Consider the following 61968-nt stretch of genomic DNA (forward strand, 5'->3'; position numbering starts at 1 on the left):
CCCTGTTGCCTACGTCATTACTGCATGCGACGAACAGTGGCATGGCTCCCCCCAGGGGTTGAACATATCACTTTTTTCTCTCTCAAAGGAATATATTCCAAGTGTTTTAAAAGGTATATTTCGGTTAAAGAGGGTTATTATAACATATTAAGGCCTACATGGCTTACAAATCAGGGATCACTTTAAAGCATTCAATAATTGTAGGCCTAAATGGGGTAATCAATAGAAAAAAAGTCATTTTGGGGGTGAACTACTCCTTTAAAGGTGATACACCATGCATTTAAAAAGTATTTATGTCATATTGTTTATGTCCCAAAAACGTTTTTCAAAAGGTTTGAGGCTAAATTACCACTAAATTACCACACCACTCAAATCATTTTTGAATGGCTCTCAGAGCATTTCAGCTGCAGTACCACCTTTGGCCTGAACTGCGCCACACCCCCCCTAAAATCTTTAAAAAAAAAAAAACTTTTTGGAAAAAAAAATCTTTTTTGGAAAAAAAAATATTTAGATTTTTTGTTTTTGATGATGACGTCACAATCGTCAGATGACGTCACAATCGTCAGCAAATCTGGATAGCCTGTTTTGAGAACCCGTGGGATACTTTTAACCTTCGCCTTCTCAAAACCAGAGAAAGACACAACGGTCAGAAATGGGACTTTGTGAGGATAGAAGGTGCTAGTGGGACCCCAAAAAAAGGTTTTAAAATAGGAAAAGTGAAATTTCATGGTGTATCACCTTTAATCTCTCTCTCTCTCTCTCTCTCTCTCTCTCCGTCTAGAGAGTGACGGACGGTCACACGATGGCAGGGCAGCCGGTCCTAGCGCTGACAGAGAGCTACGCTCCGGGCAACGACAGCGTGTTCTCCGACAGCTCTGGCTTCTACGCGCTGGACTCCAACGTGCCTGGTCTCTCCAAGGTCATCCTGGAACAGCTCAACATGAAAGACTACGGAGAGTACAGGTTAGCTAGGGCATTCACCAAATATTCGAATATCAAAGTCACTATTCGACGTTGTTCACCAAAGTCGAATATTCGCTTATAGGGATGGGTATCGTCTGCGATATTTGTAGCCGATCCCGAGAACACTCGTGAAAAATACTCGAGTATTTAGAGTGCCGATCCCGAGTATACTCGCGAAAAGTACTCGATATGGAGTAACGCCGGTTCTCCTACCCTGTAGCCTGGCGGAAGGTCCTGGCACGATCGGCCTCGCCGATTCATCATCATCACGGATCCACGTGCACAAAATAGTGATCCCATAACATGGAGGCCGACGGGGAATCGCATCTTTAATGTCCATTTTCTCCAAACAACACTTTTAAAGCCAAGGATGGCATTAGATTTTCGCTAATAAAACACATGTTGAAAGGCATCGATCCGCCATTACACAACCGCATGTTGATGACGATCGCTTCCGGTGAATGACGTCATGAAGTCAAACCGGAAGTGTTTACGCTATGGACTTCTGGCCTTCAAAATAAGACAACGGTCGTGGATGCAGCCTGCGGGAGGCACGCTGGACATGTTAACCCATTCATTTCTGGAGCACTAAATGGGTTAATGGTATCGATCGCATGACGTCGATACTATCGGGTATCGGTTCACGTAAAAACAAACGATACCTCGTTTCGATACTCTGGAACGAACCCCTGGCCGGTCGCATCTGGAACAGTAGGGCTACTGAGAGTTTAATGACTGCTTTAGTAGGCTACACTCGTTACTGTGGAAAATAGCCGACAATAGCCTAAAATGTTTATTATTATGATGATTATCCAACGTCTATACTCTCCGCTCTGCCACACTGTGTGATCATCATCACCTCTGCTCTACCGCAGCAGCGAGTCACCACTCTTTCCGTGTTGAAGTTAAACTTAAATAAAAAGTTTCGAAAAGGGTTTCGTATCGATTCCCAGGTATCGAAAAAAGGTATCATATCGATTCAAAGGTGAACGATACCCGCGGTGAAAGCCGCTTCCAAGGAGTGGCTTTGTGTGTCCCGTTCATGTCCATATATGGTCATTCCAGTCCAGAATGAACAGGTTTTATCTGTCCCGTACATGTGTGTCCCGTTCATGTCCATATATGGTCATTCCAGTCCAGAATGAACAGGTTTTATCTGTCCCGTACATCCATAATATGTGTGTAACATCCGTCCTGGTCTGATTATTGGATGATTAAAAATGTCCAATGAGACCATACTTTGAGGATTGGTCAAGCTTCACATGACAATTCGGCCCTCCAGATAAAATCATTCATCCATTCAGAATTGGAAGAATTCATAGCTTCATAGCTCTAGAACAGATTCACCGCGAAGTTCACCGCTTCACTTCGAACCGAGGTTTGATTTTTTTTTTAAAATTGTTTTCTCTTTAAAAAAATCGCACCAGCGCGAATTGAGCGGTGCAAACTAATTCCTGCAAGGGCGCCTGCGCGAATCAGTGTTGATAGGCATGCATGGCAATATTCTTTGTGTTGTGTATGATGTCAGTCTGGAGGTCTGCTCAGACTATATAAGGTTTTTGTGTGTCCTGACCTTTACACCAGCTCAAAACGAACACCAACCAGGATTCGAAACAGCAATCATAGACTACAGGGTTTAATGTAGCGTGGTCGCTGTCTTGAATCTTGGGTGGGGGTCGATTTGCGCCAGAAAGTTCCAGGATATGCGGTTGGGCAAACAAAACAGACAGAGGGCAGAACGGAGAGGGGATCAGACAGACAGAAAGATGGAAGGACCTTTCCTGAACTTTAAACCGGAACAAATCTTTCCTAAACTTTAAACTGGCAGATTGAACAACACACAGGATTCAAAACAGTAATCATAGCCTGCAAGGGTAATGTAGCGTGGTTGCTGTTTCGAATCCTGTGTGGTGTTCAATCTGTTAGTTTAAGGTTTAGGAGAGGTCCAGGATATGAAACAACCTGGCCATTACGCCTGGACCTTTCATGAACTTTAAACCGGTCTCAAGTGCAAGTGTAATGGCCAAGACAGATCTAAATTAACATGAACAACACAGCATTTGATTGGTCTGTTCTGTTTGGCTAACACATGTCGTCATGAGTAGAACGGTTTCTGATTGGTCGATTCTAATGTTTAGTTACTCAACTAGCCAATCGATGAAGAATGAAAGAATCGTCCCGTGCTAATATGTTTGCCAGACCCATGAAATGGGTAGGCCTACATAAGCAAATGTCGGTCCGGGTTTTCTATATAAAGGGTATATATGATGATGACATGATGATGACATGCCTACAAAAGGCATGATGTCATAAATGATGATGACAGACAGGGGGTCTGGCACAACCAGGTTGACCTGGTCTAGTTTATCTAGATAAACCGAAAGTGAAATATAGGAGCGGTTTGCACCGCTCAAAAAATAGATAGTTTATAAAGCTTGGCTAGATAGGAAGTCATAAGAATGAGTTGTCAATGCCCCTGGTGGATGAATTTGTTAATGCTCTATACCAGGGCTTCTCAAACCTTTTTAGGCCGTGACCCCCAAAATAAACATATTTGAACTGGGGACCCTGACAAGCACTTGGAATTGTAGGTATTACATTTAATGTGACTGGGTTCCGCAGATAAATATTGTGAAAATAGCCGATCTACATGCTCACAACGCCTCGCAACTGTGAGCATGTAGATCGGCTATTTTCACAATGTTCGACTTTTGCTTACTTTAAAAAAATTATTCGACTATTCGAATAATTTGAGGTTGAATAATTCGAATACTAAAAATAACTATTCGTGAATGCCCTAGTACAGGTACAAAATACAATACTCTGCTGCGAGTAAAAGTCCTGCCCAGCTGGCACACGACGTCCGTTGACGTTGTTTTTTGGTTGGATTTAGGTCGCGACGTCAGCTAACCAAAATCCAACGTTGGACCAACGTCAACTTCCAACGTTGTATCAACGTATTAATTTGACGTCAATTGACGTTGATATTTGGTTGGTTTTAGGTTGTGTTGGTAACTGACCAATAACCAACGTCTGTTCAACGTATTATCCCAACGTCATCCTGACGTCGAATACTGACATTCTGTTGTCGGATTTTTGACCAAACCTCAATGTCTGCCCAACGTTATTATGACAACGTCCACACAACGTTGCAGTCTAACATCATCAGACGTTGATATTTGGTTGGTTTTAGGTTGTGTTGGTAACTAACCAATAACCAACGTCCGCTCAACGTATTAAGCCAACGTCAGGTTGACGTTGAATACTGACATGCTGTTATCGGATTTTTGACCAAACCTCAATGTCTGCCCAACGTTATTTTACTAACGTCCACATAACGTTGAAGTCTAACATCATCAGACGTTGATATTTGGTTGGTTTTAGGTTGTGTTGGTAACTGACCAATAACCAACGTCTGTTCAACGTATTATCCCAACGTCATCCTGATGTCGAATACTGACATTCTGTTGTCAGATTTTTGACCAAACCTCAATGTCTGCCCAACGTTATTATGACAACGTCCACACAACGTTGCAGTCTAACATCATTAGACGTAGATATTTGGTTGGTTTTAGGTTGTGTTGGTAACTAACCAATAACCAACGTCTGTTCAACGTATTTTCCCAACGTCAGGCTGATGTTGAATCACGGACATCCTGTTGTCGGATATTTGACTAAACCTCAGTGTCTGTCCAACGTTATTATAATAACGTCTACACAACGTTGCAGTCTAACATCATCAGACGTTGACATTTGGTTGGTTTTAGGTTGTGTTGGTAACTAACCAATAACCAACGTCTGTTCAACGTATTATCCCAACGTCATGTTGACGTCGAACACTGACATGCTCTTGTCGGATTTTTGACCAAACCTCAATGTCTGCCCAACGTTATTTTACTAACGTCCACATAGCGTTGAAGTCTAACATCATCAGACGTTGATATTTGGTTGGTTTTAGGTTGTGTTGGTAACTGACCAATAACCAACGTCTGTTCAACGTATTATCCCAACGTCAGGCTGATGTTGAATCACTGACATGCTGTTGTCGGATATTTGACTAAACCTCAGTGTCTGTCCAACGTTATTATAATAACGTCTACACAACGTTGCAGTCTAACATCATCAGACGTTGACATTTGGTTGGTTTTAGGTTGTGTTGGTAACTAACCAATAACCAACGTCTGTTCAACGTATTATCCCAACGTCATGTTGACGTCGAACACTGACATGCTCTTGACGGATTTTTGACCAAACCTCAATGTCTGCCCAACGTTATTTTACTAACGTCCACATAACGTTGAAGTCTAACATCATCAGACATTGATATTTGGTTGGTTTTAGGTTGTGTTGGTAACTGACCAATAACCAACATCTGGTCAACGTATTATCCCAACGTCAGGTTGATGTTGAATCACTGACATGCTGTTGTCGGATATTTGACTAAACCTCAGTGTCTGTCCAACGTTATTATAATAACGTCTACACAACGTTGCAGTCTAACGTCATTAGACATAGATATTTGGTTGGTTTTAGGTTGTGTTTGTAACTAACGAATAACCAACGTGTGTTCAACGTATTTTCCCAACGTCAGGCTGATGTTGAATCACTGACATGCTGGGATATTTGACTAAACCTCAGTGTCTGTCCAACATTATTATAATAACGTCTACACAACGTTGCAGTCTAACGTCATTAGATGTTGATATTTGGTTGGTTTTAGGTTGTGTTGGTAACTGACCAATAACCAACGTCTGTTCAACGTATTATCCCAACGTCATGTTGACGTCGAACACTGACATGCTCTTGTCGGATTTTTTACCAAACCTCAATGTCTGCCAAACGTTATTTTACTAACGTCCACATAACGTTGAAGTCTAACATCATCAGACGTTGATATTTGGTTGGTTTTAGGTTGTGTTGGTAACTGACCAATAACCAACGTCTGTTCAACGTATTATCCCAACGTCAGGCTGATGTTGAATCACTGACATGCTGTTGTCGGATATTTGACTAAACCTCAGTGTCTGTCCAACGTTATTATAATAACGTCTACACAACGTTGCAGTCTAACATCATCAGACGTTGACATTTGGTTGGTTTTAGGATGTGTTGGTAACTAACCAATAACCAACGTCTGTTCAACGTATTATCCCAACGTCATGTTGACGTCGAACACTGACATGCTCTTGTCGGATTTTTTACCAAACCTCAATGTCTGCCCAACGTTATTTTACTAACGTCCACATAACGTTGAAGTCTAACATCATCAGACGTTGATATTTGGTTGGTTTTAGGTTGTGTTGGTAACTGACCAATAACCAACGTCTGGTCAACGTATTATCCCAACGTCAGGTTGATGTTGAATCACTGACATGCTGTTGTCGGATATTTGACTAAACCTCAGTGTCTGTCCAACGTTATTATAATAACGTCTACACAACGTTGCAGTCTAACGTCATTAGACATAGATATTTGGTTGGTTTTAGGTTGTGTTTGTAACTAACGAATAACCAACGTGTGTTCAACGTATTTTCCCAACGTCAGGCTGATGTTGAATCACTGACATGCTGTTGTGGGATATTTGACTAAACCTCAGTGTCTGTCCAACGGTATTATAATAACGTCTACACAACGTTGCAGTCTAACGTCATTAGATGTTGATATTTGGTTGGTTTTAGGTTGTGTTGGTAACTGACCAATAACCAACGTCTGTTCGACGTATTATCCCAGCGTCATCTTGACGTCGAATACTGACAATCTGTTATTGGATTTTTGACCAAACCTCAATGTCTAACCAAAGTGACAACGTCCACACAACGTTGCTGTCTAACATCATTAGACGTAGATATTTGGTTGGTTTTAGGTTGTGTTGGTAACTAACCAATAACCAACATCTGTTCAACGTATTATCCCAACGTCAGGTTGACGTCGAATACTGACATGCTGTTGTCGGATATTTGACCAAACCTCAATGTCTGCCCAATGTTATTTTGCTAACGTCCACACAACGTTGCAGTCTAACATCATCAGACGTTGACATTTGGTTGGTTTTAGGTTGTGTTGGTAACTAACCAATAACCAACATCTGTTCAACGTATTAACCAACGTCAGTTTGACGTGGAATACTGACATGCTGTTTTCGGGATTTTTGACCAAACACCAATGTCTGCCTAACGTTATTATGCCAATGTCGGAACAACGTTCAAGGCTAACATCATTAGACGTTGATATCTGGTTGGTTTTAAGTTGTGTTGGTAATTGACCAAAACCCAACGTCCGTTCAACTTATTATCCCAATGTTTGATTGACGTTGAGTACTGACATGCTGTTATCGAGACGTTATTATGCCAACATCCACACAACGTTCAAGTCTAACATCATTAGACTCTTCTAACATTATACATGTTTAGATTTTGTTGGGTTTATATTGCTGTTTAGAAAATCCAAAATAATCTGAATGTGGAATACTAGAAGGAGCCCGCCCCTCTAGTTGACTGTTTCATGATCATCAATGGTACAGCTCTAGCAGAGCTACAGGACCACCTCATGGACCTGAATAGTAGTGTGATTGCATAACCCTCTGCCTTTTCCAGATAAATTAATTTGACTTGAGACACAATTTTCTTCGCCCAAGCCACGAGCATCCTTTCGGCTCTCGGACCAACAGACATATTTGTCATTGCATTTTATACACCGAGAGCACACATGACATTGCAATACATTAATGGAAGAGACAAATTCCTTTGAAGGTGGAACACTTCTGTCATCCTTTGATCAAATCTATAGGTGTTTGTAGTCAGAATAACAAGAGTTGTGCAAATTATATTTTGTATTATAACTTGATTAACACCTCAGCAGGGACTACACAGACCAAAGGTCCACCTGGAGATCAATAGCCACACCACTGTGAGAGGTGCCACGATGTCTGACCCACTGAGAGAAGTGAACACAGTATCAGAATAGATTAATACTGGTATATGAATTGTGGAAAGTAGACTACACAGGCTTGAACAAATGCCATAGGAAAACGCTGAGGCCTTAAAGTTGTGGCTGAAGTTGATCAGTAAATTGTTTGTATTACCTGTGGCACACACGCACGCACGCACGCACACACACACACACACACACACACACACACACACACACACACACACACACACACACATTTTTCTCATAGGTGTGATCTGTGGCCTCCATCTACGGATGTAACTATGGATGAATGGTTTTTATGCATGATGCAATACCTGAAACTGTATTTTGACATCAAACCTTGGATGGCTACGGAATGGGATCCTCAATTTCAATTCAGCAATGGCTAAGATTATGTATGTCCAGGTACACAACAGCAGCTTTCAGACAAACTTGCTCAGGCACATGAACCTACTGATCTGTATGTGAGAGATGGATGCAGAGTTTCTTTGCCAGTGTGCATTTAGACAAGGCAACATGGTAAAGACCAGTTATATCACTTGGCAGATGTTAGTTGTTGCAAAGGTCAGCCAGCGGCATCTGAAAGGAGTGTGACCGAGAGTGATGTAGTCAGCTGTGTCAACTCTAATCATCAGTAATTTGTTCTTTGTTTGCTTTAGGATAAAGGGAAAGAGCTACCTTAAAGTTCACCCGGGAAATTCAGTTCCAGCTACAGCTGATGGCTGCTCAAATAGTTAGATTGGGCGCTCCAGGTTCAAAAGTGTCTTGCTCAGGACAATTAGACACATAGTCCGGGGCTGGGAGAATGCTGGTCTTTTTGACTGGTCACTGCAGACCACAGTAAGGCCTTATTTAGTACGTAAAGCTGTGCCATTAGCTTATGCCCCTGCATTGTACAAAGATGATAATTTCAGTGCAGTGATTGTGTTTCATGATATTTGCATTTGTTTAACAACTTTTCTGAGGTTATACCTACAACTGCTGTTCATAGGTCAGTCTGGTATGTCAGTACAGTGAGTCGGGTCTATGTGGTTCACACTGTTATGTAGTAATCATGTGGGTCTATAAAAAAATATACATTTTACTAGAGGAGCAGAGTTCATTATGCCACAACCAGGTGGCTGGGACACCAAACTCACAAGGCTTTTCTCTAAACAACACCCAACATAGCTACATCAGCAACAAGGCCCAGAAAGGGAATTCTCTGGACAACAAAGCCAGTCCTCAAACTATATATTCTATTGCACCAACGTTGAATATGCAAGATATCCTTCCATGTTGAGACATCCACTTTTTATGATGACTGTATTCTATTGGTGAACATGTCTACCATGGATTGAGTATCGTGGGCCCTGATTTAAACAAGTTGCATAACTTATACAGGTGTTACCATTTAGTGGTCAATTGTACGTACTGTGCCATGTAAACTGTGCTTGTTCTGAATCATATATGTGTTTTTTTCCTGTCAATCTACTAATAAAAGTTCTAATCAATCAATCAATCAATCAATCAATCAATCAATCAATCAATGAACTTATGTCAGGATAAATAAGATACTTTTTTCCCCCTTTAGTGCCCTCCAGTTTAACTTTCAAGGGCACCTCACACTTGCTGATCTACAAGCTCACAATGCATTAATTGCGCTGCAACGTATTGTTAACCCAGTGAGCAAGCAACGTCCATGGACGTCCAAAACAAGTTGATATTACGTACGTCCGTCCAGGCCGTAATCCGGACGTCCATCAACGATCAGATTTGGTTGATAAATTACATTGGGCAAATACGTTACGACAGGCCATGATCTGGACGTCCATTGACAATCAGAAGTACTTTTAGTTTGAATATTTACTAAGCCTGGGACTTTAACTGATTAATTGCGATTAATTAATTACAGAAAATTAACGCGATTAAAAAAATTAACGCATTTTAATCGCACTTAGTTTTTGCACCACAGAACCTTCAGTTTCGGGCATACCGTTCATAGCAATGCACCAACCAAGAAGAGACAACAAACGCAAAGGGAGAAGTAGCCGATCAGAGCGCTTTGCTTGGCCCAGTGGATGCGAAATTTTGATTCACTCGTACAACAAAATGTGTTTTACTTGAAAAAAATGCTTCTCAGGTCAAATATCGATGTGCGATTAAAATGCGATTAATTAATCACAGAGCCTGTAATTAATTAGATTAAAATTTTTAATCGCATCCCAGCCCTAATATTTACATGTGAAGCGGTTGAAGATGGATTTCTATTAACTGAGACTGTTCAAATGTAATCAAATGGACATTGGAGGTCTGTAACTCTGAGAATGTACGAATGGAATGAAATGGATGCCTACAGGTGTAATTCAGATCCAGAAGGGAACCATGTGGTCGTGGACCTTTATTAGTAAGGTCCATTCGATTCATTCCATTACACTCTCTCAGTTTGCATGTGACCTAATGCATATCAAGTGGGGGACCTTGAAATGAAAAGGTATTGGCTATTTGGCTTACTGTATTGACATGTGATCTTTCTTTCCTTTTTTATATTTTAAAATCACATTCTTTGGTTTAATGCCTAATTGTAAATGCTTTCAGATGAAGGAAATAAAAACAATACAATAGCTACAAAATAATGGATTGCATGGTGATAACAGAAATTATTCGGACTAAACCTCAGTGTCTGTCCAACGACCAATAACCAACGTCTGTTCGACGTATTATCCCAGCGTCATCTTGACGTCGACTACTGACATGGTGTTTTCGGATTTTTGACCAAACATCAATGTCTGCCCAATGTTATTATGACAACATCTACACAACTTTGCAGTCTAACATCATCAGACGTTGATATCTGGTTGGTTTTAGGTTGTGTTGGTAACTAACCAATAACCAACGTCTGTTCAACGTATAATCCCAACGTCAGGTTGACGTCGAATACTCACATGCTGTTGTCGGATTTTTGACCAAACCTCAATGTCTGACCAACGTTATTTTACTAATGTCCATATAACGTTGAAGTCTAACATCATCAGACGTTGATATTTGGTTGGTTTTAGGTTGTGTTGGTAACTAACCAATAACCAACGTCTGTTCAACGTATTATCCCAACGTCAGGTTGACGTCAAACACTGACATGCTCTTGTCGGATTTTTGACCAAACCTCAATGTCTGCCCAACGTTATTATGACAACGTCTACACAACGTTGCAGTCGAACATCATCAGACGTTGATATTTGGTAGCTACAAAATAATGGATTGCATGGTGATAACAGAAAATATAATATATATAATTTCATGATGTAAGAAAGTGCATTTCTACATGTATACTGCCCAAAGAAATGAAGGGAACAAAATGTTCCCTTCATTTATTTGAGTAGGCCTATTGTATACTGTAGTACTGCTCAAAGAAAGGTCAAAGAATGAAGGGAACATTTTGTTCTCTTCATCATTTCTTTGAGCAGTGTAGGCTGGATGATGATGGGCTGGATTCAAATTCAAAATTCTGGGTCGTTTTACCTTGTCCAATCACAAGGGGAGAGACAGTAAGCTCCGCCTGCTGTCCAGACTGGCAGGAGGCAGGCAGTTAGTTGGCCACAGACAAGGAGAGGACACATACACATCATTTCAGCTCTCTTGGATATATTTGACATAGTTGAAACATCATTTCTTTCTGGTAAGTAGGCTAAACAAGTATTTTACTTGAGTTTCTGTTTGAATTGTGTTTTTGTCTTGTTTGACTACTCCTACTTTTGGACAATGTACAAATTGTACTTTCTAGGCCTATAATTCAACATTGCTTATGTGGTACACATGCAAGTGTATGCAATAGAGCATGTTTCACTCATGTGGGTACATTAGACTTGTCTTTGTTATAGTTACTCCACAATTTATTTTGTTTTTGAACAGGCATCTTTGAACTTAGCTTGTTCAATGCTAATCAGCTGAAGCTACTAAAATGCCTTGCTTTCATGCTGTTTCTGTGTCATGTGTTTCATTCCTTTCAGGTAGGTAACACTCACCTAAAACACAGTATAAGCCAGTGTTGAACAACACAAAACATGTTTGTTTGGTTGCTTATGAATGTCATGTAATGTGCAACTTGTCAGAATGCTAACGTTAGAATAACAGCCTCTGGTAACCCTCATTTTAATGTGTTTGGGAACTTTTGATTCAAGCCTGTTGATCTGTTGATGTTTGGTGTTATGGAATATATGTGCCTGGATCTAAAATGCTAATTTAAAGCATCAATTATTATTAATGCAATGGGTCTATTCTACACATTGTATTCAATGCTAATTATTTTATTTATTACAGTAAAACGTGTGTTAAGTAATGGTCTATTTTACACCTCACATTTTACATTTATGTCTGCTGTAAATGTGATGACTGGTAATATTGTCATTCAGAGCTAAGCAGCTGAGGCTAGTAAAAGCTAAGAGCCCTTTCATGCTGTTTCTGTGTCCTGTGTTTTATTCCTTTTAAAATAAATCATATACAGTATGTGCAACACTTAAAACAGTATGCATAGCATTGCAAACTGTTTGGAAGCAAGATCATTGTCTGTAATTTACAAGCAGGTATTTATTTGTACAGGATGCATCTGAAATCAAAACCATTAAAATGGCATGCCAGCATGCAACTGAAGTTCTTAAAGGACAACTTTGTTTTTTTACAACAAGGGTTCATATTTAAGATTATATTTAGAGAAAAGAAAAAGTGAGTGTTAAAATGTTTTCATTTGCTTCGTTCTATTGTTTTATCGCGTTTACCGTGCTAAAATGTGGGGCATGCGTAAATATGTATTTTTAGACACAATAAGCCAGCAGTTTCTTTATTGCTACTTACAGTAACACTTCTAGCCCCCATAAGTCACATCCAACCATGAAAGGTTGCGTTGTATCTTGGGAATGGGCTTATTCTGTGTAAAATTACATATTTAGCCACATGTACGCATGCCCCCAACCACTGAAATAAGAATCTCTAAAATAATAGAAAGAAGTAAATGAAACAATTTTAACACTCATCTTTTATATTCTTTAATTACAATCTAAAATATGAACCCTTGTTGTAAAAAACTAAAGTTGTCCTTTAATTATTTAGGCTCTGACAAGACATGGTGTTAATACTTTTATTGGCTGAACCCGTTAACTTATCATTGTTTTCTCTTAAATTACTGCATTAGACCAAAGAACAATTGCTTCCCTGGTGAAGGTGACGATAAGGCCGTCGATGTGATCGTGGTAAACTGAAGTTTATTGTCATACCTCCAGACAAGGTCCCCCATTGGGATAACAGCGCCATCTGGCGCTGCAACAGAGTAAAACTCATAAGCTCCCGTACGAGAAATATCATTTGTCGGAAGGGCTGTCAATCACAAACGAGGGCACCGCCCCCGAGTGTATATAAGCCCTGCGGGCTATCATAACTTCCTCTTCCGCACCTCTGCTTGCCTGCAACTAGAGTATTGCGAACTCAGCCAGATAAGTATAATTTTCTGTAAAGTTTAGCCTAAGCGACGGCTAGGAAGTCGGCCACTGGCCTTTATAGAATATCTCCTGTACGTCTTTATTCTTCAGTTCCAACAGGTTCGGCGTTCTCACCTGTTTTCTCGCTGTAAGTTTCCAGCTTCTTCTCTGAGCTTGTTATTGTCCGATAGCCTCTTGTAGCTTAGCCTAGCTTCAAGCTATCGATGTTCCACGGCCCTCGGCTAGCATGCTGCTATCCTTGTTCCCCTGGAAGTGTGCTCGATGCTGGAGACTTATCGCTGGTGAGGACACCCACCCTCGGAATTTCCTTCGATGATCCCGCAGGCTGCTTCATGTGGTGAGTCTTTCGAGTGTTAGCAAGTGCCTTGCTTGCTCGTTCCTTTGTTTGATAGCCTCATGCTAGAAGGCCCTCACCAGGGCACTGATTGCTAGCGCGCCCTAGCTGGGTGTCGCTATTTTCTTTACTTCTAGCTGGCTAGGACTTTCCAATGTTTGTCCGGTGGTTTCTCGTGTTGTCCCCGCCGCCCTGGTCTCGCCGACCAGGGCTACGGGCCTCTCCTGGCAGGTTTTGTGGGCACGCAGCGGTGCCCGCTGTTTGTGCTTCCTTCACTTAGCCTCCACTAGCCTGGTGGCCTGCCTGGTTTTTCCCTCCACCGGACTCTGCTGCCTCCGGGGCTCGCGGCGCTGTACGCCACAGCGCTGCTTCTCGCCCCGGGCCGCAGCCTGCAGCCACTACGCCTATAGGGGGCTCCAGCGCGCCGCTGGTGCCCTACGGCGGACGGCTGCAACGTCACGGGACTACTTGCTGGTTCTCGCCCTCTCTCCCGCCGGTTCGGCTGGCCGCCGTCCCAGGGAGGAGAACCTGCTAGCCCGCCCGGCCGCTCCCACGCCGGGGGCGGCTAGCGGCGTGGTTTTTCCCGCCTGCAGCCACGACGCCACGTTGTTTCTGCCTCCGGGGCTCACGGCGCTGTACGCCACAGCGCTGCTTCCCGCCCCGGGCTGCAACCTGCAGCCACTACGCCTATCGGGGGCTCCAGCGCGCCGCTGGGGCCCTACGGCTGGCGTTCTGCAACTTCACGGGACCACACGCCGGCCCTCGCCCTCTCTCCCGCCGGTTCGGCTCCGCCGTTCCAGGGAGGAGAGCCTGCTAGTCCGCCCGGCCGCTCCCACGCCGGGGGCGGCTAGCGGCGGCTCCGGTTCGTCCCCCACCGGATACGGAAATAAGCGTACCGGAAACGGAAACGCTCTTTCCGCCGGTGACTCCGCGCCTTCCGGCCCGGAGGTCACGTGTTCGTCCCCCACCGGATACGGAAATAAGCGTACCGGAAACGGAAACGCTCTTTCCGCCGGTGACTCCGCGCCTTCCGGCCCGGCGGCTCCAGCGCGCCGCTGGTGCCCTACGGCTGGCGTCTGCAACTTGAGGGACCCCGCCTGGCCGCTCCCACGCCGGGGGCGGCGAGCGGCGACGCCGGTTCCCGCCCTCTCTCCCTGGTACGGCTGGCACCGTTTTATTCAGGGGAGAGAACCTACTGGTCCGCCTGGCTGCCCCCACGCTGGGGGTGACTAACGGCGACTTCCTCCTCCTTCCCCTTGGATTTTTCGTTCTCGGCCATGCTGGCTGAGCCCGGATCTTCCTGGCACGCTTATGTTCTGGTGGCACGCCTCCGAACAACGCTGTTAAAAGCGGGGATGAAATTGAGAGTGAGGATGAGGAGGGATGGAATTGGGTTGAAGGCTCTTCTCCCAGTATTCCTCCTACAAGTGAGTCTTGCAAGTCCTCGGTTCCACGAGGACCCTGCATCCTTCCGCCCACCTCCGCCTCTACCCCCTCTCTCCCCTCCTCCATGCAGAAGGAGTGGAATGGGTCGGCGGCGCCCCAGTACATCCCGCTCTCCCCTCCACTGTGCCAGTGGAAGGGGGCCTGGGTCTGCGGCACCCGGACTGTGGTTTTTTCCACATGGTGGGGCTCAAGGAGACCACTTACTTGCGCCCAAGCGCACTGAACACAGCTCTCCCCACAAGGCTTGTGGGAAGTGGGTGTGTTAGATGACATAGGGTTGAGGGCCTAGCCCTCCACGGGGTCTGGGTTCCGTGACGGCACACGGTCCTCCTCCCCCCGAATGCAGACGTTTGAGTTCTGTCCCACGCAGGGGAGAATGAAAATCTCTGTTGCCCAGTAGCTTTTTCCCATGTCATCAGTAAGAGTATGGTAGTCGAAACAAAACTTTTGTTTACCTACCTCTCAGTCCCTAGCACAAAGGACCCTCCTCTCTGCTTACAGCCAGTCAGTGTATAGAGACCCATGCAGGGTTCTTTATTCACTCAATGGATTACTTATTGTCCCAGTCCTGCAGACTGGTGACAATTAAAAGATTTTCCCTGGTTTGCAATGGGCTCCACTGTTTTGCTATTAGTCACAATAACAAAGCTTCTCTTCTGTGCTATTCTCCTCTGTCTCCACTGAGCGGCACTGTCGTGCCGAGTTCAGTTCAGAACAGGAGTATGGAGTGTTATGTACAGCATCTTAACACTCTTCAGGGACGCCGAGCCGGACTCCTCCCACAGAACCTGTGGGATGAGGTGGCGTAAATGACCTTGGACTGTGGGTACAGGGGTCCCTGACTACACAGGGACCTCCTTCCCCCAGGCGCTAATATTTATTTTCCTTATTCCATGCAGGGATAATGAAAATGGTTACTGCCTCCCTTGTCCCCAAGTCTTAAAAAAAAAAAAAAAAAAAAAAAAAAAAGTGTTTTGAGCGAGCGTGGCCTGCTCACTCCTACACTTGCACGGACAACCTCTTATCGCTTGCAACCGCTCAGTGTAATGAAGCCCATGCAGGGCTTTCTACTCACTCACGATAACAGATTTCCCAGTCTTGCAGTCATGCAGACAGGTTACAATCAGAATGGGTTGCAGACATGCTGAGGTTCCCACCCATGTTAACTGCGGTTCACAGTGGTGCGGTTTCTCCTATGTGCATTTTTCCTCTGCCTACACTAAACGGCACTGTAGTGTCGATTCTAGTGCAGGACAGGAAGTGTTTCACTATCGGTGTGTGGGATTATGAGTTGGCCTAATTTTCCCTGCAAGGAACTATTAAAGGCCTCAGATCTGGTTTAAACGTTTACACGTTCTTCCCCGTGCTGGGGTAAATGTTTTTACGTAACGAACCGTATTTCGCAGAATGCTCTTTCTGTTTCTCTTTCCACCACCGTTCAACATGTTGACGTCACGTCCGTTGGCGCGGCCGTCACCGGATAAGGAGGGGAGCTTCCCGGATACGGAAGTGCTAATCCCCAACGTTCCTTCTCCCCCGTGCAACCTAACGGTTTCTCCCTCGTTTCACAGCACGTTAGCATGTTGTGTGAAACAGTTAGGTTCCGAACGGAACCCTTGTTTATTTAATACCCTTGATGGTATTCTGATAAACATTGGAGACTGTGCAATCCGAGCAATGGGTGTTACGTCAGTAACACGTGGCCTTAGATTGCATTTCTTGAACCACCCCCGCTTCCAGCTGGGGTAATTACACTCGAGCTCGCGCTTGTAAGCAGGGGCTCTGAGTGAGGAAATAAGCTCGGTACTATGCAATGGTGCTGTAGTAGAGCTCTTACGAGACCTGAACCAGCTTGGTTTCTGGACTCGAATTTTTCCTGGTTCGGGAAAAAAGGGGGGGGGGGCTGCATCCCTTCTGGATTAGGGATATCACACCAACTTGGTGTTGGCCCACCTGAAGGCCTTGGGTTTTCAACGTCTTTTTGGCAAAAGTATGTTGACGCCTTCCCAGCAGATCTCCTTCTTGGGGTCCCTCTGGATTCGACCACGATGTCTACCCGCCTCTCTCTGGAGGGGGTGGACAGGTCCCTGACGTGTCTTCGCTCCTTTCAAATTGGACCAAGTGGTCAGTTACAAGGAGTGTATGAAGTTGGCAGGGCTGATGGCTTCAGCGGTGCAACTTCTTCGCCTGGGCAGGTTTCATATGAGACCGTTCTGGCGGTGGACACTGACGCTCAGGATTCCTCCCCTGCAAGGGTGCAGGGAAGTGGTGGTCAGCCAGGCCTGCATGGACGCGCTGGTCCCATGGCGGGACCAGGCGTTGTTAATGAGTGGAGTCTCCATAGGCGTGGTGGTGTCACGCAAGGTGATCACCACAGACGCCAGCCGCTCGGGCTGGGACGCCACCCACGAGGGGCGCTCAGCCAGGGGTCTGTGGACCCCGGCCACGTTGGAGTACCACTTCAGTTATCTGGAGTTAATGGCGATCTACTTGGCTCTCAAGTATTTCGAACCGTTTCTCCGGGGTTGTCATGTCCTGGTCAGGACGGACGACATGGCAGCCTTGTACTTTCTCAAACAAAGCAAGGCGGCCTCTCCTCGCGCACGCTGGATCAGCTGGCACGCGAGATGACTCTCTGGTGCGTACCGCGCCTGAGGTCCTTTAGAGCCTCCCATGTTCCAGGCCTTCAGAACGGCGGCGCCGATCTGTTGTCCAGGGGGGAGCCTCGCTACGAGGATTGGTCTCTCCACCATGCGGTGGTGAGACAGATCTTCTCCAGGTTCGGTCAACCTCGGTTCGATCTCTTTGCTTCCCAGGAGAACGCGAAGTGCCCCCTCTACTTCTCAGTGAGGGGACCTTCGCCTCTGGGGGTGGATGCGTTCGCACACGAGTGGCCGGAAGGCCGTCTCTATGCCTTCCAACCGCTGGAACTGATCCTTCCCACACTGGAGAGGATCAGGAGTTCCAACCTGGAGGTTCTTCTCGTGGCACCGTCCAGGGGAGTGTGGAGGTCTCTGATCACCCCACTGCTCTACCGGTCCCCCTGGCAGCTCCCCTTGCATAGGGACCTGCTGCGCCAGGCGGGGGACGATATCTTCCATCCCGACCCCCAGGCCCTAGACCTGTGGTTTTGGCCTGTGAGAGGGAGAACCTGCTAGCCGCAGGCTTCTCAATGGCGGTTGTAGCTACTTTTCAGAGTGCTAAAGCCCCCTCCACTAGGGTGGTATATGATGGAAGGTGGAATGTTTTCTTGGACTGGTGTGAGCTACAGGAGCCACCTGTGGTGGCTCACTTGGCTCCAGCCCAGAAGGCGTTAGTTTTCTTGCGGGACCGCCTGGACCTTGGTCTGGCGTTCTCTACGCTTAGGGGTTATTTAGCGGCTTTTGATGCCTGTCACCTGGGGGTGTCAGGCATGGGCCTTTCTAAATTCCCTGAGGTGGTCAAGTTCATACACGGTGTCGACCGTTTAAGACCTGTGACTGGTTTTTTGTTCCCTGCTTGGGATCTACAAGTGGTTCTTGAGGGCCTTTGCAAGGCACCCTTTGAACCGATTGGGAGGACCTCTTTGAAACATTATAGTTTCAAGACAGCTCTTTTGCGTGCCTTGTCTACGGCTAAGCGTGTGAGCGACCTTCATGCGCTCTCTGTGAGCCCTGATTGTATGAGGTTTCTCAATAATGACTCCATGGTTCTTCTTAAACCTCAATTGAGTTTTATTCCTAAGAACCGAGTGGTCCCGAAGGAACCTGTTGTTTTAACGGCTTTCCATCCTCCTCCGTTTGCATCGGAGGAGGATAGGCGCCAGTTAGGGCCTGAAGGCCTACTGTGACAAGACGGTGGTCAGCAGGTCTACTTCTCAGCTTTTCGTGGTCATGAATGCCCGTCAGCGAAAAGCGGTGTCCAAACCCACTCTGTCGAGATGGATTGTGGATGCTGTTAGGTTGGCTTACACCCGGGCTGGGTCTGAAGTGCCGGAAGCACTTAAGGCCCACAGTACTAGGGGTGTGTCTACCTCTAGGGTTTTGTCCAAAGGTGTCTCCATTGAGGAGATTTGTGCGGCGGCGAATTGGTCTTCGCCGTCCACCTTTGCGACCTACTGTCACCTGGACGTTGCGCCTTCTGCTATGGCGCATACGGTTCTAGGTGCTGCTGCCCCGCCTACTATGTAGTGGGGCGGCTCTCTCCCCTTCCTGGGACAGCTTGCTACTGTCTCTAGGATACCTGGGGGGGGACCCTGAGTCTTTTCCCTTATATTACTGTAGTATTATAAGGCGGACCTGTGTCTGCCCTTAGTGCATATGGCAGGCCTCGGTCTGTCAGGGTCTCTTTTCTGTCTAAACACGCCCAGGCCCTGTGGGCCTGGGTCGGATCAGTCCTGAAAGGGGTCACGTCGGTTGACGGGACCTCCTTCCGGGTGTGGTCGGTGTGAACGACAGTCTTGTCGGTTAATGGCTTCTCGGGGAGTGTATGAGTCCCAATGGGGGACCTTGTCTGGAGGTATGACAATAAACGTATAGGTTCCGAACGGAACCATGTTTATTTAATACCGGAGGACAAGGTCCCCCAGAATAAAGCCCCTCGGTTCGCTAGTTGCGGGCGCAGAGGTGCGGCTTTAGAGGAAGTTATGATAGCCCGCAGGGCTTATATACACTCGGGGGCGGTGCCCTCGTTTGTGATTGACAGCCCTTCCGACAAATGATATTTCTCGTACGGGAGCTTATGAGTTTTACTCTGTTGCAGCGCCAGATGGCGCTGTTATCCCAATGGGGGACCTTGTCCTCCGGTATTAAATAAACATGGTTCCGTTCGGAACCTATACGGTACTGTTAATTTGAGTTTGATTACCTATTCATTTAATTTGTTAACTTAAAATATCTGGAGTGATTTGTTTTGTCTCTTTGCGTACAAAATGGACTGTCTAATGCTACAGAAATATTTATCTATATTTATGATTTCTATAGAACCTGGCCTATGAGAGGGAAGCCATGCGTTTCTTGCCCTGCATCAAGCTGTACATCCTCAGAGTATGTCCCCTGACTGCACTCATGCACGCTGGAGATCCCTGCACAAGGCGAGCCATACTTCCTGAGCTGCAACAAAAATCGTCTGACCTGCACCATCAACTGATCGAGACCCCAACCCAGTCTTTGTGCATGTGAGTATTTTATTGTACAGGCCTATAGCTGACTGTGATCTGCCGTCTGCTGCATAATATTTAGTAGGATGAGTTGTTTAAATACTAAAACGTTTTCTCCTCCTAACACACCATCTTCACAAATCAAGTGATGATGATGATGGACCAGGGGATTGTCCAGGGATTGAACTACACTACATATGACATACATATAATATGAAGGTGATGCCCCTGGCCTACCCTTGTACTGTTCATGCATGCTGTTATGCTCTCACACCTTGTGTCTAACCTCGGGTACTTGGAAATAGAGGCTGAAAAACAGCATGCATATCCACAGCCATATAGGATGGGTGCTGGACTAAAAAAACACTATGCAATAAATAAGAAAAAGGTCTGCACACCAAATTTGCTGCTCCCACAGTTCAAGTTTACTTAGTTTCTTATTTATTGTATAACCTCAGGTACTTTTTTGGAAGTACCTGAGGTTATACATTGTTTTATTTTTGGAAATAAAACAATGTAAGACAATGTAACTTGCAAAACAAATGTCCCCCTCTTTGTTACACATGTAAACCCTTGATGTGACAAAGTTGATTCTTATTCAATAGGTTGCACCAAATCCACTGCCATTGGCCGATCTCTTCAAAACCTAGAGGAACTGCTACGGAATGGCATGACCCCCTTAAGTATAAGTTTGTTGTCCAATGCTAACTCTGGTCTTAAATTGGCTGCAAAGAACCTTGTTGGACCTACAGTATTGAATTGAGCTATTTTGAAAGTGTTCAGGGTGAGTAAAAAGGTGTAGCCTATTTTCTAGCCCATTGAATAAGGCCTTTTATTGTTAAATCCACCTCAGTGCCTGGACCTGGATTTTTGTGCCTCTGTGGCAAATTTTTTCCTCTTTTTCCTCATTGTATTCCCTTTCATGAGCACGGGTGGTTTAAGGGATACCAGTAGCGCCCCTGCTATCTTATTTCTCTGTTCAGGGTGAGTGTCTTGGATTGCTGATCAACTAACAGAAATATAATTTCACAGAGTGTGGCTGCAACATTGACAAGCTCCCTGGCAAGCAAGACCAACACAAGAGGGAAGTTTGGCTTACAGCAGCTGCACATTAATATTTCGTTGGTAAGTTTGCATTGACTCACTGTCTCCCTCTCAGACTCACTTAGATTAATAGATGATGTTTTCACTTTGACTTAACTTATTAACTACAGCCTGCACCTCATAGAAACATGTTATACCCATTTATTGTGAATAGCAGTTGATATTCATAGAAATATTGACTATGGTCTTGGTCATTTTAGGTAAATATACATATTGTTGCTTTTGATTGAATACTCGATTAGCGGTTGGCATAGGAAAGGTATTGGACACTTTCGTAAGGCATTCAAATTTTTTCTTGAAAACAAATTGAACCCTTTGAGCTAAATCTGTGTTGAATGTGATTTGTGGCGCCGCTTTGTGGCGCCGCTCTGTTGTTGTGATTGTGGACCTTTGTGACAGGTACATGGGTATTAATGGTGTACACTCTGGTGTATCTTGTAGACCAGCAGTTTCACAGGTAAATGGGTATCTTGTGGTGTAGTCTATCTTGTAAACCAGTAGTTTGACAGCTACATGGGTAGCTTAGTGTTGTTGCAAGAGGCTGTGTACTCTGTCATCTACCCCATGCAGAAGTTAATATTGTTACGTGTTACCTGAGTTAAATCTCAAAAGCCTTTGCTTATAATCCGTAATAGGATACAGCTCTATAAGCTTCGTTACATTTTAGGATTGTAGATTTGGTGGCACGATCATCCCTTGCCTCTCACAGTGACAGTAAAAAGCCATCAACAAGATGGAAACAAACAAGATGCTTATTGAAAACAAACCAGAATCAACAGTTACATTCTCTCATAATAGAATATGTCTGACGTCATGTCATGTCTGATCCCTATTTGTGCTCAAAACTCATGCCATATACGTATCTTTTTTATCTACTCATCTAAAGTAAATGTCAGTGGCAACTGCATTTATCTATTTTACATGTATTTTCTTTGTGTGTGTTTTTTTTCCCTTCTTCTTTTAGTGGCTGTCATGAAGTCTGAGCCTACCGCCACAGAGTCACAGATATGTCTGGCTGCAGGGGACCACCTGTAACATGCCCCTGGGAGAGGGTGGGGGTGGGTACAATTTTGCATAATGTGTATATGGGGGAGGGGGGGCATAGTGCTGCAGATTAAACATTTGTATTTTATAGATGGGTTCATAGACTTGTTTGAAAGCACTTGTTTGTATGTTGTGTATATTTGATTCATGTTGATTTCTATTTTCAGAAGAATATGTGGTAAACACCAATTACATTTTTGGCAGTAAAAGAGCTATACTTATTATAGATTGTATACATGGGTTCATAGACTTGTTTGAGAACACTACGTTGTGCATGTTGGTTTATTCATGTTAATGTGTATTTTCAGAATACTTAGTAAAAATGTCACGCTGTAATTTGTCAGCTCTTTTTTCCCCTCTACACAAATTGTAATTGTTAGGACATGTCTTCTGAGAGCTACATTTTTCTTGATAGTAACATTTTACACACAGATGTTGAAATCAGTCAGACATATGTGGGGATCCATCTTTGCAGTGTGCACGCTTTGTTAGGCGCTCAAGCTGTATTTTAGGTGCGCCATCCAGATGGAGCTGCAGACACACCCATTAGGACTAAATGTGTGTATGTGGTCTGTCCATTACCTGACAATTAGTACTTATTATCTTGCAAATAGATTTTTGTTGTACAGATCTGGATCCCTGCATAGGACAGATTAATCATTTCAGTTGGTGTGTACAATGGGGCCAGTCAATAAAAATGACCTGATCTGGATGTCCAACTACTAATATGTTTTGGACGTCCTGAAATCACATCTTTAACATCTTTAGACAGTCAGAAGTCGTCCTGAAATTAAGTCTCTCGTGTATAGAAATTAAGTCAATGTTTTGGACTTTATTTCCATACATTTAGGGGTTAGCGTTAGTTTTCACAGCCATCTGATGTTTTGCATGTCCAATTTTGGTCATTGATGTCAACCTAATGTTGGGTTTGACAGCAATGCACCTCTTGCTTACATGTCTAACCAACATTGGAGGATGACGTTTTGCCAACGTTGGGTTATGTTCATTTAACCAAATTAGAACTTTTATCCAAATTTGGAGTTGAACCAGTAATCGTCTACATAACATCTGAGATTAACATCAAGCTGACGTTGGATTATGTCAGTCCAATTTTATTCAACTAAAATAACCTTTATCCAACGTTAGGAGACCAACCAAAATTCAATGTCAAGATAACATCAGATGCATACATCAAATCAATGTTTGCCTTGTGACGTCAATCCGATTTACTTTTCAACAGTTTACAGTTTACAGTTTAGGCATTTAGCAGACGCTTTTAATCCAAAGCGACTTACAATCAGCAGATAACATCACAATAATAAACAAGATAATATGTCAGTACATCATCAACAATATAACAAATGCAAAAGGATATCTATCTAGAAAAACACCATATAATCAAAGTTCTAAAAAACATAAAAAACAAAACAAATGCTAACTAGCTTCATGTATTCATTGATTTTTCTGTAGTGCTAAGGGTTTAGGTGGAGTCTGAAAAGGTGAGTCTTCAGTCCACGGCGAAAGCCGTGGACTGAATGTCAACAAAAATACATTGGGAGTCTAACCTTTAATCAATGTCTACATGACATCAGAGATTGACATCAAACCAATGTTGGGTCATGACTTCAATCAAACTTTGATGTTCAACCAAAATACAACTGGTATCCAACGTTGGGAGTCTAACCTTTAATCAACGTCTACATAACATCAGAGATTGACGTTAAATCAACGTTAGTTTAAGATGTCAAACCAACATCAGGTTATGACGTCAATCAAACTTTAATTTTAACCAAAATACAACTGGTATCCAACGTTGGGAGTCTAACCTTTAATCAACGTCTACGTAACATCAGAGATTGACATTAAATCAACGTTAGTTTAAGATGTCAAACCAACATCAGGTTATGACATCAAACCAACGTTGGGTTATGATGTCAGACAAACTTTAATTTACAACGAATATACAACTGGTATCCAACGTTGGAGTCTAACCTTTATTCAACGTCTATGTAACATCAGAGATTAACATTAAATCAACGTGAGTTTAAGATGTCAAACCAACATCAGGTTATGACGTCTAACCAACTTTAGGTTATGACGTCAGACAAACTTTCATTTACAACGAATATACAACTGGTATCCAACGTTGGAGTCTAACCTTTATTCAACGTCTATGTAACATCAGAGATTGACATTAAATCAACGTTAGTTTAAGATGTCAAACCAACATCAGGTTATGACGTCTAACCAACGTTGGGTCATGATGTCAGAAAAACTTTCATTTACAACCAAAACACAACTGGTATCCAACGTTGGGAGTCTAACCTTCAATCAACGTCTATGTAACATCAGAGATTAACGTTAAATCAATGTTAGTTTAAGATGTCAAACCAACATCAGGTTACGACATCAAAGCAACATCAGGTTATGACGTCTAACCAACGTTAGGTTAGGACGTCAGACAAACTTTCATTTACAACGAAAATACAACTGGTATCCAACGTTGTGAGTCTAACCTTTAATCAACGTCTATGTAACATCAGAGAATAACGTTAAATCGACGTTAGTTTAAGATGTCAAACCAACATCAGATTACGATGTCAAAGCAACATCAGGTTATGACGTCTAACCAACGTTAGGTTATGACGTCAGACAAACTTTCATTTACAACGAAAATACAACTGGTATCCAACGTTGGGAGTCTAACCTTTAATCAACGTCTATGTAACATCAGAGATTAACGTTAAATCAATGTTAGTTTAAGATGTCAAACCAACATCAGGTTACGACGTCAAAGCAACATCAGGTTATGACGTCTAACCAACGTTAGGTTAGGACGTCAGAAAAACTTTCATTTACAACCAAAATCCAATGGTCATCCAACGTTGGAGCACAACATTGTCCCAACGTTGTACTGACGTCGTGTGCCAGCTGGGTGTATTCATAATGTACTTGAGTAAAAGTACAAAAGTATTGCTATCAAAATGTACTTAAAAGTACCCAAAGCGGAAAGTACTCATTGTGCAGAATGTGCCATTTCAAATTTTCAAAGGTATAAAAATCTTTTGAAAATAGCCGATCTACAAGTAGATCAGCTATTTTCAAAAGGACGAAATGTATCTAGGGTGGTTAAATGTATGTTTTGGAATGATCAAAAGCTGCAAAGTAACTAAAGTGTTCAAATTAACGTAGTGGAGTGTAAGTACAATGTTTGGATCCGAGATGTGGTGGAGTAGAAGTAAAAGTATTGGAAATTGGAAGTAAAGTACAAACACCTAAAAATTTTACTTCCGTACAGTACTTTATTAAATCTACTACACTAGTGCAGAGCCCTGAGAGCCTCCACTCAACCATATGGGGTTTAAAGGTGTATTCAGTGATAATGAAAGTGGTCGAGGGTCATCTTGTTCCTTACTGGCCTTACAGCGTGGAAATGTTTAGTTTCTTTTTTTTTTTTTTTTTTTTTACACCATTCTAATGTTTTCGTTTTGATCATTAGACCCAATCACTGAATATCGCTAGGCCTACGTCTCCAGCTTCAGGATATGAATGATACTGATTTACTACGAGACTGTGGCATTTTATGAGTTCAGTAGTTTACAATCTAGGCATTTAGCAGACGTTCTTAATTCAGAGCGACTGTGGTTCTCAAAACCTTTATTTTGATCATAACTAAACATCATAACATAACTACGGCCATACTCTACCCTGATTGGTCGAGGACTGGCTGGCCACCTCTGAAACCCGAATCTAGCTATGCTCGTAACACGGGCCATGGTGGAAGTCCTTATATGGTCAGCACACATTCTAGTGAGGAGAATGAATGGAAAATGTACCAATTATATTTTCATTTGAATGAAATACAATCACTGAATATACCTTTAAGTGGGTAAAATGCATTTTGCATCTCATTCAGTTCTCATTTTATTCTCAATAGTTACATTTTATAGCCATGGGTGGTATTATACTGTATTTGAGTTCAGTTTCTAAATGTGTGTGTCGCACAAGGACGGCTGTGGAGGGAAAGAACAAAGGCGTGGGTTTCAAGGACTACAAGGAGATGTTCCAGAGGATGGAGGAGACCTTTAAGTTCTGCACCGGCTGTAACAAGCTGCCTGAGCACCTTGCAGATGGACAGACTCTCAAGCGCTGTGCCAAGTAAGTGCAAACACCCCCAAAATGGAGGGTGATGCGTCATGCAGGGTTCCCACGGTCATGAAATTCCTGGAAATATTTTGAAATTAGAAAGATATTTTTTCCAGTACTGGAAAAGTTTTGGAATTGATCAAGGGTCCTGGAAGGTCCTGGAAAAAATAACTATGCATTGTCTTTCGTTATTGATTTTGTTCATACTGAAATGACAAATTAAACATTGGCCAAATTGTCAAATATTAGAGGCAGAAATTGTGAAAATAGCAGATCTACATCCTCACAACGCCTCGCAACGCGAGGCGTTGTGAGCATGTAGATCGGCTATTTTCACAATAAAACTCTCTTCAAATATGATTATTTCGGGGGTCACGGCCTGAAAAGGTTGAGAACCACTGGCATACACTATACCTGTCTTTAGGTATTGCGCATTGGAGTAAGTGACTCGTTATTGAGCTGAATTATAGTCCTGGAAATCGGGTTAAATATTCTGGAAATGTTTTGGAAAAGTTTTGGAAATTGGTAATTGGTAAAGATGTGTGGGAACCCTGGTTACGGTTTTCCGCCTATTTCATATCGAGGTCCATTTATTTATTCAGCATTTGAGCCACGGACCACCATTTGATGACATGTAGCCACTCAGACCAAGAACTTTTGTTATCGTTGGATAGGATTTTGTCCACAATTCCATGCTGTATTGATGTTGGTGCCATAGGAGAGGTTAGGAGAGATCTAGATGATCTAATTGTGTAGGCTTCTTGTAAATTAAGTAATGCAGATGTCTAACAATAATTTAACTCTTGATGTGAGAGCGTAAAATTAAACCACATTTTTGTGTGAGTTCAGTGTTCAGTGATGTTGCTAGGTTTTCAATCTAATGGGTCCCGGGACCCACAGGTGGTCATTCAAATGGGTCCCAGAATTATTTGATGGGTCCTGCGACGACACACACTGTATGTATCAACGGCGAAAACATCAAAAAGGACTATAATTTAAACAAATAGTGGCAAATAGCTACTTGTATGTCGTTAATAAAGGACAGAAGCGTGGATTTACCAGACAGTCTCAATCATCTCGTCATCAATAATGCCAGAACGCACAGCTGTGGAGACTCCACCACATGCAGCTCAGCTGGTGCAGTGAAATGACTGATAGCAGGAAAGATAGTGTTTTATGCATCCTGGGAATGCAGCGATGCTTATGTAGCCCCAGCCAATAAACCGACCCGCAAACGCCCTGCCAATCGAGCTCAGCTCTATTGGCACAGTGGTTTGGGTGTCGGACTGGCAAGTGGGAGAGTGGTGTTCGATTCCCGCTCCTGCGCATCACTACAATCTGGCGTTGTCGGCAGGATGAGGAGCGTGATATCCTTGCGTGAGGGACATGAGGGACGTCGTGTGCGGTGGTCCGCGGCGTGAAGTGTGAAGCGCGAGGACGCGCTTCAAAAGCCCGAGGGGGTGATTGTAGCCCCAGCCAATAAACCGACCCGCAAACGCCCTGCCAATCGAGCTCAGCTCTATTGGCACAGTGGTTTGGGTGTCGGACTGGCAAGTGGGAGAGTGGTGTTCGATTCCTGCTCCTGCGCATCACTACACTTAGTTTAATGAGTCCTTTATTAAAAATATGGGTCAGGGATGCAGGGCTTGTAGCATCATGCATCCAGGGCTTGTGTACATAATGTAGACATAAGTTGAAAATGTATGAAAGGGGGCAAAGAAATCAGTATATCGTCTCTGTCGGGTGGAAACACATGTCCAGGATTCAAGTAAAAAAAATAGTCTGCAGAGCAGAGATCTATATCTCTTTTGGATTTTGAGAATTACAGCACTCAAACAAATATCAAGGGGTTGGAAACGTTTGGAACCTCCCAGGGTGGATATATGGTTGGAAAAAATGGAGGACATGTACTCTATGGAGAAGGTGACATATAAAATGAATGGTAAGGAAAATGTATTTGAAAAAAGGTGGGCCTCTTATCTTTTAAAGGATAACATGCCCACATAACCCTCCCGTTTTGTTCTTATCTTTAGTTTTGTTCAAACCAAAAGTATTTCAGACACAAACCTCAAACAAAAAAGCCTCTTTAATTTATTTTATTTTATGTATTTTTTATGTATTTGGTCTTTGTGTAGTGTTTTGTCTTGTTGTGATGTAGGTGATGGGTTTTGTACACATGTTAAAAAAGAGGTCAAAATGTCTACAAGGGACATGACATGTAAAAAAAAAAAATATATATATATACAGGTATTTATGATGAAACATGTTGATTGACCTAATAAAGTATAAAACAAGATCTACAGCTTCTAGCTTGCAGATCTGCTTCTTTTGGTGCTTTTGTGTAGTGATGTAGTCAGATTAAGCATAGGCGTTAATTTACGAAAAAAACACAAAGTTAAAATATGGAGATTCCCGCCGGGGCTCGCCGTGAGCGTGTCCTCTCCTCCGCGTCATCAGCGCCCACACCCTAGGTGGGGTTTGGCGAAAGGGCCTTTCTGTGTGGAGTTTGCATGTTCTCCCTGTGTCTCCGGTAGATACCCTCACAAAAACATGCAGTAATCCTGGTCTCTATACTGCCTCCCCCTGGCCAGCCGGGGCGCCTGATGGAGGGGAAAGGAACTGGTTGGGATAACGTGTTCATTCCACGAGCTACGTCCAAACCGGGGAAGCTCCACCCTGTCAGGTGAAAAGAAGCGGCCTGCTCACTCCTCATGCACTGAAGGAAGCATGAGCTCAGTTCGGGGCTCTCCCCAGGACGTGACAGAGGGAGAGCAGAGCCCAGGATTACAGCTTAGGCAATTGGCACTGGGTGAAAAATGGGTTGGGATCCACAAAATCGGGGGATAAAAATTATAGAAAAAAAAATGGACATAGTTTTCTGCGAGACAGCAACAATGTTATATTTGGCACGTGAGTTTCAATATTCATTAACAATATTGCATCGTTGGCGTGCTGAATATTCTAGGCAGCTCCGACCACATGCCTGTTATACTGTGAGCAGGGACGTGCTGGCCATTGGGAAAAGCGGGACAACTCCCGAACGGCCGGTTCATTCCCGGCCGGTCCAGGCCGGCCATTAGGAAAAAAAAAAAAAATAAAATGTCTGCCTTCGTTCCATTTTGGGGGCTGGGCGGCCAACAAAGTAAAGGCCTCTCCATACTTCGACCGAAATGTTCGGTGAGTTGTGTTTTCCGACGTGCAAATTTCCGAACTCTCGTTCGGTCCAATGCTTTTCAGAAGTCCCGAGGGATATAATTTTATGGTAGAAAAGGACCTTTTGACCGAAAACGGCGATTTCGCGCGAAGTATGGAGAGGCCTTTAATCGTCACTGTTGGCAGAAACCTCGTATCTCCAAGTTTAAAATTCATACATTTTTTCGCAAAGCAAAGCCCTGCTTCATCATACAAGGCCGTCGCACAAAGGTAGTGAAAACAGCAGATCTACAACGGTGCGAGGCGTTGTGTGCTTGTAGATCGGCTGTTTTCACTAGTTTAAATCATTTTTTTATATGATAAATACAAAACAAACGGTTTTGGACATACAAGGTTTCCACCCGACAACGACAAAATATAACTCATGTAATTGGCCCACTGGGGCGAGCACTTTGTCACAAATCTTTGAGTAGCAGCAGCGCTATAGAGAGAGATCTCTCTCTATAGCGCGCAATGAGGGGCCTCTCCAACTCTTTGTCCCGGGCTGAATCAGGGGCCCAGTACGTCCCTGCCTGTGAGCCTTGTATTAACTCATCTAGTGCCATTCGCGAGATGTCTCGCGAAATGTACTCGAGTATCTGTAGTGCCATTCACGGGATATCTCGGGAAAAGTAATAGATTACTGTAACGGCGAGTACATTACCGAGAAGAATCGCCGGCGGTCCGGAGACGAAATCCGTCGCTGATTTCGTATCATCACGGCTCCACGAGCACAAAATAGTCCCATCCATAACATTGAGGTGGACGGGGGATCTCATCTTTAATGTCCATTATCTCAAAACTACACTTTAGAAGCTAGGATGGAGGCAGATGCTCGCTTATGTTACACAGTTATAAAAGCTCCCGGTCGGCCATTACACAACTCCACGTGGACACGGATCGGTTCCGGCGCACGATCCGATGACGTCAGACCGGAAGTGATTGCGCGGTGGACTTCTGGCCATTGGACATTATAATCCGTTAATGTCTGGGGCTCTGAATGAGTTAATCCTGTCGAAACATTATTTTGTCTGTTTGCCAATAGCTGTCATGTGCGAGACATTACCGCCACCAACCACCACCCGGCTCTTTATTGTATATCAGTAGCAATGCGATAGGAAGCCAAGAAGCAGACAGTTCTGCAGACTGCGGAATATGGGGGCGAGGGTGGAACACAGCCTCACGTCCTGACTCCTAACTCATCCCACTGCGGCTGTTTTAACAGAAAAATGACCAGCTTTTATGCCTTTCACGAATCACGATGCCGTGTCAGCACGACACACATTTCAGTGCAACGAATGTGTTACGCTTGGGAATCGACGTGTTCGCAGCACATTTACTCAGCGGAAGCTACCATTTCTACGCTTCGCAGGAGAGGGCATTTGTTTTGTGCGTCCCTTTCCCTGTAATGCATGTGCACGCACAATACACATACTACAGTTGTTTAAGTTGGACAAAATGTGGACAAAATATTTTCCCAAATATGGATATGACTGACGTCTGACATCATAGATGTCTTATGTTATAGATCACATGAGACACACAATATGTCCATATATGGGCATTCCAAGCTATGGGCTTAATATTGATGACATCAGGGATCTCTGTATATGGGCAGGTCAGCTATAGACATTGAGGCATTTGTAAATGAATTCTGTTTCTCATTTCTACCCCATTTTTCATCCAATTCCCCTAGCTCTTTATTGCACCCTCTCGCTCTCGACTTTGTATATTTTGACTTTCAGTAGGATCTTTGTTTTCCTCTGCTAGCTTGATTCAGCCCGGGAAAAAGGGTTGGAGAGGCCCTCATTGCTGCTACTCAAAGATTTGCCATTTCAGATCATGACAAGTGACAAGCCAGTGGGCCAATTACATGAGTTATATTTCGTTGTTGTCGGGTGGAAACCTTGTAGGCCTATGTCCAAAACCGTTTGTTTTGTATTTATCATTTTAAAAATGATTTAAACTAGTGAAAACAGCCGATCTACAAGCACACAACGCCTCGCACCGCGAGGCGTTGTGTGCTTGTAGATCGGCTGTTTTCACTACTTTTGTGCAACGGCCTTGTATGATGAAGCAGGGCTTTGCTTTGCGAAAAAATGTATACATTTGAAACTTGGAGATACAAGGTTTCTGCCTGACAGTGACAATTTACTTTGTTGGCCGCCCAGCTCCCAAAATGAAACGAAGGCTGACATTTTATTTTTATTTTTTTCCTAATGGCCGGCCTGGACCGGCCGGGAATGAACCGGCCGTTCGGGAGTTGTCCCGCTTTTCCCAATGGCCAGCACGTCCCTGGCTTAGACTCAGGCATTTATAGCCTGAACAGACTCCAACAAACACTATCCCAGGCGGTTACCGTGTGAAGGCACAAAGGACTGCTCGCATGCACAGTGGCCCACAGGATCAGTAACTAAATTCCAGCGTAGATTTGGCTCCTGCCACGGATATATATATATATTTGCCAGCTGTCTCGTGAAACAGAGCAGAATTCATCAAACTCTCGTGGGCCACATGTCAACCGTTGACTGAGAAGGTCGAACGTGAAGATGGGCTCTGCACTAGCGTGCAACACTTGCAGTATATCGACAGACACCAACGTGACTTTCCAGGTCTTTGCTGTGAAGGAACCACATTCCGCAATTTAAGGGGGTATTTCACTTATCATTCACTCGGCACTACTTTATCCTTGACTCGAGTGAAGCTCTGAGAGAGTTAAATTAACACTGAGGGTTTTACTGTGTAGTTATAATCCTTTGACCTGCACTGAACACCCCCCTCCCTCCCTACCTCCCCCTTCTCTTCTGTCTCTCTGTCTCTCTCTCTGTCTCCCAGGTGTATAAATGTATACTACTGCACCAAGAACTGTCAGGTCAAGGACTGGCCCGAGCACAAGAAAGTGTGCAAGACGCTGCGTCTGGTTGCCATCGACAGACTCGTGGAGTGGCTGATGTTCACAGGTTAGAGATGGAAAGGTGATGCGGGCTGGCAAAGGAAGCTCTTCGGCTGTTTAATGAGACTAGGCTGGAAATGTCAAACCGGACGAAAGTATCCACCTGTTTCCGCGAGAATTTACTGTAGCATTATTTGCGGGACACTTCCGGTTAACAGCAGACATACAAGCTCAGGTCGCGTCGCAGGAGCAACCGTTGTGAGCTTGTAGATCACTCTCGGCTGCGGCGCCGGAAGCTGCCTGCACATTCAGCGCAATGCACGATGGGACGTTGGAAAGTTGTGGATAGGAAGTACATGACGACAGGAAGTTCCTGTAGATTAGAACATTTTGAAAATCATCATTTTTGGACAGATATTGTAGAACAGGAGTGGGCAACTTTGATGATGGCGAGGGCCACTATATTTTCACCTTCACTCCAGAGGGCCACATTGCATATTGCTACGTCCTACTTCCATACTTCTAGTATCTCTTACAAAAGAAGCAAAAATAGCCGATCTACAAGCTCAAAACGCATTTTTGCTTCTTTTGAATTGGAATCCTGAATTATTTGTTATTTATTTTTAATTGGAATCCTAAAATTTTACATTTTGATTTAATTTCAATTTAGTTATATACTAAAATTAACTTTATGAACCTAAATACAAAAACAATGGACATAAAAAAATACATACATTACTATTCTAGTCATTATTAAGCTACTAATATAGACTGACAGAATTAAAGCAGATCATGGTTGTAATTGTAACAGCTGAAATCAATAATATATCAGTATTCTGGCATTAACCTGCGGGCCGCATTAAGTGAAGGTGGGGGCCGCATGTGGCCTCCGGGCCGCCAGTTGCCCATGTATGTTGTAGGAAAAATGCAAAACTGGTTACAAAATCGTGGGATAAAAATGTAAGAAAAAAAAGAGAGAGAGAGAGAGAACCACTGCTCTATACATCTGTTTTCCCCTATAGGGGCCCTCCCTTTCCCCACTGTGGCGTGGTCCAAACCGGCGGCCCAGGTGACGAGCTGGGACGACTGGCTGCCCATGCAGGGGGACCTCCTGGAGCAGCGGCTGGCCGCCGCCGCGTCCAGCGGCACCATGACCGTCCTGTGGAAGAGCGTGGCCCGGCCGCGGCCCGGCGACGAGGACCTGCGGCGGTCGGCGTGGCGGATCCAGAGCGAGTTCCTCTCCCGGGTGCTGACCGTCGGCGCCGCCGTGCAGCGCTTCGGCCTGGAGCCGCGCGCCCGGCCCCTCACCGTGCACGTGGCGGGCGCGTCGCTCAGCGAGACCATGGGGGCCCGGCTGACGGACTACGACGAGCTCAACCACATGTTCCCCGGACACCAGGTGTAATAGATTTGTATAAAACTGTTAAACCTATACTGTGTAAGTTGCTCAACTAGTGGTCAGTAGCGGTATAGCAAACCGTGGTCACGTCTGCTTTTTTCGCCGCGGACCGGGCCTTCAGACCACCGCGTCCGCCTCGCCTCGCCGAGATGCATCCGTAGAGGTCTCAGCGTAAACACTGCTGTTGAAGCAAGCTACTTCCTGAAGAGGCGCAAGACACGCTGTGATTAGCCGGCAGTGTATGATCTGCGCTGTGATTGGCCGGTAGGGAGACACGTATACAGAATGATGCAGATGACGTAATTTTGCCGGGAAATGCAACCCCCCCCACGGCCACACAGGCTCAGTAGAACATATAAAGAAAAGGCTTTTGGGGCTGAAATTAACAGAGTGGGTGTTCTAAAACTTTAGCGATTTAATAGTTTGGACAATTTTAAGATTTGTTTTATTAAAAAAGTTACATAGTATAACTTTAAAAATGATGTGCAATATCCAATATGTATCTGTCACCTTTACCTCAGTAAGTTAAAAATACAATACTTGACACAAAAAGACTGACTCGACAACAGCTGTCTATCGGGACAGTGGCTCCACGCTTGCTCCCGACGTCATATACGGAAGAACTCTTCTCTTCTTAACAGAATTGTATTCTTAGACACTGTTTAGTAGCTATTCTTGTCACACTGTCTTGTATAAATGAGAGACTGCCCAGAGAACGGGAGGGGACACTAGCATGCGTGTCGTCTCAGAGTCTCGTGTCGTTAATAAATATATTGTATTCATTGTCACTCTACCTTGTGGAAATTCAATTTCTATATTATATACTATTTATGATCTGAACATTTCTATAACACAGGGCGTGGAGGTGGTGCTGGTGGGACCGGAGGTGGTGGAAGGCCCCGTCGTCCGGCCGCCGCTCACGGCGTTCGGCCCCAAGCAGCGGGTCTTCGTGAGCGCCCACAAGGGCCTCTACCATCAGTTCTGGGAGGACGTGGTGGAGAGAGGGAAGGCCGCCAGGCCAGACGTGGTGGTTGGATTTCATCCCGGTATGCCCCGCACACACACACACACGGCTCGAAAGAGAAACTCTCGTTGAAACTCTTGAAGAAGTCAAGTATGACGGAGAGCTTATACCGAGTTAGTTGCTATTTATATCACACAAGCGTCCGTGGTCATTGACATTGTGTACCGCTTTGCGTGATCTTAGGGCAAAATCTGTAGGAGCAGTGTCCAAAAATGTGTTTTGCAAAAATTGCCCTGATGGTGGCGCTAAATGGGACAGATCGATGTTGATGACATGAGTGTAGACATACTGTGTACCGCTTTGCGTGATTTTAGGGCAAAATCTGTGGGAGCAGTGTCCAAAATCCAAAAATGTGTTTTGCAAGAATCTGCCTCATGGTGGCGCAAGAAGAGGGCCATGTGAGAAATGAGAGGTTGTGGAGGTTGTGGTTTGGCAGCTAAGGAGTGTGTGTGCAAGGTTTGGCATGGATAGGGGCAACGGTGGCGGAGATATGAGTAGGGCAAAAGTGTGACGTGACTGACAGACGGTGGAGGTTTTAACAATGTTGTTAATCACACACACACATATCACACCCATATCATTCCCAGGTCAGGCCAATGGGTTATTTGTCCCAGTCAGGCTTCCTGCAGCTCTGCTGCAGCCAAGAATGAGACACTGTGACCTGACAGTGGTTTCCTGTAACTCAGATTCTGCCAAGACTGGGTCATCTATGACTTGACATTTCAGCTCCCCCAGATCCCTATCACCCAAGATAGACCGTCTGGCTATTTCCTCGCTGCATCAGTTTATTCCTTTCTCACATGGACACATGGTCACATGGTCGCAATCACATCCCCAGGCCTGATAAATTCAGGCCTGCGAGTCCCCCTTTGGTCTAAGAATACATAATATACTAAGTATAGGGATGGGACGATTATGAACATTTCATATCACGATTATTGTGACCAATGAAATCGTGATTTACGATATTATCGCGATAATCAAAACATCTCCATTATCCTGGGGCGGAACATATGCCAAAAAATAGCAGATCTACAAGCTCACAATGTGTCGCATTTTGGCAAAGAGATTTGGTAGAAAGTGAAAAAAAAAGACCAAAAGAGGGTTTAACTGGTACCGGATGCAGCTCGGCAAATAAAAGGTGCATGACACAGGACGTTTTCACGATAAATCAAATCTCCACAATACAATTATCGTGAGTGTTTTTTGTCACGATAAATGATAATATCGCTTATCGTCCCATCCCTAATACTAAGGTATAGAACACAAAGTACTGTACACAAGACACACACACACACACACACACACACACACACACACACACACACACACACACACACACACACACACACACACACACACACACGCGACAATAACTCTCCCCTACACAAACCAATAACACACGGCCGTATACAACAGTCGTAAAAGTACCAAAGGCTTGCCTCTCTTTAAAGGAGTAGTTCACCCCCCAAAATGACTTTTTTTTATTGATTACTCATGCTATGGAGACTTGAGTTTAATGATAATATTTTGTAATTGTCACATTCCTAAGACAAAAAATAGATTTTAGTTAATTTACCCTCATTGATTCCGGACGGGGACCCAAATGCATTCGGGTCAAATTTACTATAATACATTTTTGGTTCTATTAGGAATGCTACACTTTTAATGAAATTAGTCATTACCAGTCCCATCTCCATGATATTTAGATCTAATTCCTTCGCCAGTTCCAGCCGCATGATTTGTAGATCTAATTCTATGAGTCCCATCCCCATGATTTGTAGGTCTAATACCATCGCCAGTCCCATCATTATGATTCGTAGATCTAATTCTATCTGTTCCATCTCAATTATGTTTAGGTCTAATTCGATCGCCAGTTCTATCCGCATGATGTGTTGATCTAATTTTATCAGATCCATCCCAATGATTTTTAGATCTAATTTCACCACCAGTTCTATCCTTATGATTTGTAGATCTAATTCCATCAGTCCCATCTCAATTATGTGTAGGTATAATTCCATCGCCAGTTCCATCCACATGATTTGTTGATCTAATTCTATATAGTTCCATCCTCATGATTTGTAGATCTAATTCCATCGCCAGTCCCATCCTTATGATTTGTTGATCTAATTCTATCAGTCCCATCTCAATTATGTTTAGGTCTAATTCCATCGCCAGTTCCATCCCCATGATGTGTAGGTCTAATTTGATACATTCCCAACTCCATGTTCTTTAGATCTAATTCGATAGTCACATCCCCATGATTTGTAGATCTAATTCCATCACCAGTCCCATCCCCATAATGTGTAGGTCCAATTCCATCGGCAGTTTCGCCAGTTCCATCTGTATGATTTGTAGATCTAATTCTATGAGTCCCATCCCCATGATTTGTAGGTCTAATACCATCGCCAGTCTCATCCTTAACTCATTTAGTGCCCCTGAAATTAACGGATTATAAAGTCCACGATGCCACCTTCAGGCTGGCATCACCACCGTTATCTTATTTTGAAGGCCAGAAGTCCTCACGCGAATCACTTCCGGTCTGACGTCAAAACTAAAAATATTATTGAACTCAAGTCTCGATGGCATGAGTAATCAATAGAAGAAAAGTCATTTTGGGGGTGAACTCGGCTGACGATCTCCACTCCTCTTTTAGAGGGACGAGGCCGTGAGGGTGCAGGGGGGGGCCGCAGACATTACTCAATCCGTCTAGCCTACGCACAAAATACACTTAAGGTCCTGGCACTTTAAAAATCCTCCGTGTTAATTCAACCCGGCGAGCGTGCAAACGTAACCAGTCTCTGAGTCACTAAAATGGATGAATGAAAACACAGAGGATTTCGCAGCGTTTTCATTAGTGCCAGGGCTTTTTTATTGGGCATCTGGGGGGTGATTCATGGCAACAGCTGTGCCAGGCTTTGGCTGGCGATCGCTGGACTCAGCAGCGTTTTTCGGCAGGCCGCCATGCTGCGACGGTAGTCTCAGCTCTCCCCGGGGACCCCCCCCCCCCCCGCCAGACACACTCTAGTGCCCAACCCCCACCCTGGTCTGCACTCCAGCTGTCTAGCAGCTCACCCCCTTAACCTATTTGCAACGGGCACATGTTATTGCGTATTATTATTTTATGCTTTAGCTATTGAAAAATAGCAGATATACAAGCTCGCTGCGAGCTTGTAGATCTGCTATTTTTGAAAAATCGTGAAAATTTGAATTTTGACCCGATTTTGACCCGATTCTATAAGTGTCTTTTGAATCCTTATAAGGTTTTTTTGAAAAACCTATGTTTCTATGTCAGCAATCTGGCCAGCCATCGTCAAAGAAAAGGTGCTTTTCACTTAACTCGGTTAGTCTGTTCTTGAGAGACTACTATGACAATGGTGGTCAAACTTTTTCATGTGAAGGACCCCCAAAATGATATGTATTTGGCTACGGACCCCCATCTCAAAATATTTAGTTCCAGGGACCTCCCAGAAGCAACATTTGAGTTACAAATGTTCGCTTTAAAAATACATATAGTCAAAGATTTACAAAAAAATCTAAAATTAATAAAATCACGACGAATAGCAGATCTACAAGCTCACAGTGTGGCACTGTTGTATATCTGCTATTTTTCAATAGTTAAAGCATTCAATAATCCCATGCCTAAATGGGTTAAATCGTCCCCGCTTGCCTGAGTCGGGCCCTTTCAGCCCCTTTCAGTCCCTGTTTGTGCAAATGAAAGCTGCATAATACGCATAGATTACAGTTGGCATTGGCTTAAAGGAGAGATGCAGACCAAAATAGGACCCCCCCCTGAATGAGAATGTTTCCACAGACATTCTTACCTGGTTAGGTTGATATGTCTCATTTCTGCCCCTGTTCTGAGATCTGTAGAATAGTCCCCACTGCTAAAACGGGCGTATCACCTCTATCCAAAAGCGCACATTTCGGCCGCTTCCAAACAAAAAGATATTTTATGAATCGTCCAGACATGCTTCCTACAGTCACCACACACAGTGTTTTAGCGAGACGTTCCGTGCATTGATGTAAACAAAGCAATGAGCGTGGCCACTTCCTGACTCAGCTCTGAGAGCTAGAGCGGAAGTCTCGCGAGAATCTCGCGAGAGCTCGAGGCAGCATTGCTTTCCTTAGCCCTGGTAAACAGGCTATTAACCCTTCACAGGCTACAACAGCGTGTCTGGTATGTCTAGGAAGCATGTCTGGACGATTCATTAAAAAAATGTTTTTTTGAAGCGGCCGAAACGGGCGCTTTTGGATAGAGGAGATACGCCCGTTTTAGCAGATATATTTGAGCTACAGCTGACTCCAGTCAAAGTCATAAATCCGAGGCATAACATAGTTATTGTTGATCTATAAAAAAATAAATACAAGTAATGATCATAATTATAATAAAGGGGGTTTAAGGGATTAAGTAAATTGAATTTGGTTGCTCAAGATAGGGAACTATCTGGAAATCCCAGTTGGAACTGTTACCCCCGCGTCCCGATCCCGGATAAGCGGTTGAAGATGGATGGATAGAATTAAGTATGAACATGGCGCTACTGAAGGCATTACAATAATTATTCTAATTATTAGTAAAACTTTGACAAATTGTAATAGTAGCAGTAGTTTTCAAAGTAGCAGTAACTGTTGCAATCATTCTACGCAATACTTCTATAAAAGATATACAGTATATTAGTATTTCTGATATATCAAAGAACCATTGTAAGGCAACGGTTTATATACCATTTCATAATTCATCCCTTTTGCTGCCACTTGTCCGCCATCTGAGCAGTGGCATTCATCGATAGAGATCGAAGAGGTCCCAGACCACCACCAGCCCCCTAAAAACCCCACACCTCACAGACAGCTGTGCTCAATACAGAGCCTCTAACCTGCTAAGCACCAGCAAAGCCTCCTAGTCGGGGGGGTTAGGGAGATAACATGGTCCTTTCGTGCTAATCAGTCTAAAAGCGCCAAATTTTGCACAGATGTAGCCCTGGGCATGCTCTAATGATTTAGCTAGGGCGCCCGAGCCGGCGACCTTCGCGGTCGCCACAGCGGCCAAATCAAGTTGGGCTCCCATCGACTTTCTATACAGGAGGAAAATATACATTATATATTTTTCTGGGTATTTAAGTAGGATGTGAGGGGTCTAACTAGGGGTTTGTCATGATGCTGAATCCATTGCAAGCATTCGTTTTGCACAAAGAAAAAGACATTCCTTGGGCTATAAATGGCCCCAGAAAACGATGGTTTAGTGATGAAAAGTGATGAGTCATCACTTTTCACAGTTTTGTGGGCGTTTTCTTGGGCCATTTATAGCCCAAGGAATGTTCGTGCAAAACAAATGCTTGCAATGGATTCATCATGACAAACCCCTAGTTAGACCCCTCACATCCTACTTAGAGCAGATTTTTTTCTGGGTATTTTCCTATTTCCTGTATAGAAAGTCGATGGGAGCCCAACTTGATTTGGCCGCTGTGGCGACCCCGAAGGTTGCTGGCTCGGGCGCCCTAGCTAAATCATTAGAGCAAGCCCTGGGCTACATCTGTGCAAAATGTGGCGCTTTTAGACTGATTAGCACGAAATATCCCTAACGCCCCCGACTATCCCCACCCAACCCAACCCTACTACGACCCACCCCGGACGACCATAACCCCCAGTCTCAAGTTATCAAGCTAAATATACGGGAGGCGGTCATCCTCCAAGCTAACCAGCCCCGATTGCCAGCATACACCTCATGCTGCAAACCTGGCATAGCGCCGCATTAGGGATTTATGACCACAGTTTAAGAGATAGGCCTATAGCTACTATCAGGGGTGTCACACCAAATTCTGGGCCCTGGGTACAAGGATTCACTGCGCCCCCCCATGAATGTTCTTCATAGGGGTAGGTTGTTTAACTCATTTAGAGGGAGTACGGGAACGTATTGTTACGCCTTATTTTGTGCTTTAACTATTGGCAAATAGCAGATGTACAAGCTCAGACGAGTGCCGTACTGCGAGCTTGTAGATGTCCTATTTTTTGAAAAATTGTGAACATTTGTGTAAGTCTTTAAATATTTCAAATCCTTCTAAGGTTTTTGGAAAAACCATGTTTCTATGTCAGTGGTGCTCAAACCTTTTCACGTGAAGGACCCCCAAAATGATATGTATTTGGCCACGGGCCCCCATCTCAAAACATTTGTTCCAGGGCCCCCCCCCAGAAGCAAAATTTGGGTAAAAATGGTAAATGGTGCATTTATATAGCGCTTTTATCCAAGGCGCTTTACATAGATTGTGCATTACATTCACCCATTCACACACACATTCATATACCGGTGGCGGAGGGAACCATGCAAGGCACCAACCTGCTCACCGGGAGCAACTAGGGGTTCAGAGTCTTGCTCAAGGACTCTTCCACACTAACTCAGGGGGAGCCCGGATTTCGAACCCTTCGTGCTGGGTAACAAGTGTTCGCTTAAATACATTGCACACATTTTCACGACGGTGCCGCGCTGTGAGCTTGTAGATCTGCTATTTTTCAATAGATGAAGTATAAAATAATTCCAGGCCCCCTCCACCTTGGGCCCTAGTGACTCAGTCCCACTCCCCCCCTGTTGACGCCCCTGGCTACTCAAAGAATGAGACTGACTGAAAGGGGTGTGTGCGAGAGAGAGAGAGAGAGAGAGAGAGAGAGAGAGAGAGAGAGAGAGAGAGAGAGAGAGAGAGAGAGAGAGAGAGAGAGAGAGAGGTTGAGAGAGAAGTTCAAGTCAGAGTGAGAGGCATTCAGGGACAGAGAGAGAGTGGAGAACTGAGATGAATGCTGTAGATGAAGAGACCTAAGAGATAGAAAGAAAGAGAGAGGGGGGGGGGGGGACACTCCACTCATGACAGATAGCTAGAGGAGAAGGACTACACACAATAAGTATAAGTTTCATCATCATTGCAGCAAACCACAGAAAGCATGCAGATGCCATGCACCTCATAACAAACGGCTCCAGCCAGGGGCGTCACACCAAGTTCTGGGCCCTGGGTACAAGGATTCATGAATATTCTTCATAGGGGGAAGGGGGTTTAACCCATTTAGACTGGGAATGCATTATTATAACGCATTATTGTGTGCTTTAACCATTGAAAAATAGAGCTGTAGATCTGCTATTTTTGAAAAATCATCAAACTTTGTGCAAGTCTTTGATTATTTCAAATCCTTCTAAGGTTTTTTTTAAGAAAAAAATATATATGTTTCTATATTAGTGGTGCTCAAATGTATTCATGTGAAGGACCCCCAAAATGATATGTATTTGGCCAAGGACCCCCATCTCAAAATATCTAGTTCCAGGGACCCCCCAGAAGCAAAATTTGAGTTGTTCGCGTGAAAAATAAATTTTATTCAGTTTTGCACACATCGTCACGCATTTTTCAAAAATAGCAGATCTATAAGCTCACAGCGGTGCCGCGCTGTGAGCTTGTATATCTGCTATTTTTCAATAGCTAAAGTATTTTAAGGCCCCTCCACCTTGGGTCCTAGTAACTCCCACTGTAACCCCCCCTTGTGACACCCCTGATTCCAGCTCCTATCTGTCTGGAACACTTCAGTGAGCTTTAACAGTGACTGTGGTGAGCAGCACAGAGGCTTGGCACAGTCACGGAAATGTCATTCACTTGACTGAAGTTTTACCCCGTTCATCCAAAAAATGTAAAACGATCTTCACTGCGGTTAAAAAAAGAAGCTATGAAGCGCTAGGCCTCCCTGGCTTATTTTTCAACTTCGTAACCCAATTCAAACGGCCAGCAGTCCAGGCAGTTATTGCGGGCGGGGGTACTTATAGCGGCCATCAGGCGGTGACCGCGCGTGCGACACCTTATCTCCCCGAGGGGCTAAACGCTTATGTGGTGCTAAATGTTTCATGGACATCAGGATTGTAACCTCTGGCTTTGCTGTATAATAACATGCATTATTCACACTCAAATCCTCTCCCGTGGTTTGCGTTCTCCGAGAGAGACGCGATACCCTCGTAGTTCCAACACCGCCATGGACTGTAGAAACAATGCTGAATATGAATACAGTATTGAATACAGTAATATTAAAAAAAAATATTTTTCAAAAATTGAAAAATCTATTTTTCAAAATTGGAGAATTATTCTTCTTCACGTTTACCGTTTAAAACGTGGGTTCTTGAACAGACTTATTACATCGCTGTACATACGGCAAAACCGGAAAAAGGGACAAAATACCTTTTCAATCATAACAATTTCCATTTATTACAAGGAATAATAGGTACACCATAGTTCAATATGATACTGGTTTCAGTGGTACATTGAAGCATAAGTGGTCTTTAATTCGAGTGGTTAAATAAGGACATCTCATCCGATCTGTGTCTACTTGTGGATAGACACAGATGGGACTCCATTTTGGTCAAGTGGAAAGAATATATAGATAAAACTGGTACTTTGTCAAAACAAGAAAAATAAAATAATAAGAATGGAATTAATTACCCTTAATACGGGCGTAACTGTTTAGTGAATCAAGTGGGGACTGGACATAGTTAATTCATGTACTGAAGGGAATGAACAAAACAAAGAACTCTATATCAGAAATGAAAAGTAGCAGATCTACAAGTTCACATCCTAACCCTTTGGCCATGGTGTGAACTGATAGATTGGTGGTCTTGGTCCAGAAGTATGGACAGAAAAATAGCAGATCTACAAGCACACAACACGTAGCTTAGCGCCATGAAGTGTACTGGTAGATGGGCAATTAGGTCATACAGCCTAAGAGGGGAAAATACACTCATTCTCATCATTCTTTTGCCATAACACACGAAATACGACCTGGCGGGTAGGAGTGTGCCCTAGGCAAAGGCTTTGTAGCGGGCACAGAAAGGCGGCATGGCGACCATGCAGGCGAGGAGAATGGCATGTCGTTGAGTCGCCTGGCATGGCAGTAGAGATGAGGAGAGCCGGGCAGAGGAGGAGAGCATCTGGGGGTCCCTCTGGTTCTCTGGCCCTGGTCCCTGGAGGAGGGCGTGTTGTTGAGTTGTGCTCGTTCGTCTGCTCTAGGCCAAGAACGACCACTGGGGCCGTACCAGCTTTGTAGCGGGCAGACATAACAGCATAGCGGGCCTTGGAGATGGGGAGAACAGCTTGTTGACCGTCTCTTTCACCCTTGGTGCAGCCCATAGTCCTCTCCTCCTAGTCGGTGGACTTCAGGTGTGTGTCCGACTGGCCGGAGAAGGGGAGAGAAAAGACTGAAATCTTTTCTATGTCACCCCCCCTCCGCCATTGATCAAGCAATAGTGTTATAGAGAGAAAAAGCCTTTTTAGAGAGAGCCTTTTTGTGTTCCTTAGGGCTAGCTGGTTCCAGCAGAAGAGAAGTGTCCTCTGGGAACACACACACACACATGTCTCTGGGAGAGACCCTCCCACTTCCTGATAAGGGTGTTGCCAAAGGATAGGGTCTCTACATCAGAGCTTGTATTGCATTCATCTTAACTTTCATACATTTGCAGAACATCACAACTGACTCTTCAGAGGCGTATCATTGTTTTCCAAATCAAAAATGTCATCTATGGATATGCGACATGGACGGAATCACATCATACAGTAGACGGTACATCACTCAGTACATAAGCAATTCATATTGTTTCCTTTATACATTTACACACAACCTTATCGATGGTCCGTCCAACAATATTGAACCTTATGTTTGCTTATATATCAAGTGATTGAAATAGTCATTTCAGATTGTCTTCATTCATGCTGACAGAGACATGAGGGGTAGAGACAGGATGCAGCTCGAGTAGATGCAGAGGGGGTTTGGTGACTAAGCAGTTCAACATTTCTAAGTGCCAGCAGGCAGAATGTTATCTATTTTATGGCTTCCCCCCCACGACCTCAAAGTGTTTAGCTGGGATACCAGTGTTGGGACACGGGGTGAGAGAAAGGTTGGGGTGCGGTCAGGCGGTTTATGACCTTAGTCCTTGATTAATCGGTAAAGTGGGCTTAGAAGAGAGAGAACAAAACACAGTCTAACCAGATTTCATATATGATACAACGATGCAATTTTGGGGAATGGTTTCAGGGCAACCTTCAGCATCATCATTACAGGACCTTACAACACACTACCCGGTCGGTCTGTGCATACATAACACCACGTAAAGTGTAAAGTAACTATAAGTACATGCACTCAAGTGCAGTACTTTTTTTTTTTTTTCTTTTTGAGGTGTTGTTTACTTTCTTCAGTTTTTCCAATTTTCAGTGCTTTTCTACTCCCCTACATCTCATCTCAGAAAATATTGAACTTTCACTCTGCTACAATCATTATGAAAACGTTGTAGATTTGATTATTGACAAATTTTGCTTCTGGGGGGGTCCCTGGAACTAAATATTTTGAGATCGGGGTCCGTGGCCAAATACATATCATCTTGGGGGTCCTTGACATAGGTTTCTTGCACACATTTTCACGATTTTTCAAAAATAGCAGATCTACAAGCTCGCAGCGCGGCACTCGGTGCCGCGCTGTGAGCTTGTATATCTGCCATTTTTCAATAGTTAACATTCATGGGGGGCCCGTAGTGAATCCTTGTACCCAGGGCCCAGAATTTGGTGTGACGCCCCTGTGTGCACGACACGTGCCTGATGGACTGATGAGACGAACCACAGGTGACTTACGACTTTTGCCCCCTGACACCCTAGTAGCCAGCCTTGGGAACCGACGGTTTACTAAGCCATAGGTCAGGAGCATACATCTCCTGTTTCAGCACGAGTACACAACGCTATAGTATATCACGGGGACTTAAAGTTGTACCATGTAACTTTTTTTATAAAACAAATCTTAAAATTGTCCTAACTGTTAAATCGCTAAAGTTTTAGAACACCCACTCCGTTATTTTCAGCTTCTGAAGCCTTCTCTTTATATGTTTTCTTCTTAGCAGTGACAGGGGCGGGATTTCGCGCCAAAATGACGTAATCTGCATCATCTGTATACGTTGTGTATACGTTGCCCAATCACATCGCCGATCATGCACACATGGTACACTACCGGCCAATCACAGCTTATCTGCTCTGGTCTCCAGGAAGCGCCTCCGCTTGGCTACAGTGTTTACCATGGTGAAGGATTTTAACCTCTTAATCCACAAATCCTGGCCAGAAAATTACGTTCTACCATGCGTTCTACCCCTCCACGGATTACTATCGGTCGCGGTGGTTTGCGGCGCCGCTACGGTGGTCCGCGGCGACTCCGGCCGAAAAACGGACGAAAAAAGCAATACCGCTACTGACCACTAGTTGAGCAATTTACACAGTATAGCTTTAAGCCTCTATCATAGTCCAAGGCAGGGACATGCTGAGCCCCTGTTTCAGCCCGGGAAAAAGAGTTGGAGAGGCCCTCATTGCGCGCTATAGAGAGAGATCTCCCTCTATAGTGCTGCTGCTACTCAAAGATTTGCCATTTCAGATCATGACAAGTGACAAGCCAGTGGGCCAATTACATGATTAATATTTCGTCGTTGTCGGGTGGACACCTTGTATGTCCAAAACCGTTTGTTTTGTATTTATCATTTTAAACTAGTGAAAACAGCCGATCTACAAGCACACAAGGCGTTGTGTGCTTGTAGATCTGCTGTTTTCACTACTTTTGTGCAACGGCCTTGTATAATGAAGCAGGGCTTTGCTTTGCCAAAAAAATAAAAAATAATAATTGAAACTTGGAGATACGAGGTTTCTGCCCGACAGTGACGATTTACTTTGTTGGCCGCCCAGCCCCTAAAATGGAACGAACATTTTATTTAAATCTTTTTCCTAATGGCCGGCCTGGACCGGCCAGGAATGAACCGGCCGTCCGGGAGTTGTCCCGCTTTTCCCAATGGCCAGCATGTCCCTGGTCCAAGGTGAAGAGCTATCACCTCACCGTGGTGTAGTTTTCTAGCTATCACCTAAAAACATATAACAAAGCCTAGGTGATGGCTAGAAAACTACACTGCGGTGAGGTGATAGCTCTTTACCTTGGACTATGATAGGGCCTTTACACCCCAATCCAAGCCCTGATGCTGAGAGACAAGCAAGGAGGCACTGGGTATCATTCAGTGGCTTAAAGTAACTACTGTTAGTGCATTTACTTAAGTACAATTTTGAGGTATTTGTACTTTACTTGAGAATTTACAATGTCCAGTACTTTTACTTACAGTTTACAGTTTAGGTATTTAGCAGACGCTTTTAATCCAAAGCGATTTACAATAAGCAGATGAAAAAAAACATCACGATAATAAACAAGATAATATGTCAGTACATCAACAGCAATATAACAAATGCAAATGAATATCTATCTAGGAAACAATATAATCAGTCAAGGAAATAAAAGTTCTAAAAAAACTAAAAACAAATGCTTACTAGCTTCATGTATGGTACTCCACTATACTGTACATCTCGGATCCAAATATTGTACTTTTACTCCACTACATTTATTTCAACACTTTAGTTACCAGTTACTTTGCAGATATAAATTACAATCTTATAAAACGTACATTAACCACTTTAGTCCTTTTTATACCTAAAAAGGTATTGTAGCTTGTAGATCGGCTATTTAAAAGAAATGTATTTAAAAAATACTTTCGTACTTTTATTCAAGTACATTTTGAATTACAGACTTTTACTTGTAACAGAGTATTTCTACATTACAGTATTGATACTTTTACTTAACCCATTTAGGCCTAGAATTATTGACTGCTTTAACCAGTGAAAAATAGCAGATATACAAGCTCACAGCGCGGCACTCTGTGCCGCGCTGTGAGCTTGTAGATCTACTATTTTTGAAAAAGTCGTGAAAATGTGTGCAAATCTTTGAATATATGTATTTTTAGAGCGAACGTTTGTAACTCAAATTTTGCTTCTGGGTGGTCCCTGGAACTATAATATTTTGAGATATGAATAATTTTGTACAGGGGTCTTTCACATGAAAAGGTTTGAGAACCACTGACATAGCAGTCTCTCAAGAACAGACTAACTGAGCTCGCTCCAGTTAAGTGAAAAGGACCTTTTCTTTGACGATGGCTAAGCCAGATTGCTGACATATAGAAACATAGGTTTTTAAAAAAAAAACCTTAGAAGGATTCAAAAGACACTTAAAGAATCGGGTCAAAATTCTAATTTTCACGATTTTTCAAAAATAGCAGATCTACAAGCTCGCAGCGCGGCACTCGGTGCCGCGCTGTGAGCTTGTATATCTGCTATTTTTCAATATGTTAAAGCAATCAATAATCCTAGGCTTAAGTAATAAATGTGAGTACTTTTCCCACCACTGGTACCATTTCGATAGTCTTTGCTACAGTATTGTCCTCTGCCAGAGTATGAACTCTGACCTCCCAGTCCCAGGGCGGACACAAGACCCCCAATCTCTCAAGAACAGATGCAGAGCTACGCTAGGAACAAAACAGAGAGGGCGCTGTTTTTTCCCTTGTCTCTGACGATGGCTAGCCAGATTGGCTGACCCCTAACGCTCAGGGAAAGTGACATCTGTCTGTTCATTTCTGGGGATTATCGACTCCTCTCTGAGGGCGAAACGGCTTGAGTGACCGCCTGACCGCCACTGAATCATCTGTTTATTTGTGCGATCGCCTTGGACTGAAATGGGAAGCGTTAAAGGGATAGTTCGCCCCTAAAATGACTTTTTCTCTATAGATTACTCAGCCCATGAAATCTTGAATTCATGCCATGGACATGTATTTGTTTTTGTCGCATTCCTAAGCCAATAACTTGAGGAGACGTCTCCAAAGGGAACACAGGAGGCTCTTTGTGTCTCCATTGGGAACCACTGCTGGTCATCAAATTAAAGCTATACTGTGTAAGTTGCTAAACTAGTGGTCAGTAGCGGTATTGCCTTTTTCGGACGTTTTTCGCCCGGAGTCGTTGCGGACCACCGCCGCGGACCACCGGAGCGGCGCCGCAAACCACCGCGACGATACAAATCCGTGGAGGGGTAGAACCATGGTAGAACGTAATTTTCTGGCCAGGATTTGGGGATTAAGAGGTTAAGAATCCTTCACCATGGTAAACACTGTAGCTGAGGGAAGGTACTTCCTGAACATACGGCAGATACGCCTGTGATCGGCCGGTAGTGTACCATGTAGGGCTGTGAAAATGTGCCAAAAATAGCATTCGAATATTCGCCCGAAAATCCCCCGTATATTCGAATAAATTCGAATATTCGAAAATAACGAATAATTCGAAGCATTCGCAATTCGAAGCTGTTTATTCTAGACAGTCGCTTCTATCGCTTTTTTTTTTACTGTGTGCAGGTCCGCGTTGGTCAGGGACGTGCAAAGAATGTTAAGAGAGGCAGGGGCTGACATTTCTAAAAGGGCCTTTTGGTGGACAATTCTCTGTTAAAAGGGCAGGGGCTCAAGCCCCGTTTGATGTATGTGTGCACGTGCCTGCGTTAGAGCAGAATCGGATCGTCTTGCAAAGCGTGCGTGCCTCACTCACAGCAGCTGTGATTGAGTTGAGTTGGAACAGCCACGACATGAAATGAGCAATTATAATCAATCACACCAATGGATTATGTTTTGGTTTGAACAAGAGCAGTGTGAGTGACGGAGGAAGTTTTACCGTTACCGCGTGGCTGCGTGCGGGGAGATTGACTCGGTGAGAGAAGAAATCCATGCTTTTTTATAGTGTTTTCGGTGGGGAAGTCTCTTGTATGCCTTCCCGTCATTACTAAATGAGTCGCCCGTTTCAGCTCGACTCGTTAATCATTCTGAATCAACGTGAGCCAGTTTAAAAGCACTGTGTGTGCGCGCTGCACTGTGCACTGTCTGCGAGGCGGACGAGTGCATCTCTCCACTCCGACATGTGACGGCCAGTGACAGTGTGAGGGGAAAGTGAAGCAGCTGGAGGTTTATTCTTCGCTGTATGACGGTGTCGCTAAATAGGCACCCTCAATGTACAAGCTCACAACGTAATGAACGTATTGGATCAGCGACGTATTGTGGACTTGTAGATCAACCCACTTTTGCAGCAGCGAATGGAGACTTCTGCCTTGCGAGACCAGCCACCTTTTAACGTTCCATGCGCCCAGAATCTCGCGAGAAGTGCGGTAGATTTGTTTTAATTAAATATAAATTAATTCGAAGCTCCATTTTTTACGTTCGAATATTCTTTTATTGTTAACATTCGAACGAATCTTCGAATATAGAATATTCTTTCACACCCCTAGTACCATGTGTTTATGATCCGCGATATGATTGGCCAACGTATACACAACGTATACAGATGATGCAGATGACGTCATTTTGCCGTGAAATTCTCCCCCCCCTCACGGCTCATAGAAAACATTTAAAGAGAAGGCTTTAGAAGCTGAAATTAACCGAGTGGGGGTTCTAAAACTTTAGCGATTTAACAGTTAGGAATATTTTAAGATTTGTTTTATAAAAAAAGTTACATGGCATAACTTTAAGGTCGTCGCACACTGCTGCATTTTTTCGACCGAATATAGGAGCGAATTTCGGAGCACGTAAATAAAGAAATCAAGCATTCTAATGAGTTCAGCACTTTTCGAGTTAAAACTCTTGACTACTTAAGTGTTTACTCGAGTATACAGTATACTTTGCCCGCCACTGATTGAATAGGCTGGATGATGTCAATGTTTTCAGCGACGTACGTGGAAAGTAATATCTCTCAGCTAAAAGGGAATGATATTCAGTAGCGAAGTGTGATGTCACTTCCGTGAAATGTCGTGAAATGTCGCCCTCTACGGGGTTCATGCTGGTATTGTTTTGTATTCAAATCGCCATTGGGGAATTTGCGATCACCGCATATAAGAACTGTGTTAAAAATATAAACACACCATGCTCTCGGATTGACCCAAATGGATATGAAGCATCGACTAAGGTGGAAATGTACAGATTTACCCAAAGAGTAACACAATCGCTAGAAACGAGTTACAACAGGCTATATCAGATATGAATGAATATCATAAACTATGCAGAACCCCCCCGCTGACAGAAACGCGCACATGGTGTGTTTATATTTTTAACACAGTTCTTATATGTGGTGATCGCAAATTCCCCAATGGCGATTTGAATACAAAACAATACCAGCATGAACCCCCTAGAGGGCGACATTACGCACAAATGACGACATGGCTTCGTTTCTCTATAGCCAGCTGGTTGTCAAGACTGTGAGTGTTATCAGACCTAATCCCCATAATCCCTCACCTTTCTGCAGGAAAAGGTTCCTCTCTGGCTGTTAAACTGCAGCGCAGTACTTAGCCTGTCACAGTCCTATCCGACATAGAATTAAAGAAAGCTCTGTCCGTCCGTCCGTCCCTCCGTCCAGGGGCGTCACAAGGGGTAGGAAAGTGGGACTGAGTTACCAGGGCCCAAGGTGGAGGGGCCTTAATTATTTTATACTTTAGCTATTGAAAAATAGCAGATATACAAGCTCACAGCGCGGCACCGAGTGCCGCGCTGCGAGCTTGTAGATCTGCTATTTTTGAAAAGTCGTGGAAAATGTGTGCAAATCTTTGAATGTATGTATTTTTAAGCGAACATTTGTAACTCAAATTTTGCTTCTGGGGGGGGGGGGGGGGTCCCTGGAACTCAATATTTGGAGATGGGGGTCTGTGGCCAAATACATACCATTTTGGAGGTCCTTCACATGAAAAGGTTTGAGCTCCACTGACATCGAAACATAGATTTTTCGAAAAAAAAATCTTAGAAGGATTTGAATTATTCAAAGATTTTCATGATTTTTCAAAAATAACTATTTCTCAATAGTTGAAGCACAGGGGCCCCACAGTGAATCCTTGTACCCAGGGCCCAGAATTTGGTGCGACACCCCTGAACTCCGTCAGTCAGTCACACGGAAAGACAGTCTGTCCCGCATTGTTCTCCTCAGTGGCTTGAGCAATAGTCTCGATGCACAGCAGATACTGGAACGAAAATTGGGCCCCTTCCTTACTTCCTTCACAGGTGTTACCAATGATACTAATAAAGGCTCCATTCCGGTCAAACAGTCGGGGTGCAGATAATTTGCACGTTGGCTCGCTGGAAACACTGCTGTTGTTGACAGTGGAGGGGTAGAACCATGGTAGAACGTAATTTTCTGGCCTAAAACACGCTCACCCTCATCCCACCGACCTCATGCATGCCGACCGACCACGCTGTGGAGCGGTTCTTGTATTCTTGAGTTTGTTTTACTGAGAATGAGGATAGAAATAAGTACTATTTTACTGAGGTTATCCCTGCAAGGCCCAGTGATGCTTTTTGGCAACATTTTTTAAATATTTTTTCATGATTCTGAATCCATTGCAAGCATTTGTTTTGCATGAAAAACATTCCTTGGGCTAAAAACAGACCCCCAAAACTATGGTTTAGTGATGATTCTGAATCCATGAAAAACCCCTAGTTTGACCCCTCACATGCTACTTAAAGCATATTTATTTTGGTGTGTCTTTTCCTGTATAGTTAAGTTAATGGGACCCCAACTTTCAGCAATTAGCCCTATTCACGACACGCCCACTCAGCATCCCCCGGGTGCTGAAGTCCCGTTTTGAAGGGGAAAATCCTACTATAGCCTATAGAGTTAGCACAGAAATCGCAAATTTAATGCAATTTCCGAATAGTAAAGTATAAAATACGGCTAGCATGATCAAGAACACAAGATAGTAAAAGGCACAAAGCATTATAATTTACTTTACCGTTAGAAATAATGATTTGTTGGCTTTAAGTCCAGCTATTTCTGTTATAGTTTCCCCTTCTAAATTGAAGTCAGCACCCGGGGGATGCTGAGAAATTTGCTGAGTGGGCGGGCCGTGAATAGGGCTAACTGTCACTGAATGGCAGTCTTTGTGAGATGTGTTACTAGACACCTTTACAAACACATTGGTGAAGACATTTTTTGGTAAGGAATTTATTCCTGGACTTTTTAAGATATCCCCCGACTATTGCCTGGCGTTGCCAGCCTCTATCACACACTTCGTTTTGGGAAGAGAGTCTGGAATTTCAGGAAGAGCTTTCATTTCTGGGGGGGGCGGGCTAAAGCCTAGTGACGCAAGCCCCAAACCACGTGCCCCAAGCATACAAGTACAACCCTGATTGGCCAACCCTTGATGCTGGTTGAGGAAATAGGCTAGATGCGCAGCAGCCATTTTGGAGAGAAGTTGGGTCTCTTCTCACTTCCTTCACAGGTGTTACCAATGATACTAATGAAGGCTCTAGATCTGTTCCATTTCATGCAGCACAGTGGTTCTCAAACATTTTATTTCAAGGACTCCCATAACTCTGAAAGCATACACATGGAACCAAATGGACCCGTAAGGGTCCATTTGGTTCCATTTGTATGCTCTCAGAGTTACACACCTTTAAGGGATCATTTGGAACCCCCAACTGGACCACACTTTCAAACTGTGTTTCCAGTGAGCCAACATGAACAGTATCAGCACCCTCACTCTGTTTGACCGAAATGGAACAGAGCCTTATTAGTATCATTAGTAACACCTGTGAAGGAAGTGGGAAGAAACCCAACTTCTCTCCAAAATGGCTGCTGTGCATATAGCCTATAAATGGATGGCTTCCAGACCGTACTACAACACCACTACCACCAGGGGGTGTTGTTGTGTTCGGTCTGGTTTATTAACCAGGCAACCCCGACTACGTAGTAATAACTGTGTGTTTGTGACGTTGCCGCAGGGTTCCATGCTAACCAGGGTCTGCTGCAAGGCTGGATGCCAACTCTCCTGCTGCTCAGAGACTATGAGATCCCTTCCTTCTTTACCTTCTTTAGGTACGTTATGTATCACGTCAAAATCATACACTCTTCACATTTAATAATGCGCTACAAATTATACATTTCCGTCATTTGGAAACTAGATTGATTGATTGATTGTCAAGATTTCACTTCAGAGTTCTGACATTTCCTGGAACAGGGGTTTTCAAAGTGGGTGACGGGGCACCCTGGGGTGCCGCGACGGCAGTCCAGGGGTGCCGCAAGATCATTTGATAATATTTGGAATTTATTTGGACACAAAAAATATTTAGTATCATTTTAAACTTGAAGTACAAAGTTATTTTCAGTCAGTTCTAACCAAAATGGATATTATCTCAACGTTTTCCTCGCAACATAATCACTAAAATATCGTCACTGTCAGACAGAAAACTTGTATCTCCAAGTTTCAAATGTGTTATCTCCAAGTTTCAAATGTGTCTTTACCAAAATGGCTTTTGGTAAAGCAAAGCCCTGCTTCATCATACAAGACTGTCGCACAAAACTAGTGAAAACAGAAGATCTACAAGCACACAACGCCTTGCGATGCGAGGCGTTGTGTGCTTGTAGATCTGCTGTTTTCACTAGTTTAGTACATTTTATAGATGATAAATACAAAACGAACGGTTTTGGACATACAAGGTTTCCACCCGACAACGACGATATGCTATAAATATAAGGTGCTGGGAGTGAAAATTATAATGTAGGGGTGCCTCGGATTAAAAAAATATATATTTATGGGGTGCCCTGAGACAAAAAAAGTTTGGGAACCCCTGTCATAGAGTCTAATTGATTATTTTTGTAAAGTTCTTCTCTTTTAAAGAAATTATACAAACAACATATTTTATAACATTACCACATTTGGTCCAGAATGTCAGAGCCTTGATTCACTGAATAATTGACTGCCTGACATACAGTGATTGATAGATTATTCCTTTCTTCTTCCTGTTGTAATTTATTCTCTCCACATTTCCCCCCTACCTTCAGATTCATTGATTATGTCTCTCTGTAGAGATGGGATTTATGGCACTATGAAGTGAGCTGGATCTCTGGGATCCGTTCCTTTCAAAGAGCCGTTCAAAAGACTCATAGAAGATTTTGATTCGAATTTCAAAACAATTCAACCCTATATACATTTCTGACGTTTGAAAATAGCCGATCTACAAGCTCACAATGCGTCGCAAACGCGACGCATTGTGAGCTTGTAGATCTGCTATTTTCAAATGATTTTTATATATTTTATTCATTGGAAAACCTGTGAAACGGGACATTCTGCATAATGAATACTTTCTACTATACTTTAAGTTAACTTTATATTTTGATACCATACCAATACTTTTGTAGCTTTACTGAAGTACATTTTAATTCTGAACTTCTACTTGTGGCAGTGTATTTCTACATTGCAGCATTGATACTTTTGCTTCCCCACCACTGTTCATTAGAAAGGAACGGCTCCAGTCCCTACTGCGAACCGGATCCCATCGTTCGTTTCAAAGAGCCGTTCAAAAGACTCGATTCGTTCACGAACGTCCCATCTCTCTCTCTCTCTCTCTCTCTCTCTCTCTCTCTCTCTCTCTCTCTCTCTCTCTCTCTCTCTCTCTCTCTCCACAGTGAGGAAGAGCTGCAGGCCTCCCTAGACATCCTGATGGAGTTAGAGGTGCAGATCTTGGGCAGTGGACCCGGCCCTTTCCCGTCTCAAAAACCGGAGCAAGTCCAAAGCCGTCCCAACTTAACCCCCGTCTACTGCAACTCCAACTGTGCCTGGTTCCATGGGGCACTGGAACAAATAAGGACATGAAATGAACTATTACGGGAGAGTGTTTTCTGCTGGTGATTCAGTCCGAGCGTATCAAAGGGTGCGTTAGTAAATGCGCACCGGGTGTGGTTAGGGTTAGGGGTTATGGTTAGGTTTAGGCATAGTTTTACTGAGGTTAAGGTTAGGGTTAGGGTTAGGGTTAGGCATAGTTTTACTGAGGTTAGGGTTAGGATTAGGGTTAGGTTTAGGTACTCACTACACTGAGCACACACCCGGTGCGCATTTCCGAACGCACCCTTTGATACACTCTGACTGAAACACCAGCAGAAAACACCATCCCGGACTATTACGTTGGCCGTCGGGCTGCCACTTTCTCATACCTAACAGACCTTTATCTTCAACAATCAAATGGGTTGCTTCACAGTTATGCAGGGGTGTCAATTGGGTATATGGCAGGGGTATGCAGCTGCCATGCCCTGGGTTCAGGGGGGAAAATAAAAGTTACTTTTAAATATAAATCCACGAATGTCTCTTACGTCTATCTTTGCTGGTTATTATGTTGTTAAATTACAGTAAAAATAACTACAAATTCAAAATGTAACAAAATGGTCACTTTAACAAGGTATTATAATTATATTCTCCAGACTTGTATTCTCCCAAACTTGACAGAATGGTATATTCCCAGGTTCCGCAAGTCAGCTGCACAGGTGCAATGCATTATTGTTAATTAACAACTGTTCCAGGCTGCCATATCCAGGCCAAGAAACCATAGAAACAGGGACAAAATAAAATGTACTTCTTAAAATAAATGTATCATGCCTGTTGGTATGGCAACATGACAGTCATGTTGCCATACCTTAGCTTTTTCTGAACTGACGCCACTGCAGTTATGTTTGACATGTAAATGTGTATGGTGTCATGCCGTGGTGAATTGTCTACCACAGTGGTCTTCAACGTTTTCCGGCCAAGGACCCCTTAGTTGAGAGAGAGAGAGATAAAGCAGGGACCCCCACAACCTGAGATATAGTTTCATTGTTTGACAGCACGATCATCAGTATATTTTGGATTCATGTCAATGTGGGTTTTCAGATATTTAACCACTTGAACCGTCAATCTATCTATTAAACCAGCAAACTCACTCACTCACACACTCACACACTCACGCTCTAACGCTCACGCTTATCTACGTTTATCTATTCACTCGCTTCAGCAACTGATCCCAAAGTTCACATGGTATTGGTCATTAGCATTATACCAACGGTGACGGAGCCCGAATTTAATTTCTCCCAAATTAAAGCTGTTCATTAGCGTTTTCTTAGCCTGTTGTCAGGGTTACGGTCCGTTCCTCCAGGCCATGGGATCTGTAGCCCCACACACACACACACACACACACACACACACCCCTCTCTCTCACAGTTAGGAATGTGCATTCTCTCTCTCTCTCTCTCTCTCTCTCTCTCTCTCTCTCTCTCTCTCTCTCTCTCTCTCTCTCTCTCTCTCTCTCTCTCTCTTTCTCTCTTCTCTCTTGCTTTCACCGGGTGTGTGTGATGTGTGTCTCATCTTCCAACGGGTATGAAAAAACAATGTGGAGCAAGCTCATTCACCCCCATACTTCTATTCACCTAAATTTGCTGTTAAATTATTTGTATCCATCATAAATATACACTCCTCCATGAGCTGCTCCTTACATTATGATGCTCCCACATACTCTCACGCACGCACCAGTTACAGTAACTTTCCCCACAACCCACACTCTGCACATATTTTGGAACACATATCTTCGAACGGGTAAGGTCTAGTCCTACTAATAAAGGAGCAAACTCACGCTCTAACGCTCTAACGCTCACGCTTATCTACGTTTATCTATTCACTCGCTTCAGCAACTGATCCCAAAGTTCACATGGTATTGGCCATTAGCATTATACCAACGGTGACGGAGCCCGAATTTCATTTCTCCCAAATTAAAGCTGTTTATTAGCGTTTTCTTAACCACTTCTGTTGAACTCTGCTGTCTGTTGCCAGGGTTATGGTCCGTTCCTCCAGGCCATGGGATCTGTAGCCCCACACACACACACACACACACCCACAGACATAGAAAGGTAGACGCCTCTTCCGGCTGGGGGGTGCTGGTCCAAGACTCCTGGCAAGCCTCCCAATAACTCTACGCAAGCCTCCAGAATTCTGAGGCGGGGCTCTTGGGAATTCTGAAGGACGCTTCCTTGTGCGTCACAGAATGGGAAGCTCGGTAGGCCAATCAGATGCAGGACTGGCAGGACTCCCTCTTTCCCATTGGAGGGGGCAGAGTGCCTTCCGCAGTTCCACAGTTATGCACTTCCGCCAGAGGTGTTTGACCAGTCGCGCTAATGAACTGCAGCGGCGGAGGAGGTATCTAGCTTTTTATATCTGTGCACACACCCCTTTCTCTCACAGTTAGGAATGTTTCTCTCTCTCTCTCTCTCTCTCTCTCTCTCTCGCTCTCACACTTTCACCGGGTGCGTTTGACATATTTTGGAGCACATATCTTCGAACGGGTAAGGTCTAGTACTTAATAAACTTGACCTTTCACTGTCTGCTCTTTTCCCTCGCCAAAGCTCTTTGCCAAAAAGAGACGATCTAATAGCGCGAGGCGTTGTGAGCTTGTAGATCTGCTATTTTTGGCTAAAGTTCTCAGAATATGGACACTTCAAGTGGTTAATATAAAAAGGGGGGAAAACGAGTTTCTATCACACAAAGATTTGGAGGACCCCCTGTCGTAACTCTGAGGACCCCCTAGGGGTCTCGGACCCCCTGTTGAAGACCCCTGGTCTACCACATGATGTGCTCCTGTGAGAAACCCCTGACACAGTCAACAAAGAAATGGATACATCCTTATTTTGTATTGGGTTTGTATTGTGTGGCTCTGTGGCTGTATTTGTATGTAAAACTAAATAATATTGACCTGTGTAGTACAACACTGCCCTCTAGTGGAACAAATCAGTTTGTCAATTTGGATTTTTTTTTTTATATATTATATTTTGCTTCTATAACTTTCAAACTTGAATATTACAGTAGCCTATACATTAGGTTTTATGCTTTCATACAACCTTTGTAGACTAAGCCTTTTAATTGGTTAGTAGTTAGTAACTATTAGTGTGATATTTTGTCCATTGACAAGCACACATGTTACATTATAGACGTGTGTGCGTGCGTGCGTGCGTGCGTGTGTGTGCATGTGTGTGTTTGTGTGTGTCAGGGTAGATTTCGTCGACTAAAACTATGACGAAAAATGTTTGTCGACTGCGTTTTTTTCACTGACGAAAACGAAATAAAAACTAAATAAAAATTAAGCTGTGATGACTAAAACTAAGACTAAGTATATTGTCAATTTCGTCAACAAAATACAAACTAGACTAAAACGTTAGGGAGGGACTAGTGGAGAAGAGTAATTTTATGTTTGGTTGCTCTCCGGTGCGTTGTGAGCTTGTAGATCTGATAAAGCTTTTCAGGTGACTAAATTATGACTACAACTAAATGGGATTTTATTCAAAAGACTACGACTAAAACTAAATCATAATTTGTTGACAAAAACAACACGTGTGTGTGTGTGTGTGTGTGTGTGTGTGTGTGTGTGTGTGTGTGTGTGTGTGTGTGTGTGTGTGTGTGTGTGTGTGTGCGTGCGTGGGTGCGTGCGTGTGTGCGCGCACATGTGCGTGTGTGTGTTCCAAGTGTATTTCAACATAAATAGGTGAGATAATATTGTGACAAAAGCCTCTGTAGATTACCAACCAATTTATTATTGATCACGTTAATAAAACAAATCGAAAACCTTTGACTTCACCTATTGGGTCAGCAGGGTTTGATTAATTACCAGCCTATACGAGTAGCCCTATACCCAGTGTCGGGGAAGTTACTTTGAAAGCGTAACTTGTACAGTTACAACTAAGTAACTCACCATGGCAGTAACATGATCAAGTTAAAGTTATACACCTGGAGAAATGTAACAGAAATATACATAGAAAAAGTAACTTGAGTTCCTTTTTTTTTCAGCGTTAAATTGAGAATGTACATTTGGTGTACATGAAACAAAATATAATATCCTGCCAGCAGAAATATGCCTCTCAACTGAGTTTTATGTTTTATTTCAAAAAGATTGACATTTTCTTTAGCAAACATCTGTGTTCCTAAAATAATCCATCCAGCACGCCCACATGGGTCCCGCATGGGTACAGGGTGGGCTTCCCTACATGGGCCCCATGTGGGAATGTCCGCGGTTTCCACAAGGGTCCCTCGTAGGTTAGCCCACGTGGGCTCTGTGTGGGTTCTACATGGGCCCTGGGTGGGCCCCACCTCGGCTAATTTATATGGGACCCAGGTGGGAAACACTTGGGCTAGCCCACGTGGGCTCAACGTGGATTCTACATGGGCCCTGGGTGGGCCCCACCTCGGCAAATTTATATGGGACCCAAGTGGGAACCGCCTGGGCTAGCCCACGTGGGTTCTATGTGGGAATGTCCGCGGTTTCCACAAGGGTCCCTCGTGGGTTAGCCCACGAGAGCTCTGTGTGGGTTCTACATGGGCCCTGGGTGGGCCCCACATTGGCAAATTTATATGGGACCCAGGTGGGAACCACTTGGGCTAGCCCACGTGGGCTCAACGTGGGTTCTGCATGGGCCCTGGGTGGGCCCCACGTCGGCGAATTTATATGGGGCCCAGGTGGGAGCCGCTTGGGCTAGCCTGTGTGGTCTCTAGGTGGGTTCTACATGGGCCCTGGGTGGGCCCCACCTCGGCTAATTTATATGGGGCTAGTCCACGCGGTATCAACGTGGGGTCTGCATGGGCCCTGGGTGGGCCCCACATCTGCAAATTTATATGGGACCCAGGTGGGAGCCGCTTGGGCTAGCCCGTGTGGGCTCTAGGTGGGTTCTACATGGGCCCTGGGTGGGCCCCACCTAGGCAATAATATGCGGGAACCATAGGGGATAAACATGGGATCCAAGTGGGCTCAACCTTGCTCCTAGGAAGATTTTATTGGTAGACTAAACAGTGTTTGACATGAACCGGGTTAATTATTGAAACACCTGAAATACATTTTGAAAGGATGAAAATAGACAATATACTGTATATTTGACAACCTTTATTAAAAAAATAAACAAGATAATAAGATACAATGTAAATAAAGATAGCAGCAGCAGCATGAAGGAAGAGGCACGCAGATCAAATGTGCAAGTGTACATACAGTACATAAAAAAAAACACTTTAAATGCAAAAAGAGATATTCCCATAATGCTCCACAGACTGCTAACAGAACAAAACAAAGGATAAAAAATGTCCAAAAAAAGTGCATCAAAATCTTGAAATTTTCAATGTAACAAAACTGTTTTAGGGCATAGGTTTTCTGGGATCCATTGTCCATTCATGTTGCATTCGTCAATCTGGGTCCGCTGTGCTTGTGGGTGTTCTTTTGAGCCAACCACTGGGGAGAGAGAGAGAGAGACAGTTTGTCTACTGGGGTGACGGATCATCCAGTTCTTTTTTCTGTCGTCCTTAGACTCCGTTGCAGCAAGCCAGTCCAGTGTGTCATTGTCTAGGTCACGATCATTGTCTCGGCCACGATCACCATTCAGTGGCTGGTATGTAGGGCAGCTGGTCATCACATGCTCCACAGTCTGTGAAGGATCCTGTGCATTGCTGCACTGAAACATCCCACAACTGTCCTCAGGCGATTGAGCGGTGTCCACTCCTTGGGGGAGGTGCTGGTCAGGAACATCTGTGAGATCATCGATGAATTGGTGAAGCCTGGATGGTTCTGGTCTGTCCATCTTGCCTTCACCCAGGAAGCCTTAAAGGAGCTATAGTCAACTTTTTCTTGAAAAACGGATGCTAAAATAAAAATGTTTCGAAAATATTTTATAAAAAAATAAGCTTCATATATTTATTTCAATTAAAAAATGACCACAAAAAGCGTAAAATAATTATAAAATAAACATTTTGGCCATTGTCGGGCCGACACTTTGTTTACATCCAAGTCTAACACTATCAAAGAATAGACTAGAATGTAAACAAAGTGTCGGTATGTGTGTTAGGGTACCACATTTTTGGCACAAATAGCAGCTCAACAATTTCGCTTGTAGATTGGCTATTTTTGACACCGATTTAGTGTGGATTTGACCAGGAATATGCTGGACAAGTTAAAACACACACACACACACACACACACACACACACACACACACACACACACACACACACACACACACACACACACACACACACACACACACACACAAACACTCCCCAGTGGTCCTTTAGGGGGGTCCAGGTGGTCCCCACCTAAATGATGGACGTTGGTTTCATTTTACGCTCTCAAGAGTAAAAAATATTGTTAAACATCTGCATTACTAACATACAATAAATCTACACAATATTTGTTATTC

The 61968-nt window shown here is 43.9% G+C and overlaps 1 protein-coding gene across 1 annotated transcript; it reads left to right on the plus strand.

The window, feature by feature from the left end:
- Positions 1-802: 802 nt before the first annotated feature.
- On the plus strand, positions 803-55606 carry mss51 (MSS51 mitochondrial translational activator; the record flags this gene model as incomplete). The annotated part of the gene is made up of 7 exons (XM_080747697.1): positions 803-963; positions 26435-26584; positions 32600-32724; positions 33680-34056; positions 34913-35102; positions 53727-53820; positions 55411-55606. The coding sequence occupies 7 exons, from the start codon at positions 803-805 to the stop codon at positions 55595-55597; spliced, it is 1284 nt and encodes a 427-aa protein (XP_080603823.1). The 3' UTR covers positions 55598-55606.
- Between the last annotated feature and the right edge of the window lie 6362 nt (positions 55607-61968).

This window comes from Nannobrachium achirus (genome assembly GCF_963921795.1).
Source record: "Nannobrachium achirus genome assembly, chromosome: 18".
Taxonomy (NCBI): domain Eukaryota; kingdom Metazoa; phylum Chordata; class Actinopteri; order Myctophiformes; family Myctophidae; genus Nannobrachium; species Nannobrachium achirus.